Source organism: Ranitomeya variabilis, chromosome 5 (assembly GCF_051348905.1).
Source record: "Ranitomeya variabilis isolate aRanVar5 chromosome 5, aRanVar5.hap1, whole genome shotgun sequence".
Lineage (NCBI taxonomy): Eukaryota > Metazoa > Chordata > Amphibia > Anura > Dendrobatidae > Ranitomeya > Ranitomeya variabilis.
The window spans coordinates 559,772,405-559,844,493 of record NC_135236.1 but is presented as its reverse complement, the minus strand read 5'-3'; positions in this window follow the sequence as shown (position 1 = coordinate 559,844,493).

Below are 72,089 nucleotides of genomic sequence, written 5' to 3'. Positions count from 1 at the left end.
AATTCAATACAAGTTAAGACAATTTAAACAGTGACATTAGGAGTGAGGTCCCTGCTCGCAAGCTTACAATCTACAAGGAAACGGGGGGACACAATAGGTGAAAAGTGCTTGTTATTTCAGGTCTGGCAATTATAATAAATATGGATTTTCATATAAAGCTGCATGATCCGGTCATCAGCCAGTGTGTTTAAGTGCAATAGTCAAGTATCAAGTGTAGTTATCGTGTGCATGGAGCGTGTGGAGACAGATGAATAGCAGGGTGCAGATTCAGAATAATATGTGGAAGGAGGGAACAGGGCAAAGTTAGTTTACTTAGTAGTTGATGTGGTAGGCTTGTTTGAAGAGATGAGTTTTTAAAGCGCGCTTGAATAGGTCGGGGGTAGGTATCAGCCTGATCGTCTGGGGAAGTGCATTCCAGACAGCTGGCGCAGCACAAGAGAAGTCTTGGAGATGGAGGTGCGAGGTTCGGATTACGGGGATGCTAGTCTTATGTCATTTGTAGAACGGAGGGCACGTGTAGGGTGATAGACAGAGATGAGAGAGGAGATATAAGGTGGTGCAGAACTGTGGAGAGCTTTGTGGGTGAGAGAGATGAATTTATACTGGACCCTGTAGCGAATGGGTAGCCAGTGTATTGACTGGCACAAGATGGAGGCATCGGTGAAGCGGCTGGACAGAAATATGACCCTGGCTGCCGCATTCAAAATGGATTGGAGAGGAGAAAGATTGGTAAGAGGGAGACAGATCAGAATAGAGTTGCACTAGTCCACACGGGAATGAATAAGAGCGACAGTAAGAGTCTTAGCAGTTTCAACGGTGAGAAAAGGTCAGATTCTGGAGATGTTTTTAAGATGCAGGTGACAAGAGCGAGTGAGTGATCGGATATAGGGAGTAAAAGAAAGTTCGGTGTCGAATGTGACCCCAAGACAGGGGGCATGCTGCTTGGGAGTTATGGTTGATCCCTCCAGGGTAATTTCGATGTTGGGTAGAGTGAGGTTAGTAGAAGGGAGAAACAGAAGGTCTGTTTTGGAGAGATTTAGTTTCAGATAGAGGGAGGACATGATGTTAGGGACAGCAGACAGATAATCCTTGGTATTTTGAATTAGGGTAGGGGTGATGTCAGGGGAAGAAGTGTATAATTGGGTGTCGTCAGCATAGAGATGGTACTGGAACCCAAATCTGCTGATTGTTTGTCCAATAGGGGCAGTGTATAGAGAGAAGAGGAGGGGGCCTAGGACTGAGCCCTGTGGATCCCGGATAGTAAGGGGACGAGGAGAGGAAGAGGAGCCGACAAAAGATACAGTGAAGAAGCGGTCAGAGAGGTAGGAGGAGAACCAGGAGGGGGCTGTGTCCTTGAGGCCTATAGAGCGGAGCATAGAGAGGAGGAGCTGATGATCCACAGTGTCGAATGCTGCGGAGAGACCCAGGAGAATCAGCAGGAAATAATGACCTTTGGATTTAGCTGTTATTAGATCATTTGAGACTTTAGTGAGGGCAGTTTCAGTGGAGTGTAAAGAGCGGAAACCAGATTGTAAGGGGTTAAGAAAAGTGTTATGCGAGAGATAGCAGATTAGACGGGAGTGGACCAAACGTTCCAGGAATTTAGAGATGAAGGAAAGGTTAGAGACAGGTCTGTAGTTAGCAGTGCAGTTCTGGTCCAGGGATGGCTTTTTAAGTAAAGGAGTTATGATGGCATGTTTAAATGAGGAGGGAAAGATACCTGAAGAAAGAGAGAGGTTAAATATTTTAGTCAGGTGAGTGGTGACCACTAGGGTTGAGCGAAACGGGTCGTTCATTTTCAAAAGTCGCCGACTTTTGGCAAAGTCGGCGTCTCATGAAACCGAGCCGATCCCGGCGTTGCATCGGCCATGCAGTACGCGACTTTCGCGCCAAAGTCGCGTTTCAATGACGCGAAAAGCGCCATTTCTCAGCCAATGAAGGTGAACGCAGAGTGTGGGCAGCGTGATGACATAGATCTCAGTCCCCACCATCTTAGAGAAGGGCATTGCAGTGATTGGCTTGCTTTCTGCGGCATCACAGGGGCTATAAAGGGGTGTTCCCGCCGACCGCCATCTTACTGCTGCTGATCTGAGCGTAGGGAGAGGTGCTGCCGCTTCTTCAGAAGCAGGGATAGTGATAGGCAGGGTCCATAAAGCTACAAACCGCTTGTGCTGTAGCGATTTCCACTGTCCAACACCACCTTTTGTTTGCAGGGACAGTGGAAGCTACATTTTTTTTTCCTCAGCGCTGTCGCTCATTGGGCTGCCTTAGAAGGCTCCCTGACCCTGATAGCTGCGTTGCTGTGCCTGTGTGTGTACGACGCTGTGCAAACCAACTGCTTTTTTCAAAGCACAAATCCTGTATTTCCTTCCTTTCTGCACAGCTATCTTGTGTGTTTGTCCACACTTTTGTGTGCAGCAGTCCTTTTTCTAGCTGCCTGCCATACTTTTCTGAGATAACTGCAGGGAGATACATATTGGCAAGTCTGCCTCCGTGCCATTGCTGTGGGTGGCATCTCTCTCTCATTGTGTGGCACCAAAAAAACCACTGTGTGATACTTGGCCTTTTTTTTTTTTTTTTTTTGGCTACATTTTCCCTTTTAAAAAGCAAAAAAAAATAGTGGGAGATAAATATTGGCAAGTCTGCCTCCGTGCCATTGCTGTGGGTGGCATCTCTCTCTCATTGTGTGGCACCTAAAAAACCACTGTGTGATACTTGGCCATTTTTTTTTTTTTTTGGCTACATTCTCCCTTTAAAAAAAAAAAAAAAAAATTAGTGGGAGATAAATATTGGCAAGTTAGCCTCCGTGCCAGTCCTGTGTGTGGCATCTGTCGCTCATTGTGTCCCACCAAAAAGCACTGTGTCATACTGGGCCTTTTTTGTTTTTTTGGGTCAATTCTCCCTTTAAAAAAAAAAATAGTTAGTGGGAGATAAATATTGGCAAGTTAGCCTCCGTGCCAGTCCTGTGTGTGGCATCTGTCTCTCATTGTGTCCCACCAAAAAGCACTGTGTCATACTGGGCCTTTTTTGCTTTTTTGGGTCAATTCTCCCTTTAAAAAAAAAATAGTTAATGGGAGATAAATATTGGCAAGTTAGCCTCCGTGCCAGTCCTGTGTGTGGCATCTGTCTCTCATTGTGTCCCACCAAAAAGCACTGTGTCATACTGGGCCTTTTTTGTTTTTTTGGGTCAATTCTCCCTTTAAAAAAAAAAATAGTTAGTGGGAGATAAATATTGGCAAGTTAGCCTCCGTGCCAGTCCTGTGTGTGGCATCTGTCTCTCATTGTGTCCCACCAAAAAGCACTGTGTCATACTGGGCCTTTTTTGTTTTTTTGGGTCAATTCTCCCTTTAAAAAAAAAATAGTGGGAGATAAATATTGGCAAGTTAGCCTCCGTGCCAGTCCTGTGTGTGGCATCTGTCTCTCATTGTGTCCCACCAAAAAGCACTGTGTCATACTGGGCCTTTTTTGTTTTTTTGGGTCAATTCTCCCTTTAAAAAAAAAATAGTTAGTGGGAGATAAATATTGGCAAGTTAGCCTCCGTGCCAGTCCTGTGTGTGGCATCTGTCTCTCATTGTGTCCCACCAAAAAGCACTGTGTCATACTGGGCCTTTTTTGTTTTTTTGGGTCAATTCTCCCTTTAAAAAAAAAATAGTTAGTGGGAGATAAATATTGGCAAGTTAGCCTCCGTGCCAGTCCTGTGTGTGGCATCTGTCTCTCATTGTGTCCCACCAAAAAGCACTGTGTCATACTGGGCCTTTTTTGTTTTTTTGGGTCAATTCTCCCTTTAAAAAAAAATAGTTAGTGGGAGATAAATATTGGCAAGTTAGCCTCCGTGCCAGTCCTGTGTGTGGCATCTGTCTCTCATTGTGTCCCACCAAAAAGCACTGTGTCATACTGGGCCTTTTTTGTTTTTTTGGGTCAATTCTCCCTTTAAAAAAAAATAGTTAGTGGGAGATAAATATTGGCAAGTTAGCCTCCGTGCCAGTCCTGTGTGTGGCATCTGTCTCTCATTGTGTCCCACCAAAAAGCACTGTGTCATACTGGGCCTTTTTTGTTTTTTTGGGTCAATTCTCCCTTTAAAAAAAAAATAGTTAGTGGGAGATAAATATTGGCAAGTTAGCCTCCGTGCCAGTCCTGTGTGTGGCATCTGTCTCTCATTGTGTCCCACCAAAAAGCACTGTGTCATACTGGGCCTTTTTTGTTTTTTTGGGTCAATTCTCCCTTTAAAAAAAAAATAGTTAGTGGGAGATAAATATTGGCAAGTTTGCCTCCGTGCCAGTCCTGTGTGTGGCATCTGTCTCTCATTGTGTCCCACCAAAAAGCACTGTGTCATACTGGGCCTTTTTTGTTTTTTTGGGTCAATTCTCCCTTTAAAAAAAAATAGTTAGTGGGAGATAAATATTGGCAAGTTAGCCTCCGTGCCAGTCCTGTGTGTGGCATCTGTCTCTCATTGTGTCCCACCAAAAAGCACTGTGTCATACTGGGCCTTTTTTGTTTTTTTGGGTCAATTCTCCCTTTAAAAAAAAAATAGTTAGTGGGAGATAAATATTGGCAAGTTAGCCTCCGTGCCAGTCCTGTGTGTGGCATCTGTCTCTCATTGTGTCCCACCAAAAAGCACTGTGTCATACTGGGCCTTTTTTGTTTTTTTGGGTCAATTCTCCCTTTAAAAAAAAAATAGTTAGTGGGAGATAAATATTGGCAAGTTTGCCTCCGTGCCAGTCCTGTGTGTGGCATCTGTCTCTCATTGTGTCCCACCAAAAAGCACTGTGTCATACTGGGCCTTTTTTGTTTTTTTGGGTCAATTCTCCCTTTAAAAAAAAATAGTTAGTGGGAGATAAATATTGGCAAGTTTGCCTCCGTGCCAGTCCTGTGTGTGGCATCTGTCTCTCATTGTGTCCCACCAAAAAGTACTGTGTCATACTGGGCCTTTTTTGTTTTTTTGGGTCAATTCTCCCTTTAAAAAAAAATAGTTAGTGGGAGATAAATATTGGCAAGTTTGCCTCTGTGCCAGTCCTGTGTGTGGCATCTGTCTCTCATTGTGTCCCACCAAAAAGCACTGTGTCATACTGGGCCTTTTTTGTTTTTTTGGGTCAATTCTCCCTTTAAAAAAAAAAATAGTTAGTGGGAGATAAATATTGGCAAGTTTGCCTCCGTGCCAGTCCTGTGTGTGGCATCTGTCTCTCATTGTGTCCTACCAAAAAGCACTGTGTCATACTGGGCCTTTTTTGTTTTTTTGGGTTAATTCTCCCTTTAAAAAAAAAATAGTTAGTGGGAGATAAATATTGGCAAGTCTGCTTGAGTACTGCTCCTGTGTGTGCCATCTGTCTCAAATTATTGGGGCATAGAAAACCTAGTGTGTAACATTGGGCCTGATTTTCCTTTCAGTGTCAGGCACCTATAAAGGTATATATAAATCCTACAGAAGTTTGAGTTAAACTTATAAGTTGTTTTACAGTAACAAATAGCGTTACTTTGGTTACGTTTTGCAAACAATGAGGAAGTCTAGTGGAAGAGGTCGTGGCCGTGGGCGGTCATTGTCAGCTGGTAATGATGGTAGTGGTGGTGGTGGAGCATCAGGTGGTCGTGGTAAAAGCAGTACAGCACCTAAGTCTCGAGTTGTTGAGCCAAAAACCTTGTATGCCTACACAAGGCCTCGAACGCTCTCTTTTCTGGGAGTAGGAAAACCACTTTTGAAGCCGGAGCAGGAGGAACAAGTATTGGCTTTCATTACTGACTCTGCCTCTAGCTCTTTCGCCTCCTCCTCGGAAAGTGCCAAATGTCAGAGTAGTGCATCGTCAGTGAATGCTCCTGGTCAGGAACAAGTCGCTTCCTTGTGTCCTTCACCCAGAACAACAGTGTCAGTCAGTCGACACAACAGGTTACTCCATGGAGCTCTTTACACATACCAGTCCTGGGTTAGACAGTGAAACAGTTAACAGGCCATGCCCATTAGAAGTTGAATCGGACATGGAGTGCACAGATGCACAGCCACAGCCAGATTACTATGCTGTTCCTTTGACTCAGACCAAAACATTGCCCTCGCAGTGTACTGAGCCAGAATCAAAACCAGCAGAGACTATGGTGCCCCGTCACGAACGCTATACCACCGGCTTACACGGTGACACAGACGAAGTTGCACACGACATAGAAGAGGAGGTCATAGATGACCCAGTTGTTGACCCCGATTGGCAGCCATTGGGGGAACAGGGTGCAGGCGGCAGTAGTTCTGAAGCGGAGGAGGAGGAGCCGCAGCAGGCATCAACATCACAACAGGTTCCATCTACCGGGCCCGTATCTGGCCAAAAATGCGTGGCAAAACCAAGACCAGTTGGAGGACAGCGTGGCCATCCGGTTAAAGAAGCCCAGTCTGCAATGCCTGAAAAGGTATCCGATAGAAGAAAGAGTGCAGTCTGGCATTTTTTTAAACAACATCCAAATGATCAGCGCAAAGTCATCTGTCAAAAATGTTCAACTACCTTAAGCAGAGGTCAGAATCTTAAAAGTCTAAATACAAGTTGCATGCATAGACATTTATCCACCATGCATTTGCAAGCCTGGAATAACTATCAAATGTCCCTAAAGGTTGCAGCACCCTCGGCCAATGAAGCTAGTCAGCAACGCTACATCCCTCCCCTCACAGTAAACCCACCATTTCCCGCACCACCTGCAGTATCTGTGCAGCTTTCATCGCCAGGCAAAAGCAGTCAGGGAATCGCCAGGTTTGCAGTAGGAAACACTGCATGTAGGGCACCGGCAAGAATACCATCTCCAACCCTCTCTCACTCACCCATGTCCACCGGCACCACCGCTAGTTCCACAATCTCCAGCTCTCCAGTCCAGCTCACCCTACATGAGACTCTTGTTAGGAAAAGGAAGTACTCATCCTCGCATCCGCGTACACAGGATTTGAACGCACACATTGCTAGACTAATCTCATTAGAGATGATGCCCTACCGGTTAGTTGAAAGCGAAGCTTTCAAAGCGCTGATGGACTACGCTGTACCACGCTACGAGCTACCCAGTCGGCACTTCTTTTCTAGAAAAGCCATCCCAGCACTCCAACAGCATGTTAAAGACCGCATCGTCCATGCACTCAGGCAGTCTGTGACTGCAAAGGTGCACCTGACAACAGATGCATGGACCAGTAGGCATGGCCAGGGACGTTACGTGTCCATCACGGCACACTGGGTGAATGTGGTGGATGCAGGGTCCACAGGGGACAGCGTTTCTTGGGCAGTTGGCAGTCTGCAGCACATGGTGGATTACATGCTGCAGTGCCTGAGAAACGACCGCCGCATCGCCCACATTCTCAACATGTCTGATTATTGGGTGTTCACCCTCCTCGATCCTCGCTACCGGGACAACGTAGAAAGCCTCATCACACCGTTGAACCGGGAGCGAAAAATGCGGGAGTACCAAGACACACTGGTGAATTCCATCATCTTCTCCATTCCAACTGAGAGAAGTGCTGCTAGTGCATTACAAAGCAGCTCAGTGCGTCCAGGCAGTGGTGGAGTGTCATGATCTCCATGGCCAGAGAACTAGCATAAGCCTATATAGGAACAAGCTCTTGGAAGATGGTAACTGTACTGACCATGAACTAAACCTACCGCACAACTAGAAGTAGCCAGGTAGCATGTCCTACTTTTTATCCCTATATGCCCAGCGCCGGCCGGAGAACTAAATAATGCTAGCAGAGGGAAATATAAGACCTGACTCACCTCTAGAGAAATGCCCAAAAAGGAGACAGAGGCCCCCCACATATATTGGCGGTGATTTTAGATGAAATAACAAACGCAGCAGGAAAATAGTTTTAGCAAATTTGAGGTCCGCTTTCTAGATAGCAGAAGACAGAAAGCACACTTTCATGGTCAGTAGAAAACCCTAACAAAACACCATCCAGAAATTACTTTAGGACTCTGGCATTAACTCATAATACCAGAGTGGCAATTCCTGATCAACAAGAGCTTTCCAGACACAGTAACGAAACTGCAGCTGTGAACTGGAACCAAAAAACAAAAACAAACATGGACGAAAGTCCAACTTATCTAGTAGATGTCTGGGAGCAGGAACAAGCACAGAGAGGCTTCTGATAACATTGTTGACCGGCAAGCAACTAACAGAGAAGCCAGGTTATATAGCGACACCCAGATCTGATGAGAACAGGTGAACAGGGAAGATGATGACACAAGTTCAATTCCACCAGTAGCCACCGGGGGAGCCCAGAATCCAAATTCACAACAGTACCCCCCCCTCAAGGAGGGGGCACCGAACCCTCACCAGAACCACCAGGGCGATCAGGATGGGCCCTATGAAAGGCACGAACCAGATCGGAGGCATGAACATCAGATGCAGTGACCCAAGAATTATCCTCCTGGCCGTATCCCTTCCACTTGACCAGATACTGGAGTCTCCGTCTGGAAACACGGGAGTCTAGGATTTTCTCCACAACGTACTCCAACTCACCCTCAACCAACACCGGAGCAGGAGGCTCAACGGAAGGCACAACCGGTGCCTCATACCTGCGCAATAACGACCGATGAAAAACGTTATGAATAGAAAAGGATGCAGGGAGGTCTAAACGGAAGGAAACAGGGTTAAGAATCTCCAATATTTTATACGGACCGATGAACCGAGGCTTAAACTTAGGAGATGAGACCCTCATAGGGACAAAACGAGAAGACAACCACACCAAATCTCCAACACAAAGCCGAGGACCAACACGACGGTGACGGTTGGCAAAAAGCTGAGTCTTCTCCTGGGACAACTTCAAATTGTCCATCACCTGCCCCCAGATATGATGCAATCTCTCCACCACCGCATCCACTCCAGGACAATCCGAGGATTCCACCTGACCGGAGGAAAATCGAGGATGGAACCCCGAATTACAGAAAAACGGGGACACCAAGGTGGCAGAGCTGGCCCGATTATTGAGGGCGAACTCCGCCAATGGCAAAAAAGCAACCCAATCATCCTGGTCAGCAGACACAAAACACCTCAGATATGTCTCCAGGGTCTGATTAGTCCGCTCGGTCTGGCCATTAGTCTGAGGGTGAAAAGCAGACGAAAAAGACAAATCTATGCCCATCCTAGCACAGAATGCCCGCCAAAATCTAGACACAAATTGGGTTCCTCTGTCAGAAACGATATTCTCAGGAATACCATGCAAACGAACAACATTTTGAAAAAACAGGGGAACCAACTCGGAAGAAGAAGGCAATTTGGGCAGGGGAACCAAATGGACCATCTTAGAAAAACGGTCACACACCACCCAGATGACAGACATCTTCTGGGAAACAGGCAGATCTGAAATAAAATCCATCGAGATGTGCGTCCAAGGCCTCTTAGGAATAGGCAAGGGCAACAATAATCCACTAGCCCGAGAACAACAAGGCTTGGCCCGAGCACAAACGTCACAAGACTGCACAAAGCCTCGCACATCTCGTGACAGGGAAGGCCACCAGAAGGATCTTGCCACCAAATCCCTGGTACCAAAAATTCCAGGATGACCTGCCAATGCAGAAGAATGCACCTCAGAGATGACTCTACTGGTCCAATCATCAGGAACAAACAGCCTATCAGGCGGACAACGATCCGGTCTATCCGCCTGAAACTCCTGCAAGGCCCGCCGCAGGTCTGGAGAAACGGCTGACAAAATAACTCCATCCTTAAGGATACCTGTGGGCTCAGAGTTGCCGGGTGAATCAGGCTCAAAACTCCTAGAAAGGGCATCCGCCTTAACATTCTTAGAACCCGGTAGGTATGACACCACAAAATTAAACCGAGAAAAAAATAATGACCAGCGCGCCTGTCTAGGATTCAGGCGCCTGGCGGTCTCAAGATAAATCAAATTTTTGTGGTCAGTCAATACCACCACCTGATGTCTGGCCCCCTCAAGCCAATGGCGCCACTCCTCAAACGCCCACTTCATGGCCAAAAGCTCCCGATTCCCAACATCATAATTCCGCTCAGCGGGCGAAAATTTACGGGAAAAGAAGGCACAAGGCCTCATCACGGAGCAGTCAGAACTTTTCTGCGACAACACTGCCCCAGCTCCGATCTCAGAAGCGTCGACCTCAACCTGAAAAGGAAGAGCCACATCAGGCTGACGCAACACAGGGGCAGAAGAAAAACGGCGCTTAAGCTCCTGAAAGGCCTCCACAGCATCAGGGGACCAATTAGCAACATCAGCACCCTGTCTAGTCAAATCGGTCAATGGCTTAACGACATCCGAAAAACCAGAAATAAATCGACGATAAAAGTTGGCAAAGCCCAAAAATTTCTGAAGACTTTTAAGAGAAGAGGGCTGCGTCCAATCACAAATAGCTTGAACCTTGACAGGATCCATCTCAATGGAAGAGGGAGAAAAAATATATCCCAAAAAGGAAATTCTCTGAACCCCAAATACGCACTTAGAACCCTTGACACACAGAGAATTAGACCGCAAAACCTGAAAAACCCTCTTAACTTGCTGGACATGAGAGTCCCAGTCATCCGAAAAAATCAGAATATCATCCAGATACACTATCATAAATTTATCCAAAAAATCGCGGAAAATATCATGCATAAAGGACTGGAAGACTGAAGGGGCATTAGAAAGACCAAAAGGCATCACCAAATACTCAAAGTGGCCCTCGGGCGTATTAAATGCGGTTTTCCACTCATCCCCCTGCCTGATCCGCACCAAATTATACGCCCCACGGAGATCAATCTTAGAGAACCACTTGGCCCCCTATATGCGAGCAAACAAATCAGTCAGCAACGGCAATGGGTATTGATATTTAACCGTGATTTTATTCAAAAGCCGATAATCAATACATGGTCTCAAAGAGCCGTCTTTTTTTGACACAAAGAAAAAGCCGGCTCCTAAGGGAGATGACGATGGACGAATATGTCCCTTTTCCAAGGACTCCTTTATATATTCTCGCATAGCAGCATGTTCAGGCACAGACAGATTAAATAAACGACCCTTTGGGTATTTACTACCCGGAATTAAATCTATAGCACAATCGCACTCACGGTGCGGAGGTAGTGAACCCAGCTTGGGTTCTTCAAAGACGTCACGATAATCAGACAGGAACTCAGGGATTTCAGAGGGAATAGATGATGAAATGGAAACCAAAGGTACGTCCCCATGAGTCCCCTTACATCCCCAGCTCAACACAGACATAGCTCTCCAGTCAAGGACTGGGTTGTGAGACTGCAGCCATGGCAATCCTAGCACCAAATCATCATGTAGATTATACAGCACCAGAAAACGAATAGTCTCCTGGTGATCCGGATTAATACGCATAGTTACTTGTGTCCAGTATTGTGGTTTATTATTAGCCAATGGGGTGGAGTCAATCCCCTTCAGAGGAATAAGAGTCTCCAAAGGCTCTAAATCATACCCACAACGATTGGCAAAGGACCAATCCATAAGACTCAAAGCGGCGCCAGAGTCGATATAGGCGTCCGTGGTAATAGATGACAAAGAGCAAATCAGGGTCACAGACAAAATAAATTTAGACTGTAAAGTGCCAATGGAAACGGATTTATCAAGCTTTTTAGTACGCTTAGAGCATGCTGATATAACATGAGTAGAATCCCCACAATAGAAACACAACCCATTTTTCCGTCTAAAATTCTGCCGCTCGCTTCTGGACAGAATTCTATCCCACTGCATGCTTTCTGGCGTCTTCTCAGTGGACACCGCCAGATGGTGCACTGGTTTGCGCTCCCGCAGACGCCTATCGATCTGAATGGCCATTGTCATGGACTCATTCAGACCCGCAGGCACAGGGAACCCCACCATAACATCCTTAATGGCATCAGAGAGACCCTCTCTGAAAGTCGCCGCCAAGGCACACTCATTCCACTGAGTAAGCACAGACCATTTACGGAATCTCTGGCAGTAAATTTCAGCTTCATCTTGCCCCTGCGATAGGGACATCAAAGTTTTTTCTGCCTGAAGTTCCAAATGAGGTTCCTCATAGAGCAACCCCAAGGCCAGAAAAAACGCATCCACATTGCGCAACGCAGGATCCCCTGGTGCCAATGAAAAAGCCCAGTCTTGAGGGTCGCCGCGGAGCAAGGAAATCACAATCCCAACCTGCTGTGCAGGGTCTCCAGCAGAACGAGATTTCAGGGACAAAAATAACTTGCAATTATTTCTAAAATTCTGAAAGCCAGATCTATTCCCTGAGAAGAATTCCGGCAAAGGAATTCTCGGCTCTGATACCGGAGCATGAACAACAAAATCTTGCAAACTTTGTACTTTCGTGGCGAGATTATTCAAACCTGCAGTTACACTCTGAAGATCCATTATAGACAGGTGAACACAGAGCCATTCAAAGATTAGAAGGAGAGAGAAAAAAAAGAAAGACTGCAGCATAGACAGACTGGCAAGTGATCCAATTAAGAGCACAAAAAAAAAAAAAAAAAAAAAAAAAAAAACTCTCAGCAGACTTCTTATTTCTCTCCTTTCTCAGCCAAGGATTTTAACCCTTTAGTGGGCCGGTCAAACTGTCATGATCTCCATGGCCAGAGAACTAGCATAAGCCTATATAGGAACAAGCTCTTGGAAGATGGTAACTGTACTGACCATGAACTAAACCTACCGCACAACTAGAAGTAGCCAGGTAGCATGTCCTACTTTTTATCCCTATATGCCCAGCGCCGGCCGGAGAACTAAATAATGCTAGCAGAGGGAAATATAAGACCTGACTCACCTCTAGAGAAATGCCCAAAAAGGAGACAGAGGCCCCCCACATATATTGGCGGTGATTTTAGATGAAATAACAAACGCAGCAGGAAAATAGTTTTAGCAAATTTGAGGTCCGCTTTCTAGATAGCAGAAGACAGAAAGCACACTTTCATGGTCAGTAGAAAACCCTAACAAAACACCATCCAGAAATTACTTTAGGACTCTGGCATTAACTCATAATACCAGAGTGGCAATTCCTGATCAACAAGAGCTTTCCAGACACAGTAACGAAACTGCAGCTGTGAACTGGAACCAAAAAACAAAAACAAACATGGACGAAAGTCCAACTTATCTAGTAGATGTCTGGGAGCAGGAACAAGCACAGAGAGGCTTCTGATAACATTGTTGACCGGCAAGCAACTAACAGAGAAGCCAGGTTATATAGCGACACCCAGATCTGATGAGAACAGGTGAACAGGGAAGATGATGACACAAGTTCAATTCCACCAGTAGCCACCGGGGGAGCCCAGAATCCAAATTCACAACAGTGGAGGCTCTGCACAAAGAGGGAGCAGAAGCAGTGCCTCTGCCCAAGGCAAGACCAGTATGGCCCAACTGTGGCACAGTTTTCTGTGCCCGCCACAAAAGTCTACACCATCACAGACGGCTCCAGTCAGCAGGAGGCAACGGTTCCGTCAGATGGTGACAGACTACATGTCTTGCCCTCTTGCTGTACTCCCAGACGGCTCTTCACCTTTCAAGTTTTGGGTCTCAAAGCTGGATACATGGCCAGAGCTAAGCCAGTATGCATTGGAGGTGCTGTCTTGCCCTGCGGCCAGTGTATTATCGGAACGTGTCTTTAGTGCTGCAGGTGGTGTACTAACTGACCGTCGCATGCGACTATCCTCCGATAACGTTGACCGGCTTACTTTCCTGAAAATGAACAAGGCCTGGATCTCGCAGGAATTTGCCACTCCTCTTCCTGATTAAATAATTAGGTGACTGTCTACAGTATCCAGGTCTCCTGTTGTGTTCATCTTTCTACCACCTGAACTTTAATTCCTGGGCTCCAACACCGCCAGTTGAGGCTCAGCAGTGCCGTCTGCACAGTCAAAACATACGACCCAGTGTTATTGGGTTTCAGTAACGTCAGCTGATCCCCAGCTGTGTAGCCGGCAATGTGTCCTGCGACCGCCACGCTGACACAACAACTGAAATGTAAGGGAACCTGTCCCCCCCCCCAAGGCGTTTGTTACTGAAAGAGCCACCTTGTGCAGCAGTAATGCTGCACAAGGAAAAGGTAGCTATTTTTGTTTAGCTCCTTGCACACGCAGAACTTAACACTTATAAAATGTGTCCACTGATACCGTAAAACCATCCCGGAGGTGGGACTTTCCTTCGTAATATGACGCAGCACAGCCGTCATTCCTACCCCCTTGGCGCCGTGCCCCGGCTCCTCAGCGTTGTTTGATTCCGTCCCGGAGCCTGCGCTGTTATGTTATCCCTTGGCCAGGCACACTTAACGCTGCCCATCTTCTGACATCATTTGGTGTCAGGCTGGCTGCGCCTGTGCGTCCGCGCTGGCCGAGAGCCCGCCTCGCAGTGTCTTCTGATTTAATCCCACTGGGGGCCTGAGATCCATGGACATGCGCAGTGCATATCTGAACCTCCGCCTCTCACTCATCTCCCTACGCCTTCTTCAGACTGTGCGCCGTCAGCTGATCCCTAATAGCATGCCACGGCCGTGACGCCGCACAGTCTGAAGAAGCCGTAGGGAGGGGAGTGAGAGGCGAGGATATGCACTGCGCATGGCCACGGATCCCAGGCTCGCGGTGGGATTACATTAGACGACACTGCGAGGCGGGCTCTCGGCCAGCGCGGCCGCACAGGCGCAGCCAGCCTCACACCAAATGATGTCAGAAGATGGGCAGCGCTAAGTGTGCCTGGCCAAGGGATAACATAACAGCGCATGCTCCGGGACGGAATCAAACAACGCTGAGGAGCCGGGGAACGGCGCCAAGGAGGTAGGAATGACAGCTGTGCTGCGTCATATTATGAAGGAAAGTCCCACCTCCGGGACGGTCTCACGGTTTCAGGGGACACATTTTATAAGTGTTTAGTTCTGTGTTTGCAAGGAGCATCATGAAAAGAGCCACCTTTTCCTTTTGCATCTTTTGTGCTGCACAAGCTGGCTCTTTCAGCTACAAACGCCTTGGGGGGGGGGTTAAAGGTTCCCTTTCGACTTTCTCCAATCAGGCTTCGGCCTACACTGTGTTCCTCTGCTTCTCCTGCTGTCCCTGGGCTCCAACACCGCTAGTTGTTGCCTGGTAGTGCTGTACGCACAGTCCCAACAGTCGCTCCTCTGTTATTGGGGTTCAGTAACGTCAGCTGTTCCCCTGCTGTGTGTGTGGCAATCCCTCCTATCTCCTCCACCTCCTCCTCCTCCTCCTGTCCCTGGGCTCCAACACCGCTAGTTGCCGTCCAGAAGTGCTGTCCGCACAGTCCCAACAGTCCCTCCTCTGTTATTGGGCTTCAGTAACGTCAGCTGTTCCCCTGCTGTGTGTGTGGCAATCCCTCCTATCTCCTCCACCTCCTCCTCCTGTCCCTGGGCTCCAACACCGCTAGTTGCCATCCAGAAGTGCTGTCCGCACAGAGCCAAACACCTCGCCAATGTGTTAGTGGGGTTCAGCACCGCCAGCTGTTCCCCTGCTGTGTATACGGCAACGTGTACTGCGACCGCCACGCAGGCATAACAAGTTAAATTTAAGGGAACCTGCCCCCCCCCCCAGGCGTTTGTTACTGAAGGAGCCACCTTGTGCAGCAGTAATGATGCAAAGGGAAAACGTGCCTCTTTTTGTGGTGCTCCTTGCACATGCTGAACCTAACACTTATGAAATGTGTCCCCTCCTACCGTGATACCGTCCGGTAGGTGAACTTTCCTTTGTGATGTGACGCAGCACAGCCGTCATTGTTACCCCCTTGGCGCCGTGCGCCGCCTCCTCGGCGTTGTTTGAATCAGTCCCGGAGCCTGCGCTGTTAGGTTAGCCCTTGGCCATGCACACATTTTGCGCTGCCCGTCTTCTGACATCATTTGGTGTCAGACTGGCTGCGCCTGTGCGGTCGCGCTGGCCGAGATCCCGCCTCGCAGTGTCGTCTAATGTAATCCCACCGCGGGCCTGGGATCCATGGCCATGCGCAGTGCATATCCTCGCCTCTCACTCCCCTCCCTACGGCTTCTTCAGACTGTGCGGTGTCAGCTGGTCCCTAATAGCATGCCACGGCCGTGACACCGCACAGTCTGAAGAAGCCGTAGGGAGGGGAGTGAGAGGCGAGGATATGCACTGCGCATGGCCATGGATCCCAGGCCCGCGGTGGGATTACATTAGACGACACTGCGAGGCGGGATCTCGGCCAGCGCAGCCGCACAGGCGCAGCCAGTCTGACACCAAATGATGTCAGAATACGGGCAGCGCAAAATCTGTGCATGGCCAAGGGCTAACCTAACAGCGCAGGCTCCGGGACTGATTCAAACAATGCCGAGGAGCCGGCGCACGGCGCCAAGGGGGTAAGAATGACGGCTGTGCTGCGTCACATCACAAAGGAAAGTTCCACCAACCGGACGGTATTACGGTAGGAGGGGACACTTTTCATAAGTGTTAGGTTCAGCATGTGCAAGGACCATAATTAAAAGAGCTAAGTTTACCTTTTCCAGCATTAGTGCTGTACACGATGGCTCTTTCAGCTACAAACGCCTGGGGGGGGGGGTTAAAGTTTCCCTTTCAACTTGCTCCAGTGCAGGCTTCGGCCTACACTCTGCTCCCTCTCCTCCTGCTGACCCTGGGCTCTAACACCGCCAGTTGGGGCCCAGATGTGCTAGCTGCACAGAGCCAAACACCAGCCAATGTGTCAGTGGGGATCAGCACCGCCAGCTGTTCCCCTGCTGTGTAGCCGGCAACGTGTCCTGCAACTGCCACGCAGACACAACAGACCCAAAGCTGCCGCCAGTGCAGGCTTCGGCCTACACTCTGCTCCCTCTCCTCCTCCTGCTGACCCTGGGCTCTAACACCGCCAGTTGGTGCCCGGTACTGCTAGCTGCACAGAGAAAAACACCAGCCAATGTGTCAGTGGGGTTCAGCACCGCCAGCTGTTCCCCTGCTGTGTAGCCGGCATCGTGTCCTGCAAAAGCCACGCAGACACAAGAACTGAAATTGAAGGGATCCTGTCGCCCCACCCCCAGGTGTTTGTATGTTTTACAGCCACCTTGTACAGCGGTAATGCTGCATGTGTGCAAGGTGGCTCATAAACTTATTCTCCTTGCACATGTGGAACTGAAAACACGTCTAAAATGTGTCCTCTGTGTGACCATTTAACCGTCCCGGAGGTGTGACTTTCCTTTGTAATGACACGCTGCAACCCCCTTGGTAGCGCTGCCCGTCTTCTGGCATCATTGTTTGGCTGCCTGCGCCTCTGCGGCCGCCCTGACCCACACAACGCCCCTCGTTGTCTTATTTATTTGGACTGCGAGGGTGTGATTGATGGGCATGAGCAGTGCATAAGTTCGCCTGTCCCTCATCTCCTTCCGCCTTCTTCAGACGGTGCGGCTTCATGGCCGCGGCATGTGATAAGGGATCAGCTGACGCCGCACAGTCTGTAGCAGGTGTAAGGACACGAGCGAGAGGCGAACATATGTACTGCTCCAGGCCATGAATCCCAGCCCCGCAGTGTGAAACACTGTAAAGACACTGCGGGGCTGGGATTCATGGGCATCGCGAACCGCACCAGCCGACATAAAATGATGTCAGAAGACGGGCAGCGCATGGCCAAGGGATAACGCAACAACACAGACTCCTGTACAGCAAAATGCGATGCTCAGGAGGCCGCGCCAAGCACCACGTTGGTATTTTTGCCAGCTGTGCTGCGTCTCATTACAAAGGGAACTCCCGCCTCCAAGACAGATTGACTGTATAAGGGCTAAATGTTATACGTGTTTCATTCAGCGTGTGCAAGGAGAAAAATTAAAAGAGCAACCTTTGACTTGTGCAGCACTACTGCTGCATAAGGTGTGGCTCTTCTAGTTTGTAACCCCTGAGGGGGGTTAAAGGTTACCTTTAAAATTGGTTCAATTAGGCTTCGGCCTACACTCTGCTCCCCCTGCAGAGCCTGGGCTCTAACACCGCCAGTTGGGGCCCGGTACTGCTAGCTGCACAGAGAAAAACACCAGCCAATGTGTCAGTGGGGTTCAGCACCGCCAGCTGTTCCCCTGCTGTGTAGCCGGCAACGTGTCCTGCAACAGCCACGCAGACACAACAGACCTACAAATGCCTCCAGTGCAGGCTTCGGCCTACACTCTTCTCCCCCTGCTGACCCTTTGCTCCAACACCGCTAGTTGGGGCTCTAGGAAGACAAGCTTGAATAGGTCCCCATCCTGGTTCCAGCACCGTCAGCTGGTTCCGGGCAGAGCCTTTGGCTTAGGTGCCTCCCTCTGGGTATCCGAGTTCCACCAACGTCAGGTGGTCCTTGGTAGTGCTTTCAGGCACGGGTACCTCCTGCTTAGTAACCGGGTTCCAGTAACGTCAGCTGGTCCTCGGTAGTTCCATTGGCTCTTGGACCTTCGGCTACCCATCCGGGTTCCAGTACCGTCAGCTGGTTCTCAGCAGTGTCTTTTGCTCTTGTACCTTCTGCTCCCCATCCTGGTTCCAGTACCGTCAGCTGGTTCCGGGCAGAGCCTTTGGCTTAGGTGCCTCCCTCTGGGCATCCGAGTTCCACCAACGTCAGGTGGTCCTTGGTAGTGCTTTCAGGCACGGGTACCTCCTGCTTAGTAACCGGGTTCCAGTAACGTCAGCTGGTCCTCGGTAGTTCCATTGGCTCTTGGACCTTCGGCTACCCATCTGGGTTCCAGTACCATCAGCTGATTCTCGGCAGTGTCTTTTGCTCTTGTACCTTCTGCTCCCCATCCTGGTTCCAGTACCGTCAGCTGGTTCCGGGCAGAGCCTTTGGCTTAGGTGCCTCCCTCTGGGTATCCGAGTTCCACCAACGTCAGGTGGTCCTTGGTAATGCTTTCAGGCACGGGTACCTCCTGCTTAGTAACCGGGTTCCAGTAACGTCAGCTGGTCCTCGGTAGTTCCATTGGCTCTTGGACCTTCGGGTAGCCATCCGAGTTCCAGTTCCATCAGCTGTTTCTCGGCATTTTCTCAGCCTTCTTGTACCTTCTGCTACATTTCCAAGTTCAAGACCCTAAAGACGACGACCCGGAAGACCACCCCTAAGATGACGACGACACCAAAGACGACGACCACTGAGATGACGACGACCCTGGAGACGATGACCCTGAAGACTACCCCGATGACGACGACCGCGGAGACGACGACCCTGGAGACGACGACCCTGGAGACGACGACGACATGGGAGACCGAGAAGCAGAAGAACAAGAGGCTGCAGAACAAAGAGCAGAAGAACATTAAGCATAAGACTAAATATCAGAGCAAAAGATATTATCTAAATTATAAGCAGAAGAAGACTAAGCAGTGTATGGGGGTGAGTCCGTTCCTCCTCGTGGTGCCCCTGGATAAAGCCTGATGCTGCAGGCCAAACTGAACGCAGACAAATGTAACTCTTTTGTGACAGGCAGAACGGAAGGTGTAATCTTCAAACTTTTATAGATAACAACTACGGGAATGCCTGTCACAAATAAGAATATGATGAAGAAGTTGAATATGAAAAAGATAATAGTTAAATAAAAAGAATATGAACAATGTAAAAAAAAAAAAATATAGGTAGAAGAAGAAGAAGATGAATAAGGTGAAGATAGTTGATGTCAAAGAAGCTGATGATGAGGATAATGAAGAAGAAAGTGTGGGAGAAGTAAAAAAGAAGGTGAAGGACGTGGAAGTAGTGAAACATCAATATCTGACAAAATAAAAAAAAAAATAACATAGTCAAAATCTTTCTAACGCCGAACGTCATAAAAAAAAACAAAAAAACCTGCTATTCTATTTGTTTGGGCTAAACCTCTGTGCCTTTAATGTCTCCGCCACCTCCCCCAATACATCCTACATTATTCTTAGTTGTTTTCCTTCATGTAGAATGAACCTACAAGGAAAGAAAGGGTTTATTTTAATTCCGATATTTTCGTCCCATTGACTTGCATTGGGATCGGGTATCGGTATCGGATTAGATCCGATACTTTGACGGTATCGGCCGATACTTTCCGATACCGATACTTTCCGATATCGGAAGGTATCGCTCAACACTAGTCCCTACTTTAAATACTCCTCCACTGACAACAATGCTGCCTGTGTATCCATGTAACCGACGTAAAACTGCCATGAGCCTATGTTTTGTTATTTTAGGCCTTTGATAGCCTGTCTGCGGTCCCTACTTTAAATACTCCTCCTCCGCTGACCACCAAGCTGCCTGTGTATCCATGTAACCGATGTAAAACTGCCTTGAGCCTATTTTTAGGTATTTTAGGCCTAGGAAGCCTGTCTGCAGTCCCTAATTCAAGTTGTCCTCAAATAAATAAAGCTGAGCTTCTACCTTCTGCCTCTCATTAACTGCTGTATTTTTTAAAAAAAATGGTGTTTAGGGCCTACTAACGGTTTCTGCCCCTCCCTAGTGTTGTCCTCAACTGAATAAAGCTGTGCTTCAACCGTCTGTTCCAAATTAAGATTTTTACACAAAAAATTGGGTGTTTAGGGCCTACTAACGGTGTCTGCCCCTCCCTGGTGTTGTCCTCAACTGAATAAAGCTGTGCTTCAACCTTCTGTTCCTGATTAAGATTTAAAAAAAAAATAATAATGTTTAGGGCCTACTAACGGTGTCTGCCCCTGCCTGGTGTTGTCCTCCACTGAACAAAGCTGAGCTTCTACCTTCTGGCTCTTATTAAGATTTAAAAAAAAAAAAATGTTTAGGGCCTACTAACGGTGTCTGCCCCTGCCTGGTGTTGTCCTCCACTGAACAAAGCTGAGTTTCCACCTTCTGGCTCTTTTTTTTTTTTTTTTTTAAATTGCTGGATGGGGCCTAATAGCTCTGTTTGCTCCTCCCTGGTGTTTGTCCTCAACTAAAAAAAGCTGAGCTTCAACCTTCTGGCTTTCGGCCTATAGTATCAGATATTAAACTGCATTTGGCCTTCAACTTTGGTTCCGGCCTACTAACGGTGTCTGCCCCTGCGTGGTATTTGTCCTCAACTGAATAAAGCTGAGCTTCAACCTTCTGGCTTTTGGCCTACAGTAGCAGATATTAAACTGCATTTGGCCTATTAGTGTGTTTGGGCCCTTAAAACAGTGTCTGCTGCTCCTGGGTTTGCTACTCCACTCAACAAAGCAATGCCGCCTGTTTAGTCCTGTTACCAATTTTGAACTGCATTTAACCTACTTTATTCTTTGGCCCTATATCTGTTTCCTCCTCATCCTGCCCACTGCCCAGCCACTGCTACATGAGTCTGCTGGTACATTGACCTAGACCACTACATTCCCCTTGCACTCTACACAGCCAGAATCTGACCCTGCTGAAAGTAAGGTTCCGCTTCCCGCATGTTATACCACCTTACACAGGGACAAAGAGGAAGGTGCAGATGAAAGTGCAGGTTCCTTCATCAGGTGGGGGGGGCATACTCGTTGGCGACGTCACTGGCACAGGGCCCCTCAGAGTACGCAAAAGTGTCGCTGCTGGTGGGAGGCGCCCCCGCCATGCAAACACACATCGCTGTACTTTGAGGGGCCCTGTGCCAGTGCCAATGCGAACGAGTGGCCCCCCCCTGCTTGCTCAGGATCACAGCACTTGCAACGTTGAAATACTTACCTCTCCCTGCTCCACCGCCGTGACGTAGTCCACGTTTCCTGGGCCCACTAAAACCTTGAACCAGCCCTACCCCCCACAACTTTAGCCAAATGACCCCCAATTTCCAGTGCCCAACTATTATTATAAAGTTAATTAAGATTGACAAGCTTCAGAAAACAAGAATGGATGTTTTTGGCATTAAAATGGGCACTGTAGGTGTTTTCCTGGCCTCCACTCACTGCCGACTATGCTTCCCCATTGACTTGCATTGGGTTTCGTGTTTCGGTCGATCCCCGACTTTTAGCGATAATCGGCCGACTGCACTCGAGTCGACTCTGGACTAAGTCGGGTTTCACAAAACCCGACTCGATCTTAAAAAAAATGAAAGTCGCTCAACCCTAGTGACCACTGGTGAGCGAGACTGCAGGAGATGTGAAGGAATGGGGTCACTGTTGCAGGTGGTATTCCAAGCAGAAGCGAGGAGCTTGGAAACTTCTTCTGATGCAGGCTCAAAGATGTCTAGTGAGCTTGAGGTGCGGCAGGGCAGGGGATCCAGGCACTGAGGAGATTGGGCTGAGATATCCTTATGGATGTGGTTGATTTTTTTTAATTGATGTAGAAAGACATAAATCCATGTGACACATTCATTCCTGCACTGAGAGTGTCAAAGGTCGTCATCATCAGCTTATACTCCCAGACCCTTCTGTCTCTCTGAGATTCGAAATTACCCTTTAATACAAGTAATCTAATGTCCATTATGCTGTGATCAGGGAGACAAAAATGTTTGCCGCAGGTATGCTGTGCAGGGCCGCCATCAGGGCATTGCTGCCATTACTACTGTCTGGGGCCCAGTGATAAGAAGCAAAAAGGGGGGCCCGAGCACACTAGCAGCCCAGTCTGCTCGCTCAGGCCCTCGGACTTGCTTCGTTCTCCTCATCGGCCCCTGCACATTTTTTTCAAGCCTTCTGAACGGAAATGAAATGGGCACTGTCTGTACCTTTAAACTTTGGCTGGCCTGGGTGCATCATGGTTCTCCTGACATCACACGCTGTTCCATTTCCTCATTCCGGAGCAGAGCAATGTGCGGTGTGCCATGTGGGTGGACAAGCGGGAGAGCAGGCAAGTAGGTGGAGGTGGCGGGTGGATCGGACGAGCAGAGGCGCCGGGCAGGTGAGCAAGGTGAGAAAAGGCTTCAGGAGCCTCACCGTGGCTGCGTCTGTGTTTGTGTCTGATGAGGGAAGGCGAGTGGTGACTGGGGGGGCTCCTGGGGCCTGTTGGACGTGGGCCTCTAGTCACCACTCGCCTCACCGTGGGCCGGGGGAAGCTAATGGTGACTGGGGGTCTGGCTGTATCCAACAGGGCCCAGGGGGAAGGCTAGTGGGGACTGGGGGTCCTCGGCCAAATGTGGCCAGTGGGAGGATAGTGGTGACTGAGGGCCTGCATTTCCACTAGCCTCCACCTGGGCCATGTTGGATACGGCCGGGCTCCCAGTCCCCACTGGCCTCCCCCTGGGAACAGATATCATCGCCGCAGGAGAGAGGCTAGGTAAGAGGAAAAATTTCGGTTTTTTTATTGAAAGCGGCAAGCTGCACTATGTTTCACTGGCAGGATAGAGACACATGGATCATGTGTCTCCATCCTGCCCAGGGCAGAATGAAGACACGGGGGCAGAATGGAAACAAGGGGCAAAATGGAGACAGGGGGCATAATGGAAATGCATGTAGAAAAGCCGCGGAGACACAAACACATGTTTCTCAACACAAGCAATGAATAGCCAGGTCTTTCACCGGGGAGGAACAACCATGGGAAGGGCAGCATCCAATAAAGGAAAACCACCTATGCCAAAACATGGTATCCATCCACAGACAGCTGTTTCGGGGTGTTTGCCCCTCATCAGTGTGGAGTAGGAAACTGGCTATTAGGAGCAGTGTCTAGTGAAAAGACTATAAACATAAGGGTGAATGACCTCGGGGAGATCAAAACATCCAACACCGTGGAGACACCATCACGTGTTTCTCAATGCAGTGATCCAGAACACTGCCCCCATTCCTAATGAGAAATATGCAAATGCATGTAGAAAAACGTTGAGAAACACGTGATGGTGTCTCCGCGGTTTTGGATGTTTTGATCTCCCCGAGGTCATTCACCCTTATGTTTATAGGGGGCATAATGGAGACATGAGGGCAGAATGGAGACATGGGGGCAGGATTGGAGACATGGGGCAGAATGGGGACACGGGACAGAATGGAGACATGGGGCAGGATTGAAGACCCGGGGCAGGATGGGAGATACGGAGGCAGGATGGGTGACAGGGGAGCAGAATGGAGATGGGGCAGATGGGAGACACAGGGGCAGGATGGGAGACACAGAGTCAGGATGGGAGACATGGGGGCAGGATGGGAGACACAGGGGCCATGATGGGATACATGGGGGCAGGATGGGAGACATGGAAGCAGGATGGGAGACAAGGCGGCAGAATGGAGACAAGGGGCAGAATGGAGACACGGGGCAGAATGGAGACAGGGGGCAAAATAGAAACACAGGGGCAGGATGGGAGACACAGGGCAGGATGGGAGACATGGGGCAGGATAGGAGACATGGGTGCAGGTTTGGAGACATGGGGGCATGATTGGAGACACAGGGGGCAGGATGGAGACATGGTGCATGATGGAGACATGCTGCAGGATGGAGACAGAAGGGGCAGGAATGTGGGGCAGGATGGAGACAGATGGGACAAATGGGGCAGGATCCTGGGACAGATGGGGCAGGATCATGAGACAGATGGGGCAGGATCATGAGACAGATGGGGCAGGATGGTTAGATCATATGACGCAGGATGGGTCATCAAATGGGGGCAGGATAGGAGAGCATATGACTAGAGCCAGGAATGAGACACACGGGGGCCAGGATGGGGAATATTATTACAATAGAGGCTAATTAAGGGATATTATTACTGCAGTGATGTATTTACCTTATTTTTGAGGATACTGTTTTAAATAGGGGAGCGGTTCTGTTACTGTGCAGAGCAACACTATCACCTTTTTTTCTTCATCTGGTGTAGTTTAGAATTTGGGAAAAAAATCGGTAATGTGTTTTGTAAGTGGTGCTCTAGATAACTGTGTTATTTCCTGCAGAGACAAACGCTGGCTGGAAGAAGTGATGGCAGTCTGTGCTGGATGAAGATTAAAAGCAAAGATGAACAATTTCACCTAGAGACATCACTGGTGAGTCAGTTTGTTACCTGTACATTGACACTGTACACTGTATACTATATACAGCGGTCCTGTGTACAATGTCACCAGTGATTACTGTATTACCCTTACATTAAACACTATATACAGAGCTCCTGTGTATTATGCCACCAGTAATCACTGTATTACCTGTACACAGACACTGCATACTAAGTACAGATCTCCTGTGTATAATGGCACTTATGGTGATATTAGTATTGTGTTTTTCTATTACTGATCAGTATTGTAGTATTCAGTCACTATGTGGTGGTAATATGTGGTCTGGTCATGGTGTGGTGGTATTTGTTCCTTGTATGTGGTATTATTTGTACACTGTGGTGGTAATATGTGGTGTGGCCATGGTGTGGCGGTATTTGTTCCTTGTATGTGGTATTATTGGTCATCATATTGTGGTAATATGTGGTCTGGACATGGTATGGTGGTAATTGATCCTTGTATGTGCTATTATTTGGTCACTATGTGGTGGTAATATGGTGTCTGGTCATGGTGCGGTGGTATTTGTCCCCTGTATGTGATATTATTGGTCATTTTAAAAATTGAAAAATAAATAAAAATATACCTAAATTGTATTGGATATTTTAACAAATGTTTAATAGGTTAGAGTAGAGTAGGGCCTGGCCAAAAGAGTCTACCTTGTCGTGGTGGCGGCTTAAAATTTTTTTGACTGTGGACAGTTTGAGGGGTGGAGGCGGGGCTGGGGTGGAACCTGGGAGGAGTCTCAAGGGGATTCCAAAAATTTTGGCAGTATGGGGCCCCAAAATTCCTAGTGGCAGCCCTGATGCTGTGATCAGGGAGACAAAAATGTTTTGCCACAGGTAGATCTATTCTTTTTTCTCTTATTGTGTGGTGATGAGAGTTCATCCTTGTTCTCAGTTTTTGCCCTGTCTCCCCTACATACAGACCCCTTATAGACAATTTAAATGGGACAGTTTCCATCCAAAACACTTAAAAAACTCTATTGTCTATAGCTAAGTCATCAGATACAATCGTATACTTTCCAACCCCCTGAACACCTAGTCACCTCAGAAACACCTTTTTGAATCAGGGCTACCATCCAAGAACAATTAAAAACCAAATTACAAGAGCAACTAGAATATGAAGAAATCATCTCCTACATTACAAAGCTAAAGAAGAAAATAACCGGGTGCCTCTAGTAGTTACCTACAATCCAAATCTGGAGGTGCTAAGGGGAGCTACATGGAAATTACAACCTTTACTACTAAAAGATGCCCACTTACAATCCATTTTTCCAGACCCCCACTACTGTGTTTTAGGCAGCCCCCAAATCTAAGAAGGATCATTGTCAGAAGCTCCCTGTCCTCTCAAACAGCAGCAGGAACCTTTCCTTGCAACCAGAAAAAATGTAAAACCTGTCCATTTATAATGACCACGGACAAGATAAAGATCTCCAATTCACATCAGGACTGCAAGATCCCAGCTACTTTCAGTTGCATCACATCTAATGTGGTGTACCTAATTATTTGTACTAAAGGTCCAACTGGGGGTCTGTAAGTAGGGAAGACCGGGCAAAAACTGAGAACATGGGTGAACTTTCATCGCCACACAAGAGGAGAGAAAAGAATAGCTCTACCTGTGGCAAAACATTTTTGTCTCCCTGATCACAGCATAATGGACATCAGATTACTTGTATTAAAGGGTAATTTCTAATCTCAGAGAGACAGAAGGGTCTGGGAGTATAAGCTGATGATGACTTTTGACACTCTCAGTGCAGGAATGAATGTGTCACATGGATTTATGTCTTCTTACATCAATTAAGGAATTTGCTCCCCAGACCTTGTGAGGGCATCACAACACAGAACCAGACCCCAATCAGAGGACAATAAAGCATTCACACTCCTTATCTCTGAACTGTTCCAATATTTATGGACACAACTGTTTATCACTCTCCCATAATGATATTTCTGCTTAACCTCACTTGTCTTATCCATTGCATTATCTTTCTGCTGTGTTGTGTATAAATATGTGTTTCTTCAGAATTTGTATTAGTCTATGCCTGATGAAGAGGCCTGAGTAGTCTTGAAAGCTTGACATTTGTTACCATCTTTTCAGTTAGCCATTATAAGGTATCAACCACTGAGGACTCTCAATTCAAAATATTTTTTTAAAACTAAAGATACATTTGTGCCTCCAGATTAATTATTTGTGCAGGGGTCCAGCATCCATCGCCAGGTAGAAAATGGCATCACAACTGGAATATTGTTTTTGCAATATTCGCCGAACATAGCCGAGCATCAATGGAGTCAATGGGAGTAGAAATGGACAAATTTGTTCAGAAACGATCGTCAGACATAAATTCGGCATGAATAGGGTACCAATATGGCACAAATATGGCAAATTCAGATTCGCTGTTTAATATGAATACTACTGATTTGAGAGCATCTTGCACCAGTATGATACAGCACCAGTGTGGAGGTATGTTTGCCTTGGAGACTGGACGCCATACACAGCAGATGTTGGGCTGTGAGTATTTGGGCGCATACATCTATTCTCAGATAGGAGCTGTGTAATATTTCCCTGGATACCCATGCTGGAGTGTAACACATAATCACAGTTTTATATATATGATTAACGTATACTTTTTATAGGTATTACATGGGTTTTAACATGATTTGTATGCACTTGGCAGGGATAGTGTGCAGTATTCATGATTGCTATTGTTATACTTTATGAAACACTTATGTATTGTAAACTTGGCAATATCAATACATGGGAACCATTGTATTGCACTGTGCAGGTCGATATGTAGTGAGCTAGTGGATTTCCAATAAGGCTTTTTATATATATTTTTTTTCACAACATGCTGTTTTTGGTGCTAACAACTCCTGTCCTGAAGAAGAATTAGCACTGTTTGCCTACAAAATGTAGCCACAAAGTGGAGATTTTTTTCTGATGCTACTGAATATTGTATTGTATCAGAATTGTATATGTACCACTGGTGCATAGGATTAGACTCAGATTGACCCACAGGAGATCAGGTGAAACCCAAGAGGGTCTCCGTGCTAGATTGGGCCAGCCACAAACCTGGTTGGCTCCAAAGCTCCAATACCTCTATATGAGCAGTGGTTGGCACAGTACTCTTGATTCCCTATGTACAGACAAAGGCAGCATTTAACCCCTTACTGACCAGGGGTATGTCAGCTTTTTGAATTTCTGTTATTTGCTCCCCTTCTTCCCAGAGCCATAACTCTTTTATTTTTCTGTCAATATGGCCATGTGAGGGATTGTTTTTTGCAGGACAAATTGTACTTTTAAACCACACCATTGGTTTTAACATATTGTGTACTGGAAAATGATAAAAAAAAATTCCAAGAGTGGGGAAATTGCAAAAAAAGTGCAATTCCATAGTTTTTTTTTTTTTTTTTTTAACCCTGTTCACTAAATGCCCAAACTGATCTGCCATTATGATTCTCCAGGTCATTACGAGTTCATAGACACCAAATATATCTAGATTCTTTTTTAATTTAAGTGGTTAAAAAAAGGTGCCATTTTCCGAGACCTGTAACATCTCATTTTTTTGTGATTTGTGGCTGGGTGAGGGCTTATTTGTTGCATGCCGACCTAATGTTTTTATTCATACCATTTTGGTGCAGATACGATCTTTTGATCGCCCGTTATTGCATTTTATTGTAATGTAGCTGCAACCAAAAAAAGTAATTCTAGCATTTTGAAATTTTTTTCTCTCGTCACGCCGCTTAGCGATCGGGGTAATTATTTTTTCATATTGATAAATCGTGCGAATCTGAACATGGCGATACCAAATATGTGTATATTTGATTTTTTCATTTTTTATTTTGAATGGGGCGAAAGGGAGGGTGATTTGAACTTTCATATATTTTGTAACTATTTTTAAAAACATTTTTTTTTTACTTTTTGCAAGCTGCAATAGTCTCCATGGGAGACTAGAAGCTGCAGTTGTCCCATCGCCTCTGCTACACACAGGCAATGATCAGATCACCTTTGTGCAGCAGAAATGCTCACTTGCTATGAGGACCGACCAATCGGTGGCTTTGACAACCATAGAGATCTGGTGCAGACCTCTGGCTGTCATGCCGACCCATCAGTGACTCACGATCATGTGACGGAGTCACGATAGGAGGGTTTAGCAACGCGCCTCCGGTAAGTGCGAGTTAAATGCTGCTGTCAGAGATTGACAGCGACATTTAACTAGTTAGACGCCGTGGGTGGATCGCTGTCATGTGCTCAGAAAGGTAAGGGGTCAGAGTGGGAGCCTGCAGCAAACAAAGGGAGTCCGGCATGGGCGTACTATTACACCCAATGTCAAAAAGGGGTTAATCTAATCCTGCTGATGGACCCTTGCTACCCTAGTCCAACATGGGATACATGGGATGCCGTACTTATTCACATAGGATCAGTTATGTCATTAATTTCTCCACATGGGTCAGAAGGGGTACAGAAATGCCAGAAGGGAACTAAAACCGGATCATCAAACAAATGTGAAGGGAGTTTCAGTTCGCTCATAATATTTACCCACTTTTATGACATCCTATTTTTTTGCCAAATCTCACAACATTAATGTTGGTGGGGGGTTGTTTTATTTGTCAGATTCCCACCTATTGACTTTTGAAGTGTAGCTCCTGGATTTATCAATTCTTTTGTATAAAAAAAACCCTTCAAATCTATCCAAGTTAGACAGGAAAACAAAAAGTATTGTGCTGATTTCACATTCAGCACTTAGTTCCATTTCAAGTAAAGAAACTAAGGCCTCTTTCACACTTCCGTCTTTCAGCTCCCGTCACAATCCATCAATTTTTGAGAATGCAGGATCCTGAAAAAATTTTTGCAGGATCCTGCATTTTCTCATAGACTTGTATTAGCAACGGATTGTGACGGATGGCCATCCGTTTCATCTGTCGTTCCCTGGATCCTGTGTAAAAAAAACAGTCCGTCAGGCAGAGAAAACGTTCAGAGGAACGTTTTTTCTGCACGTCGGAAAATCGGTCAGCGACGCATCCTGTGCTGCCCGTCACTGGCTACAATGGAAGCCTATGGGCGTCGCTGCCTGTGAAAAGCAGGAATCCAGCGACTGGTCCCGTCTTTTCAAACTGAGCATGCGTGGAAGAATTTCCCCTCAGGGAAATTCTCTCTCGCTCACTCTCTCTCTTTTTACTATTGATGCTGCCTATGCAGCATCAATAGTAACAAGATATGTTTAAAATAATTAAAAAAATAAAAAATCGCAATATTCTCACCTACCGGCGTTCCCGCGCAGCGTCACCGATGCTCTCAGCAGCTAGAGTTCCTAGTAATACATTACGAAATCTTGTGAGGAGTTGCGGTCTTGCGAGACTGCGACTTCTCGCGAGACTTCGCAATGTATTACTAGGAACGCTAGCTGTCGGGAGCATCGCTGCACGGGAACGCTGGTAGGTGAGAATACTGCGATTTTTTTTTTTTTTTAACCTGGTTTGTGTTGTGTATGACGCATACACAACAGGTGCACATAGCCTCGACGGGTCCCTCATAAAGACGGGCTCAGTGCATACGTTTTTCACAATCTGCACAGGATCTGTCATTTCAACGTCTTGACGGCTCCTGTGCAGATTTGGAAGATGGAAGTGTGAAAGAAGCCTAACAAGGGATCAAGGGTGCAGTTGGATAAGAGCAGTGGGGAATCAGTAGGGTGAATATTACTCATTTTATTATTTTACAGCATTCTGATTATATTTTAATTTTTAAGTAGCACATATTGCAAATAAGTTGGGATTGCAAATAAGTTGGGATGGGAAATAGCAAAAAGTTTATTCTAAGATGTACCCTGATAAAACAATTGTGAGGTAACCATTAGGGTGCACAGTCTATATTGTTAGTTTGTGCTTCGATTGCAGGGGTGGAATATACCAAAAGGGAGCTTATCACAAATCTGAAAATTTTGGATACAACATTTGGCAGCATGATAGTTCATGTAAAAAGCTAAGGTTTTGTTTAGATCATATTTATGCATCGGTTGGCTGTAATGATCCTGTTGATACTCTTGGGAATACCTTTGGCATTTTCCACTGTGTAAGCATACATTGTTATATGTCTAGGCCAGAGGTTGCCAATGCTAAAAAGTAAGTATTGTGCAAAAAGATTTGTTTTTTTTTTCGTGAGACTTCTGTATAGAAAAGCATAGTAAACAAGTGAAAGACTTAACAAGTTTCCTGTTGTATATTCCAAAAATAGGCAAAGAACATAATATGAATGTAACCTTAAACCTGCACCATTCTTATTCTATGGCACATTTAAAGACATTTAAAAAAATGTTTCCCGTATTTATACCTTTTCTTGTCATTATATGTTTCTTATATTTAAGAGGTCAAAATTTAAAAATAGATCGTGCAAAATATTGTAAGGGCAACAATTAATAAAAAATGTTGCTTCAGTTTTTGGTACAAGTGTTTCTCTCAAAATTAGAATACCATCAAAAAGTTAATTTATTTTAGCTCTTCAATACAAAAAGTGAAACTCATTTACAGCTCTGGCAAAAATTAAGAGACCACTGCAAAATGTTCAGTTTGTCTGATTTTTCTCTTTATAGGTATATTTTTGAGTAAAATGTAAATTGTTCATTTATTTTATAAACTTCTGACAACATGTCTTCGGATTTCCAAGCAATAAATTTAGCATTTTTTTCCTGAAAAGGAGAAATGTTCAAAATAAAAAAAACAGTGCTTTCAGACCTCAAATAATGCAAAGAAAACAAGTTCATAATCATTTAGAAACAACAATACTAATGTTTTAAATCAGGAAGAGTTCAGAAATAAATATTTTGTGGAATAACCATGATTTTTAATCACAGCTTTCATGCGTCTTGGCATGCTTTCCATACTTTTTCACACTGCTTCTGGTTCAAAAATATAAGCAGTTCTTCTTTGTTTCATGGCTTGTGACTATCCATCATCCTCTTGAATACATTCCAGAGGTTTTCAATTGGGTTCAGGTCTGGAGATTGGGCTGCCCATGACAGGGTTTTGATGTTGTGGTCTCTTAATTTTTGCCAGAACTGTATTATATAAGGTCACTACAAACAGAGTGATCTATTTCAAGTGTTTATTTCTGTTAATGTTGATGATTATGGCTTACAGTCAATGAAAACCCAAAAGTCATTATCTCAGTAAATTACAAAGCTTTATAACACCAGCTTGGAAAATGATTTTAAAATCCGAAATGTTGGCTTACTGAAATGTATGTTCAGTAAATGCACTCAATACTTGGTTGGCCTCCTTTTGCATCAATTACTGCATCAATGCGGTGTGGCATGAAGGCGATCAGCCTGTGGCACTGCTGAGGTGTTTTGGAAGCCCAGGTCGCTTTGATAGCAGCCTTCAACTGCATTGTTGGGTCTGGTGTCTCTCATCTTTCTTTTGACAATACCCAATAGATTCTCAATTGTGTTAATGTCAGGTGAGTTTGCTGGTATTGGTACTTTTGGCAGTGTGGACAGGTGCCAAGTCCTGCTGGAGAATGAAATTTCCATCTCCAAAAATTGAATTGAATTGTGTGCCTCTCCACTCTTCCTCGAGACTCTGGGGCCTTGATTTCCAAATAAAATGCAAAATTTACTTTCATCTGAAAACAACACCTTGGACCACTGAGCAACAGCCTAGTTCTTTTTCTCCTTGGCGCAGATAAGATGCTTCTGGCGTTGTCTATTGGTCATGAGTGGCTTGACACAAGAAATGCGACACTTGTAGCCCATGTCCTGGATACGTCTGTGTGTGGTGGCTCTTGAAACAATGACTCCAGCAGCAGTCCATTCCTTGTGAATCTCCCCAAAATTTTTTAATGGCCTTTTCTTAACAATCCTTTCAAGGCTGAGGTTATCCTGGTTGCTTGTGCACCTTTTTCTACCACACTTTTTCCTTCCACTCAACTTTCCATTAATATGCTTGGATACAGCACTCTTGTGAACAGCAAGATTCTTTAGCAATGACCTTTTGTGGCTTACCCTCCTTGTTTAGTGTGTCAATGACTTCCTTCTGGACATCTGTCAAATCAGCAGTCTTCCCCATGATTGTGGGACCTACTGAAACAGACTAAGGGACCTTTTTAAATGCTTAGGAAGCCTTTGCAGGTTTTTTTGTTAATTTTTCTAATTTACTGAGACAGAACAGAAATAAACAAAAATTAAACAGAAATTAAAAATTAACAGAAATAAACACTTGAACTAGATCACTTTGTAATGACTGTATATGATGTATGAGTTTCACTTTTTGTATTGAAGAACTGAAATAAATTAACTTTTTGATGATATTCTAATTTTGTCAGAAGCACCTGTATTTCACAATTTTAGTGCATATTTTTTCAGTGAATTCTTTGTTCACATTCATCAAATATTACATATGAGAGCTTTCATCATGCAAAAGCGTGATATATTCCAGCTGATTCTCATTAATAGCCGATATTGTTTTTTCTGGGCCCCGCCAGGTGTCCCTGTAGAGTAATATGTTTTCATGAATATTACACTGCCAGTGAAGCACATATTTTTATAAAAAATATAGGAACCCATAATTTATTGAGCTGCAACTTTTTACCCTGGTCCCTAAAAGCAACAAAGGTTTATAAGAAGTTGCATTTTCCTTCTTATAGCTGCTCACTAGAATTTATTAGCCTTCAATTCTAATGGGAGCAATGTTTTAAAATCACATTGTAAATCTGTGGTCACCACACACTAATATGAGAAATGGTATTTCCAATTATGCCCCCAGTGACAATATTAATAAGCGCTGTCTCTGTGCCAGGTACAATTCATCACTCAGAAATCTAAATGCACGTGGGTGAAATTTGTACATATTCGACATGGCATTTTCATTTAATAAGTACCACCTCCAAAGAATAACTTCTTTGGTATGAATTACATTTGGATTTACATTCTGTGGTTTTCCACCCTACTTGCTGGAGGGATCATTTTTTTCAAGACTGGTGTTTAATTTGCCTGTCTTTCACCAAAAGCCAGCTAGAATAAATTGCACTACATAAATTAAGAGATTTTAATTCCTAACTATATTATTAATTTGGCAACAGAAAATAAAATCTACAAGATTTATAATACAATTTATCCCAGTTTTCTCATGTGCTTTGTTGTATTGGTTGTGTTGTAGTTGCCCATGCCCCTTTTTGGGAAATTCAGGGCAAAAGTGCAATATCTTGTGCAAAACCTCTTTCAGCGAATTTTCTGACTCTTTAATGTAGAATGTGTAATAGAGTGCAGGGTTGCATATGTCACCACGGAACAGACAGACCAACTGTTGAGGGGAATTTATTAACAGGGGTAGATTCTCCTCGCAGGGAGTAAACAGGGGGTTAATAGAGGTAAATCAATAGTAAACAGTTAAACGGAAACGAAAGGGTTAACAAGTGTTCTTGTAACTTATCAGTCCAGGGAGGTCCTGACTGAAGGGTCCTTATTCCAATGTGGGTACCGTCACCAGCAACACTTGAAGAGTCTGAAGTCTTTCCTGTCTTCTGAGAACTGGAGACTCCTGGAGACTCCGGGGTTAAACTTTTGCAGTCTGTTCTTCTCAAAGTGAAACTGGAACCAGGAAATAGCACAGTCTCCGTCGCTGCTGCAAGAGCCTCTGTGCACCAGGCCGACAGTCTCTCTGTAGTAACGGTGTCACACACACACTGGGCAGTTACTTATCACACTCAGGGATCTTTGCTTGTCACTGCGGTCACCAGGGCTGCACAGTCACTGTCTCTGATTCAGGAGGCTTCCAAATCTACACCCCCACATCCAGCCTTCACTCTGGTGGGTATCTCAGCCTCAGTGCCCTCACGGGTAGCACTACTTTTAGGGGAGCACGGCGCTGCAGCCTGCCCTCTCTTTGGCGCGCTGCCTTCTCTCTGCTCTCCCGCTCTTTTCTGACCACTCCCCTCTCTTTTCCCAGCAGCCACCACGTCCCCTCTGTCCAGGGCAGAAAGTCTTCCCCCCAACAACCCAGCTGTCTGGCTAAGTGGTTCCAGGCAAGGAGCAGGGAAAGCAACCTCCTTACATTCCCCCTCTCTTAAAGCTCGCCATTCCACGGGCGAGGACTCTTCGTGCTTCTCTTTGTTCTTTGGAAGGGAGTCAGATACCTGCGATTCTCGCATCTCCTTCTGCCTTTCTTCTTGTACATACTCCCAGACTAAATGGTTTAGGAGCTGCTCATCAGTCAGGTTGAGATATGCTTTCTCTGCTTCATCAACAACTGCTGTCCTCTTCTTCTTTTTCTTCTTCTTCTTAGCCTTGCCGGTAGCAGGTGTTTGCGTAGGGGCTTCTTGCTCGGGTTCCTCAGTCTGGGGGCTTAGTTCAAGCAATTCTTCTCCATAGCTCCCCCTCTCTTTGACAGGAGCATTCTCGTTGAAGCTTGAGTCAGATGAATTAAGACCATGCAGGCCGGACTCTTTGTCATCTGCGCCGGGCTCTGCGGACATCACTACCCAGGGCTTCTCAACCACACGCCCTGTCTCACACAGCTGTTCCATTTCCCCTGTCTGATCAGGAACTGGTGAGCTGACAGCCAGCACATTCTTCACCTCAGGGGATGACATCAGTGGTTTCTCCTTCTCATTGGCTCGGACCTTGAAAATGAGTGTCGCAGGAACACTTGGCACTTTCTCTCCTTCTTCGGGAACTCATGCTGGGCAAGGTAGTAAAGCACTTCGGTGGTCTTCTTGAGTGAACGTCACTTTCTTTCCTCCGGACTGAGTCTCACCAACAAAACCTTCAGACCCAGGCTGTAGATCCACCAGGTTCGCCTTTACGCGTTGGGACAGCGCAGTCATTTCACCAGAGATGCTTGACACCCTCTCCACCTCTCCTTGGTTTCCGACATTGTGATACTGTCTTGTCCTAGGTGGAACTCTTCTCTTCCTGCCGTACCATTCCCTCCAGGGGCGACGTTCCCTCCAGTTAGCAGGACCCTCAGAGGGGTGAGCGGATCTCTGCCACCGCTCTTCTCGGGTAGGGCAATTTCTGGACATGTGTCCCACCTTTCTGCACGACCAGCACTCACGTCTGCGTCGGTCTTGAGGGCGCTTCAGTCTGGATCGTCGACCTCGGCGGGGGACATCTCTCATCTGCGGTTGCTCTTCACCCCAGGATATGGAGTTACACTCTGGGGCCACCACTGAAGCCATCTTCATGCTGCGCACCTCTCCTCTATCTCTTTCTGGCGGCTTCCGCACGTTACCTCGGGGTATGCCGCTGGTCCCCAAAACGGCAGTAAGGGCTTTCCCCAGACTCTCAATCTCCTCCCAGATTCTTCTTATCTTCAGCTGGGAATCTCGGGTCCACATTGCCTCCTCTTCATTGTGACTTGTGCTCCGCAGTTGTAGCATCTAGGCAGTCGTCTTCGCCGAGCGGCACTAGTCTCACTTTGGGGGGCGGTCTCTCTTTCTCGCACTAGAGGGCTGTACCCTGCAGCAGGGATCTTCTTATATTCAGCCACCTCCTCACGGACTCGCTTAACCTCCGTCTTCAAGTCTTCTACCCATTGAGGGGCTGTTACCTCCCTGCTCCATACCTTTCTCACTGGCCCTACCACCCCTTGCTCTTGCTCGCGCGTGCGTGCCTCACTCCCGACCTCAGAGAAAGTCATATCTAGCTTTACGCGCATGCGCTCTCGCAAGGCCTGTTTCACTAACACATCTCGCAAGCCTGTCACCAGTTGGTCTCGCAGTACAACGTCAATTGACCCCAAAGCTATGCCGTCCTTCCGTATAATGGCAGTATGAAGCTCCTGCAGTGCGTTTATATATTGCGTCACGGTCTCCCCCTCTCTTTGTACCCGGCGGAACAGTCGCATGCGCAGCTCCCCTACGTCAGTGGGGTCCCCATGCGTCTCCTCAAGTATACATAATACTTTGTCCAGGGTATCTCTCGCCTGGGGGGGTCTGAGCATAACAGAGTCCCGTGCATCCCCCTCTAGGGCCATCACAGCTATTTCCGCCTGCAGAGCCGGTGTCATAGGATGCATCTGCATCATCCCTCGGATGCGCTCCGTCCAACCCCACAACATGACATTACTCCCTGAAAATCTTGGCAGGTTAGCTAACATGGCTCCCAGGGAGATGCTAGACCTGGGACCTCCATCAACTGCTTGGTCTGCCCCTTCCGTGCTACCGTGTGACATCCTGCTGACTACGCCAAGTGTAATAGAGTGCAGGGTTGCATATGTCACCACGGAACAGACAGACCAACTGTTGAGGGGAATTTATTAACAGGGGTTGATTCTCCTCGCAGGGAGTAAACAGGGGTTAATAGAGGTAAATCAATAGTAAACAGTTAAACGGAAACGAAAGGGTTAACGAGTGTTCTTGTAACTTATCAGTCCAGGGAGGTCCTGACTGAAGGGTCCTTATTCCAATGTGGGTACCGTCACCAGCAACACTTGAAGAGTCTGAAGTCTTTCCTGTCTTCTGAGAACTGGAGACTCCTGGAGACTCCGGGGTTAAACTTTTGCAGTCTGTTCTTCTCAAAGTGAAACTGGAACCAGGAAATAGCACAGTCTCCGTCGCTGCTGCAAGAGCCTCTGTGCACCAGGCTGACAGTCTCTCTGCAGTAACGGTGACACACATACACTGGGCAGTTACTTATCACACTCAGGGATCTTTGCTTGTCACTGCGGTCACCAGGGCTGCACAGTCACTGTCTCTGATTCAGGAGGCTTCCAAATCTACACCCCCACATCCAGCCTTCACTCTGGTGGGTATCTCAGCCTCAGTGCCCTCATGGGGAGCACTACTTTTAGGGGAGCACTACTTTTAGGGGAGCACGGCGCTGCAGCCTGCCCTCTCTTTGGCGCGCTGCCTTCTCTCTGCTCTCCCGCTCTTTTCTGACCACTCCCCTCTCTTTTCCCAGCAGCCACCACGTCCCCTCTGTCCAGGGCAGAAAGTCTTCCCCCCAACAACCCAGCTGTCTGGCTAAGTGGTTCCAGGCAAGGAGCAGGGAAAGCAACCTCCTTACAAATGTATGTTTAAGGAGTTTTCCGTTGGATAGGTGAATACTTGCTGATTGGTGAATGTTTGACTGCTGGGACCCATACAAATTGGCAGAATTGGGAATTTTTATCCCCTCTAGAATGGATCAGCAGTACGCATAGTCAACTGCTACTCCATTCATTCCCTGGTGGACTGCCAAAACTCTGCTAAGCTTTTTCCAGTAGAGTAGACAATATTCATGAACATGCATGCCATTCATCTTTGAACCATATAGAAGCTTGCTTCACACTGGCTTTACAGATGTATCTGGAAAAAGTATTTTTACTATTCATGACTAAGCTGCAAGCGTAGGGCACTGTGAGACACAATTTCTAGACTTTCTCTTTACTGTACTAACAAAATCATGTCCTCAAACAGTTTTAACATGACCTGTAGGAGGCACGTATGAAGATTCCAGAAGAAGGTTTATTTTCCTGCTGAGTTCTTGTAAATATGCACAAATACAGCAGGTAAAAAAGACTTTTCAGAAACAGGCCTGCACACACATGAGCTTCTAAGATGGCTGATAGATGGTGAATTAGGAAGAAGAATAGAGAAGAAGGGAGAGGTTACTGACATCGGAACTAGATCAGAGAGAGACAGGGAGAGTGGAAGGACAAACTTCTAAAGAGAGCAAACCTTATTGCATTGCAATGAAACAGCAATATATAACAACACAATGTGAATGCAATACAGTCTGTAATATCCCCAAATCATGAGACATGACACTACTCAATATTGTAGAAGGAAGTGAAATCTCCACATGGACTCATGTGAGATCACTATAGACAATATAGCATATCCATTTGTCCATTTTATGCAATGGTCAACCAGCCAAATTTCATTGACTTAATCATTACCAACATGTTTTTCTGCCCTATATTCTTAGTCTTGTCCTGAATGTCTTTGTGATTTCTAGACTACAACACTCATCCCTGCTATCTATGGCAAGTGAGGCAGGGAGATGGCACAATGCAAAACCAGAGGGCAGTACGATGCACTGAGCCTCTTGGCAATGCCAAGGGTGCACCTAGCACCCTAATTAGCATTTATGCTTAAACTTAAGTTGGTCATTCATCTATGCTGGATACGGAAATACCAAAAGAAAAATTTGCCCCTTTAGATGGTACATTAGAAAGGTCAGACAGAAGCAGAACAAAGAATAAGCCAGGCATCCAGCTGAAGCAGGTGTCCTGGAGAAGTTAACAACAGATAAAGAACCAACTAATGGTAATATTAATGTGATTAATCTCAGTGGAATAGAACTATCAGATGATTGTGTTCTCATGGCTTAAACTATTGCAATGTTGAAAGTGTTGATTATTACCACTTACAAATTGATATGTATAAATTTATGCACAGGATTTAATTTGTACAGGTCCTTCTCAAAAAATTAGCATATAGTGTTAAATTTCATTATTTACCATAATGTAATGATTACAATTAAACTTTCATATATTATAGATTCATTATCCACCAACTGAAATTTGTCAGGTCTTTTATTGTTTTAATACTGATGATTTTGGCATACAACTCCTGATAACCCAAAAAACCTGTCTCAATAAATTAGCATATCAAGAAAAGGTTCTCTAAACGACCTATTACCCTAATCTTCTGAATCAACTAATTAACTCTAAACACATGCAAAAGATACCTGAGGCTTTTAAAAACTCCCTGCCTGGTTCATTACTCAAAACCCCCATCATGGGTAAGACTAGCGACCTGACAGATGTCAAGAAGGCCATCATTGACACCCTCAAGCAAGAGGGTAAGACCCAGAAAGAAATTTCTCAACAAATAGGCTGTTCCCAGAGTGCTGTATCAAGGCACCTCAATGGTAAGTCTGTTGGAAGGAAACAATGTGGCAGAAAACGCTGTACAACGAGAAGAGGTGACCAGACCCTGAGGAAGATTGTGGAGAAGGACCGATTCCAGACCTTGGGGAACCTGAGGAAGCAGTGGACTGAGTCTGGTGTGGAAACATCCAGAGCCACCGTGCACAGGCGTGTGCAGGAAATGGGCTACAGGTGCCACATTCCCCAGGTAAAGCCACTTTTGAACCATAAACAGCGGCAGAAGCGCCTGACCTGGGCTACAGAGAAGCAGCACTGGACTGTTGCTAAGTGGTCCCAAGAACTTTTTTCTGATGAAAGCAAATTTTGCATGTCATTCGGAAATCAAGGTGCCAGAGTCTGGAAGAAGACTGGGGAGAAGGAAATGCCAAAATGCCTGAAGTCCAGTGTCAAGTACCCACAGTCAGTGATGGTGTGGGGTGCCATGTCAGCTGCTGGTGTTGGTCCACTGTGTTTCATCAAGGGCAGGGTCAATGCAGCTAGCTATCAGGAGATTTTGGAGCACTTCATGCTTCCATCGGCTGAAATGCTTTATGGAGATGAAGATTTCATTTTTCAGCACGACCTGGCACCTGCTCACAGTGCCAAAACCACTGGTAAATGGTTTACTGACCATGGTATTACTGTGCTCAATTGGCCTGCCAACTCTCCTGACCTGAACCCCATAGAGAATCTGTGGGATATTGTGAAGAGAAAGTTGAGAGACGCAAGACCCAACACTCTGGATGAGCTTAAGGCCGCTATTGAAGCATCCTGGGCCTCCATAACATCTCAGCAGTGTCACAGGCTGATTGCCTCCATGCCACGCCGCATTGAAGCAGTCATTTCTGCCAAAGGATTCCCGACCAAGTATTGAGTGCATAACTGAACATTATTATTTGATGGTTTTTTTGTTTGTTATTAAAAAACACTTTTATTTGATTGGCCGGGTGAAATATGCTAATTTATTGAGACAGGTTTTTGGGGTTATCAGGAGTTGTATGCCAAAATCATCAGTATTAAAACAATAAAAGACCTGACAAATTTCAGTTGGTGGATAATGAATCTATAATATATGAAAGTTTAATTGTAATCATTACATTATGGTAAATAATGACATTTAACACTATATGCTAATTTTTTGAGAAGGACCTGTATAATACATATAGTGCAAAAAAACAGTTTTAGCATGATCTTTAATTTTTCTGATGCGTATAGAACTATTTTGCAGGCATTTCTGGATGTACCTAATGTGAGTATAGAGCAGGCTGAGGATAATACATTTCAGGGTGGTGTACCTTCAGAATTTGATCCTCCTTTACCAGAAGGCTCTACAATGGATTTTTCTTCTAAGCAAGTAAGGTAAGATGGTTAAATCTTTTATTTATTCAAATTATGAGAACACAGCCTGCTGACAAAGGGGGAAATGTGGATATGTTATCTAAGCAATTATATATGCCTGAATGTCTGCGGCAATTGAATGGCATCAGAGTGTATTCTCCCTTAAAATCACACATAAAATAAAAGAAAAACTTTTGCCACTACTGTGACGAGATGTGGAACAAGGAATGTTCTCGTTTAGTCTTGCTAACAAATTGCTGATAGAGTTTACAAAGAAACCATATTTTTACTGTATTTGGAAGATTCATCATAAATAGATTGATAATCTTCCTGGTCGTCCAGGAGCAGGCATTAGAAGTGTGATAGAGCCCCTGTTAGAGTATATGGATTAGCAGAGGAATTTTTGCAAGAAATTGATAGGTTTGAAAGGAATGAGGGAAACATGTTGGCCCCGATTGACATCAAGAGCTTATACACCCGTATCCCACAGGATGCTGGCATGAAACTTTTTAGGCATCAGCTGGGCTATACGGAGACTGATATAGATGTCAGTGACTTTATTTGGGAAGCTTTACATTTTATTGTTTCACATAACTCATTTCAGTTTAAAGGGAATCTGTCACCTCAAATTGGTGGGATATGTAAATGCCTTTTTTCCGGTCCGATGGGTGGCATTTCATCTTCATTTCTCCACCCCATCCCTCCCTGTTGTCCAATGTTTGAGAATTGAAGTACTTGTCCTCCATAGTTCGCGCGTGCGCAATGCAATCTTCGTTCGCGCACGTGAAGTATGCGCCAGGGCGGCGCTCATAGCAATCCGGCAGTGACAACCATAGAGGTCTGCTGGAGACCTCTGGTTGTCATGCCAACCCATCGGTGCCCAGCGATTATGTGACGGGGTCACCGATGAGCAGATTTGATTGCTGGAAGCTCATGTTAAATGCTACTGTCAGCGTTTGACAGGTTAACGCGATTCCACTCGCAGCGTTTCCAGGCACATGTTAGCTGTTCAAAACAGCTGACATGTGCCGGCAAAGATGTGGGTTCACTCCCGGAGCCCACATCAAAGGGAGGGTGTCCGACATCGGCGTACTATTACGCCCGATGTCGGAAAGGGGTTAAAGGGGTTGTCCCATGAACAAAGTTAATTTTAACCAATAGATCTTGGAATAATAAGTTCCACAATTTGATGTGTTTAAAAATATGTTAGTGGAGCTTAGGAAGGATCATCATCTTAAAAAGAATGATCCTGCCTAAACAAGATGTATCAGATTTATCAAAGTGGTAAAGGTCATCTTGTATGTAGTTCTGAATATTACATAGATTTTCATCTAAGATTTTTTAGCTTGGATTAGTAATTTTTACCCCCAAATAAGGAATAAAAAATTTCTCCCATGAGTAAGGAAATTCCTTTTTCAGCAATTTCCTTAGACTGGAATCTATGAAAAAGCCCAGTATTTTTGATTTCTTTATATTTATTTTATAATGAAAAACCAAGGAAAAGGACTTAATTACTGAGGAAACTGCTCATAATGAATTTATAGGATCTGAAAGGGTAATTAGTGTATCATCCGTAAAGAGTCCTATTTTATGCTGTCTAGAATTTGCAATGATACTTCTTATTACATGATTAGACCTAATAGATTCAGCAAAAGGCTCCATTATCAAGGTAAAGAGTAATGGGGATAATGGGCACTCTTGCCGAGTACAGTTAGATATAGAGAAGTAATTCGAAAAATTACTGTTAACAGATACTTTTGCCAATGGGAAGGAGTATAAAGCAGAGATGGCTCTTAGAATTTGCCCTTTAAACCCACATTTTTCAAGGGTGGCAAATGTGTAGTTACAGTTTATACGGTCAAACGCCTTTTCGGTATCCAGTGATAATTGAATTGAGCCCCCTTCTCTTCTCTATGAATGATTAGCAAATTCAAAATTCTTCTTGTTCCACCTGAAGCCTGCCTTCCCTTAACAAAGCCAACCTGGTCTGAATGTATAAGTCCCCGGAGAACTTTTAGCAGTCTCTGGACAATCGCTTTACCATAGATCTTTATATCTGAATTTAGCAATGAGATAGGCCTATAGCTCGATACCGATGAAGGATCACTGCATTGTTTTGGAATCACGACTATAGTGGCTTGGAGAGATTCTTTGGGAAAAGAAGTCTCCTTGACTGCATGGTTGAACATGCAAGTAAATAGACTTGAGAGATGTTGACTAAATATCTTATAATATTCCTTAGGTAACCCATCTGGGCCCGGTGACTTATTTTCCTTTAATTTATGAGTTGTTGAATTTATTTCATCTGTAGTAACATGAGAGTTTAGCTGATTAATTTGTTCTAAATTAAGTTGGGGAAGACTTATATTAGTGAGGATTTGGTTAATTTCATTACAGTTGGGTTGTGGAATAGAAGAGTCATCCTTTAGATTGTATAGAGAGGGGTAGTATAATGCGAATTGTTCTGCTATATCTTGAGAATGAAGATAGGCATTACCTGCATTTTTGATAGATAAAACTCTAGATTTCAAGCATTGCTGTTTAACTATATTGGCCATGAGCCTACTCATTTTATTATATGAGTAGTAGTGATTTAGTTTGCATTTATTACTTTGTTATAATCCTCCAACAGCAACATTTTCAATTCTGCTCTTAAGCTTAATATTTGTTTCTTCAGAGGGATTTATTTGTTGTTTTTTCTCTTCTTCTGCTATTTTTTGTGATATATTTGGATTATTTTCCCTAGTTGTTTTTTTCAGTTGAGCATTTAACTGAATAAGAACACCTCTAATAAACGCCTTGTTGGCTTTCCAAATAGAAAAAGGGGAAATATTTTGAGTAGAATTCTCCTAGAAATAAAAAACCATTGCATTTTCTATTTTCTCCTTGAATGCAGGGCATCAAAGAAGAAAAGAGTTACATTTCCACCCCCTAGAAATGTTCCCATTGACATCTGATTTAATCGAAAATTTTATTGGTGCGTGATCAGACCATGAAATGCTCCCTATGTTGAATCCGGCAAACCTGGCTGGACAGAACTTGAAAAAGCTTCTAATAATAATTCCTCTTTATCATCATTGATAATATCTCATTTATTGGCTCCATCTTTCTTTACCTAATCACTCTTTGATGAAATCTTCTATCTCACTTTGGAAAAAGCTATATCGTAACTCAAAAACTAATAAATGTAACATTAATCCCATCCCATTAATCATACAGCTCTACCGAATTTTCTATGTAAAAAATGGGAAAAGTTTTGAATTATAGACTGTCCTTCACTTATAACGGGGCCTAAATTAGACTCGATTATAAACTTTCAGTCATTGAAAACCCTATACAATCTTCCTGACGAAGAATTCTATAATTTTCTAGAGCTAAGGAAGTATATTAGAAATAAATTCACTTTACCTTTGACCCTTTCAAGAGAAATTGTCACTCTTTTAGAGAATCCTATGAATAACTCATTTTTTAATATGAGGAATATCTATTAGATTTTTAACTCTGATGTCTCTTTTGAAAAACTGAATTATACAGTATGTGGAGATGGGGAAAAAGATCTCAATAATAACTTCCTCCTAGATAAATGGGAAAAAGCGGTGGAACTAGCGTACAAATCTTCTATTAGCGCAAACTTACATGAAAATTACTTTAAAATTTTATCTAGGTGGTTCTACACTGCCGCTGGGCTTAAAAATGCATTTCCCGATAAATCCGATTTATGCTGGAGGAATTGTGGTCAAAGAGGTACCGTATATACTCGAGTATAAGCCGACCCGAGTATAAGCCGACCCCCCTAATTTTGCCACAAAAAACTGGGAAAACTTATTGACTCGAGTAAAAGCCTAGGGTGGAAAATGCAGCAGCTGCCGGTGAATTTCAAAAATAAAAATAGATGCACCATACCGTTCATTATGGCCCCATAGCTGTGCCATATAGTGCTCTGCACCATTCATTATTGCCCCATAGCTGTGCCATATAGTGCTCTGCACCGTTCATAATTGCCCCATAGCTGTGCCATATAGTGCTCTGCACCGTTCATAATTGCCCCATAGCTGTGCCATATAGTGCTCTGCACCGTTCCTTATTGCCCCATAGCTGTACCATAGAAAGCTGTGCCATATAATGCTCTGCACCGTTCATTATTGCCCCATAGCTGTGCCATATAGTGCTCTGCACCGCTCCTTATTGCCCCATAGCTGTGCCATATAGTGCTCTGCACCGTTCATTATTGCCCCATAGCTGTACAATAGAAAGCTGTGCCATATAGTGCTCTGCACCGTTCATTATTGCCCCATAGCTGTGCCATATAGTGCTCTGCACCGCTCCTTATTGCCCCATAGCTGTGCCATATAGTGCTCTGCACCGTTCATTATTGCCCCATAGCTGTACAATAGAAAGCTGTGCCATATAGTGCTCTGCACCGTTCATTATTGCCCCATAGCTGTGCCATATAGTGCTCTGCACAGTTCATAATTGCCCCATAGCTGTGCCATATAGTGCTCTGCACCGTTCCTTATTGCCCCATAGCTGTACCATAGAAAGCTGTGCCATATAATGCTCTGCACCGTTCATTATTGCCCCATAGCTGTGCCATATAGTGCTCTGCACCGCTCCTTATTGCCCCATAGCTGTGCCATATAGTGCTCTGCACCGTTCATTATTGCCCCATAGCTGTACAATAGAAAGCTGTGCCATATAGTGCTCTGCACCGTTCATTATTGCCCCATAGCTGTGCCATATAGTGCTCTGCACCACTCCTTATTGCCCCATAGCTGTGCCATATAGTGCTCTGCACCGTTCATTATTGCCCCATAGCTGTACAATAGAAAGCTGTGCCATATAGTGCTCTGCACCGTTCCTTATTGCCCCATATCTGTGCCATATAGTGCTCTGCACCGTTCCTTATTGCCCCATAGCTGTGCCATATAGTGCTCTGCACCGTTCCTTATTGCCCCATAGCTGTGCCATATAGTGCTCTGCACCGTTCATTATTGCCCCATAGCTGTGCCATATAGTGCTCTGCACCATTCCTTATTGCCCCATAGCTGTGCCATATAGTGCTCTGCACCGTTCCTTATTGCCCCATAGCTGTGCCATATAGTGCTCTGCACCGTTCATTATTGCCCCATAGCTGTGCCATATAGTGCTCTGCACCGCACCTTATTGCCTGATAGCTGTGCCATATAGTGCTCTGCACCGTTCATTATTGCCCCATAGATGTACCATAGAAAGCTGTGCTGCTGCTGCTGCTGCTGCTGCAATAAAAATAATAAAACACATACTCACCTCTCTTGCTTGCAGCTCCTCGGCGTCCCGTCCCGGCGTCTCTCTCTCCGCACTGACTGATCAGGCAGAGGGCGGCGCGCACACTATATGCGTCATCGCGCCCTCTGACCTGCACAGTCAGTGCGGAGAGACGCCGGGAAGATGGAGCGGCGCCCGGCGTGTGGAACGCGGACAGGTAAATATGTAATACTTACCTGCTCCCGGCGTCCCGCTCCTTCCCCCGGACAGCTGGTCTTCGGTGCCACAGCCTCTTCCTCTATCAGCGGTCACTATCATGATTCCCAATGGCAGGGAAACATCAGAACACAAAAATAACGGACGAGCTCTGGGTGATGGAATCTCGAGCTGACCGTGAGCTAAATCTACCACACAACTAATAGTAGCCAGGGAGCATACCTACGACTTCCTAAATGCCACGCGCCAGCCGGAGGACTAACTACGCCTGGTAGAGGAAGGAACAGACCTGGCTTACCTCTAGGGAAATACCCCAAAAGATGATAGCAGCCCCCCACATGTAATAACGGTGAGTTAAGAGGAAAAGACATACACAGTATGAAAGTAGATTTAGCAAAGAGAGGTCCACTTACTAGATAGCAGAAGGATACAAAAGAGGACTTCACGGTCAACTGAAAACCCTTTCAAAAAACCATCCTGAAATTACTTTAAGACTCCTGTGTCAACTCATGACACAGGAGTGGCAATTTCAGCCCGCAAGAGCTTCCAGCTACAGAGAATTACAAAAACTGCAAACTGGACAAAAGGTACAAAACAAAAGGACAAAGTCCACTTAGCTGATCAGCAGACTAGTAGCAGGAACATGCAACCGAAGGCTCTGGTTACAATGATGACCGGCAAGGAAATGACTGGAGAGCAAGGCTAAATAGGAAACTCCCAAACACTGATGGAAGCAGGTGAACAGAAGAAGCAAAGTGCAAACAAGTCACCAGTACCACCAGCAACCACCAGGGGAGCCAAAAAGCGGATACACAACAGTACCCTCCCCTTAAGGAGGGGGCACCGAACCCTCACAAGAACCGCCAGGGCGATCTGGATGAGCCCTATGAAAGGCACGAACCAAATCCGAGGCATGAACATCAGAGGCAGTTACCCAAGAATTATCTTCCTGACCATAGCCTTTCCATTTAACCAGATATTGAAGTCTCCGTCTGGAAATATGGGAGTCCAAGATCTTCTCCACGACGTACTCCAATTCACCCTCCACCAGCACAGGAGCAGGAGGTTCAGTAGAAGGAACCACCGGTACCTCATATCTCCGCAACAACGACCGATGGAACACATTATGGATAGCGAAAGATGCCGGGAGGTCCAAACGAAAGGAAACAGGGTTAAGAATCTCCAAAATCCTATAAGGACCGATGAACCGAGGCTTAAATTTGGGAGAAGAAACTCTCATAGGGACAAAACAGGAAGACAACCACACCAAGTCCCCAACGCGAAGGTGGGGACCAACACGACGACGACGGTTAGCAAACTGCTGAGTCCTCTCCTGGGACAATTCCAAATTATCCACCACTTGTCCCCAAATCCGATGCAACCGATCCACCACCGCATCCACTCCAGGACAATCCGAAGATTCCACCTGACCAGATGAAAAACGAGGATGAAACCCTGAATTGCAAAAGAAAGGAGAAACCAAAGTGGCAGAACTAGCCCGATTATTAAGAGCAAATTCTGCCAACGGCAAAAAGGCAACCCAGTCATCCTGATCAGCAGACACAAAACACCTCAAATAAGTCTCCAAGGTTTGATTAGTTCGCTCCGTCTGGCCATTAGTCTGAGGATGGAATGCAGATGAAAAAGACAAATCAATGCCCAACCTGGCACAGAATGCCCGCCAAAATCTAGACACGAACTGAGTTCCCCTGTCAGAAACGATGTTCTCCGGAATACCATGCAAGCGAACCACATTTTGAAAAAACAGAGGGACCAACTCAGATGAGGAAGGCAACTTAGGCAATGGTACCAAATGAACCATTTTAGAAAAACGGTCACACACCACCCAGATGACAGACATCTTCTGAGAAACAGGGAGATCAGAAATAAAGTCCATAGAGATGTGCGTCCAAGGCCTCTTCGGAACAGGCAAGGGCAACAATAACCCACTAGCCCTAGAACAACAAGGCTTGGCCCGAGCACACACATCACAAGACTGCACAAAAACACGCACATCCCGAGACAGGGAAGGCCACCAGAAGGATCTAGCCACCAAATCTCTGGTACCAAAAATTCCAGGATGACCTGCCAGCGAAGAAGAATGAACTTCCGAGATGACTCTACTGGTCCAATCATCAGGAACAAACAGTCTACCAGGCGGACAACGATCAGGTCTATCCGCCTGAAATTCTTGCAAAGCACGTCGCAGATCTGGGGAGACAGCAGACAAAACCACCCCATCCTTAAGGACACCAGCAGGTTCAGAATCCCCAGGAGAGTCAGGCTCAAAACTCCTAGAAAGAGCATCTGCCTTAACATTTTTAGAACCCGGTAAGTATGAAACCACAAAATTAAACCGAGAAAAAAACAACGACCATCGTGCCTGTCTAGGATCCAGGCGCCTGGCAGACTCTAGATAAATCAGATTCTTGTGATCCGTCAAAACTACCACCTGATGTCTGGCACCCTCAAGCCAATGACGCCACTCCTCAAATGCCCACTTCATGGCCAAAAGCTCCCGATTACCAACATCATAGTTTCGCTCGGCGGCCGAAAATTTTCGAGAAAAGAACGCACAAGGTCTCATCACTGAGCAGTCGGAACTTTTCTGCGACAAAACCGCCCCCGCTCCGATCTCGGAAGCATCGACCTCAACCTGAAAGGGAAGAGAAACATCAGGCTGGCGCAACACAGGGGCAGACAAAAAGCGGCGCTTAAGCTCCCGAAAGGCCTCCACAGCAGCAGGGGACCAATTGGCAACATCAGCACCCTTTTTGGTTAAATCCGTCAGAGGTTTAGCAACGCCAGAAAAACCAGTTATAAATCGACGATAAAAATTAACAAAGCCCAAGAATTTCTGAAGACTCTTAAGAGAAGTAGGCTGCGTCCAGTCACAAATAGCCCGAACCTTGACAGGGTCCATCTCAATAGAAGAAGGGGAAAAAATGTACCCCAAAAAGGAAATCTTTTGAACCCCAAAAACACACTTTGAACCCTTTACACACAAAGAATTCTCCCGCAAAACCTGAAAAACCCTCCTGACCTGTTGAACATGAGACTCCCAGTCATCAGAAAAAATCAAAATATCATCCAAATACACAATCATAAATTTATCCAAATATTCACGGAAAATATCATGCATTAAGGACTGAAAGACTGAAGGTGCATTAGAAAGGCCGAAAGGCATTACTAAATACTCAAAATGGCCCTCAGGCGTATTAAATGCGGTTTTCCACTCATCCCCCTGCTTAATTCGCACCAAATTATACGCCCCACGAAGATCAATCTTAGAGAACCACTTAGCCCCCTTATGCGAGCAAACAAATCAGTCAGCAAAGGCAACGGATACTGATATTTGACTGTAATTTTATTCAGGAGTCGATAATCAATACAAGGCCTCAGAGAGCCATCCTTTTTAGATACAAAGAAAAAACCAGCTCCTAAAGGAGATGAAGAAGGACAAATGTGTCCCTTTTCCAGGGACTCCTTAATATACTCTCGCATAGCAGCATGTTCAGGTACAGATAAGTTAAACAAACGACCCTTTGGAAATTTACTGCCAGGAATCAGATCTATGGCGCAATCACAATCTCTGTGGGGAGGGAGTGAACCAATTTTTCGCTCCTCAAAAATATCACGATAATCAGACAAAAATGCCGGAATCTCAGAGGGAATAGATGACGAAATGGAAACCAAAGGTATGTCCCCATGAGCCCCCCGACATCCCCAGCTTAACACAGACATTGTTTTCCAGTCAAGGACTGGGTTATGAGATTGTAACCATGGTAATCCAAGCACCAAAACATCATGCAAATTGTACAACACAAGGAAGCGAATCACCTCCTGATGGTCTGGAGTCATACGCATAGTCACTTGCGTCCAGAATTGTGGTTTATTACAAGCCAAAGGCGTAGAATCAATACCCTTCAGAGGTATAGGGACTTCCAGAGGCTCTAAATCAAACCCACAGCGCCTGGCAAAGGACCAATCCATAAGACTCAGAGCGGCGCCAGAGTCCACATAGGCATCCACGGTAATAACTGATAATGAACAAATCAAGGTTACAGACAGAATAAATTTAGACTGTAAAGTGCCAATTGAAATAGACTTGTCAACCTTCCTTGTACGTTTAGAGCATGCTGATATAACATGAGCAGAATCACCACAATAGAAGCATAACCCATTTTTACGCCTATAATTCTGCCGCTCGCTTCTGGACAGAATTCTGTCACATTGCATTTTCTCTGGCGTCTCTTCAGAAGATACCGCCAAATGGTGCACGGGTTTGCGCTCCCGCAAACGCCAATCAATCTGAATAGCCATTGTCATGGACTCATTCAGACCTGTGGGCGCAGGGAACCCGACCATAACATCTTTAACGGCATCAGAAAGGCCCTCTCTGAAATTTGCCGCTAGGGCGCACTCATTCCACTGAGTAAGCACAGACCATCTACGAAATTTTTGGCAGTATATCTCAGCTTCATCTTGCCCTTGAGATAGGGCTATCAAAGCTTTTTCAGCTTGAATCTCCAAATTAGGTTCCTCATAAAGCAACCCTAAAGCCAGAAAAAACACATCCACATTGAGCAACGCAGGATCCCCTGGTGTCAATGAAAATGCCCAATTTTGAGGGTCACCTCGCAGCAAAGAGATTACAATCTTAACCTGCTGGACAGGATCTCCAGAGGAGTGAGGTCTGAGAGAAAGGAACAATTTACAATTATATTTGAAATTCAGGAACCGAGATCTATCTCCGGAAAACACCTCTGGTGTAGGAATTTTAGGTTCAGACATCGGAGTATGTATAACAAAATCTTGTAAATTTTGAACCTTGGTAGCAAGATTATTTAAACCTACAGCCAAACTCTGAGGGTCCATCTTTAAACAGGTGAGATCAGAGCCATTCAAGGATTAGAAGGAGAGAAAGGCAAAGGCTGTAATTAGAGTTGAAATACAACTGATCCAACTATGGAGCAAGCATAGGGGGAAAAAAAAAAATAAAGATCTACAGACTTCTTTTTTCTCTCCTTTCTTCTGCCAATAACTTTATCATTGGCCGGTCATACTATCATGATTCCCAATGGCAGGGAAACATCAGAACACAAAAATAACGGACGAGCTCTGGGTGATGGAATCTCGAGCTGACCGTGAGCTAAATCTACCACACAACTAATAGTAGCCAGGGAGCATACCTACGACTTCCTAAATGCCACGCGCCAGCCGGAGGACTAACTACGCCTGGTAGAGGAAGGAACAGACCTGGCTTACCTCTAGGGAAATACCCCAAAAGATGATAGCAGCCCCCCACATGTAATAACGGTGAGTTAAGAGGAAAAGACATACACAGTATGAAAGTAGATTTAGCAAAGAGAGGTCCACTTACTAGATAGCAGAAGGATACAAAAGAGGACTTCACGGTCAACTGAAAACCCTTTCAAAAAACCATCCTGAAATTACTTTAAGACTCCTGTGTCAACTCATGACACAGGAGTGGCAATTTCAGCCCGCAAGAGCTTCCAGCTACAGAGAATAGCAAAAACTGCAAACTGGACAAAAGATACAAAACAAAAGGACAAAGTCCACTTAGCTGATCAGCAGACTAGTAGCAGGAACATGCAACCGAAGGCTCTGGTTACAATGATGACCGGCAAGGAAATGACTGGAGAGCAAGGCTAAATAGGAAACTCCCAAACACTGATGGGAGCAGGTGAACTGAGACAGCAAAGCACACACAAGTCACCAGTACCACCAGCAACCACCAGGGGAGCCCAAAAAGCAGATTCACAACAGGTCACCGGCACCGCTGATTAGAGAAATGAATAGGCGGCTCCGCCCCTATGGGAGGTGGAGCCGCCTATTCATTTCTCTAATGAGTGGTCCCACGTGACCGCTGAACAGGGGAAGAGCTGCGGCACCCGGAGACCGTGGGACGGGCAGGGGGAGCGCCGGGAGCCCCGGAAGCAGGTAAGTATGCCTCAGCGCCCTCTCCCCCTCACCCGGCGACCGTGACTCGAGTATAAGCCGAGAGGGGCACTTTCAGCCCAAAAATTTGGGCTGAAAATCTCGGCTTATACTTGAGTATATACGGTAATCTTCTTCACATATTCTGGGAATGTCCCGAACTTTCGATACTTAGGAAAGATGTGTTAGGAGTCGATTTCCCGCCGCTGCACAGGGGGAATCTCGAGCCATGTCTGCTGCGGTCTCCCATTCTACATTGACCGCAGTGGAGTCTGTTCAGCGGAGACGTCTGTCCCAGCGTCTTGCTCAGTCTGATACTGTGCAAAGGGTTACTTCCAGGCTCTGCTATTGTAGCCTGCACTGGTCAGCGGCGAGCAGGCTTTTCTGGGACTAAGTCCTGCCTTGCACAAACTGAGCATGCCCAAGGTAAGACATCTCATTGGAGGTCAGGGGTCACATGCTCAGGTACTGCAGCAGCTATCATTGACCCTCTAGGAAGGTCCTGAAGTTGCTCAGGTACTGTAGCATCTTCCATTGGTTCCCTAGGAAGGTCCTGAAGCTGCTGCAGCTATAAAAGGTTTGCATGGCCGCACGGCCATGCGCTAGTATCACCTCATGTCATGAGCTTGTTATTTGTGGTTGCGCCTGTATGTGTGTATTCAGGGACCCGGCTGCAATAAGCCCCTAGAATACCGGCACCTCCGGTGAGGAGTTTGCATGTATGTTTTCAGGGACCTGGCTGAAATAAGCCCCTAGAATACCGGCACCTCCGGTGAGGAGTGTTTGTGTGCTTTTCTGGGTGCGTGACCACTGACTGCCATCAGCTCAGCAGTTAGCTGTGTTCCCCTGTGACGCTAACAGGGCACAGCATCTTATTTCTAGTGACTCTGGGGAGATAACAGAGTTCACTTATACCGCCATATAGTGCCGCCATTTGCCAGCAGCAGGTTCCTCTCCTGCACGATGGACCCCGGGTTGCGTACGCACCTATTTATACATATATATATATACTCGGTGCGTTCCGCCAACCCTAACAAGATGTGTCTTTACTATTGAATAAAACAAATGAGTCTCCCATCAAAATTTCTCCCCAATTTCCTCTCCATTTTCTGGAAACTGATGACCTCCCTCATAAAATTAGAAAAGTTTCTTTACATATTTTTTCTGTCATAAAAATTTGTATTGCATCAAAGTGGAAATTGTTGGATACTCCCTCTATTTCTGACATAATTGACTCATTTGAAATGTCCATAGCTTTAAGGAATAACTCTACCTGAATATAATTCCAAATGGTCCTCTTGCAATGTTATTTTTTCACCCAGCAAGAAAAGCCTCTTTATTTGATGTCTTATTACTTTGCCAGAATATTTTTAAGAGAAAGAGATAAGAGTTTTTTAAGAGATATAATGCAGCCCCTTCAGAGTATAATGTAGCCCTCTCAGAGTATAATTTACCCCCCTCAGGGTATAATGCAGCCCCTCCCCCAAGTATAATGCAGCCCCCTTAGAGTATAATGCAGCCTCCTTAGAGTATAATGCAGCCCCCTCAGGGAATAATACAGCCCCTCCCCTGAGTATAATGCACCCCCCTGAAAGTATAATGCAGCCCCCTCAGAATATAATGCAGCCCCTCTCAGAGTATACTGCAGCCCTCCTCATAGAGTATAATGTAGTCCCCTCATAGAGTATAATGTAGTCCCCTCATAGAGCAAAATACAGTCCCCCTCAGAGTATAATGCAGCCCCCACACACAGTATAATGCAGCCCCTTTAGAGTGTAATCTAGCTACCTCAGGGTATTTAAAAAAACACCAGAAAAAAGGCAGACATGCTTACCTGTCCAGGCCTCCAAACAAATGCACTATCAGGGTGCAGTGGACCCATTTATTGAAGGCAGCAACACAGGTGCAGCAATACCAATGAAACAGCCACTCTCAACCTACCAATCCATGGAGGGGGCAGCTGTTTGGTATATTAGTGCACAAAAGATACTAACAAACAGGCTCTCCATGCATGTGTCATGACTGTCACACAGCCGAGACACATGCAGCTGCAGCACCAATCAGCTGATCGGCCGGCGCGATTCCGGAAGCCAGGTTTCCTCTGCAGCTTGTTTGGTAAGTGCTATAGCTTGCCGAATAAGAGGGAACCTGAGCAAATTCGCACATCTCTAATTGTAACCATGTATATGTATGCAGGTTACTGGTGTGCAACATGCAGATAAGGACAAGGCAGAAGTGACCAACTTAACAGTTTATTTTTTCCTTAACATTGATAGAGGCAGAGGTAGTTTTCAATAGGAAGTACCGTATATACTCGAGTATAAGCTGAGAATTTTAGCCCATTTTTTTTAGGCTGAAATTGCCCCTCTCGGCTTATACTCGAGTAATTCCCAGGGGTCGGCAGGGGAGGGGGAGCGGCAGCTGTGTAATAATACTCACCTGCTCCGGGCGCGGTCCCTGCACATCCCTGGTATGGACCCGACTCCACTCCCATAGGGGTGGAGCCGCATATTCATTACTATAATGAGCGGTACCATGTGACCGCTCACTACAGGAAGAAGCTGCCGGGGAACAGACATGCAGGGACCACGCCAGGAGCAGGTGAGTATAACGCAGTGCGCAATATTCGCCTGTTCCCTGTTCCACTGCTGGCCGCCGCTGTATCTTCCCCGTCCTCTGCAGTGATGCTCAGGTCAGAGGGCGTGATGACGCGATTAGTGCGTGCCGCCCTCTGCCTGAACAGTCAGTGCAGAGGACGGGGAAGACACAGCGGTGCCCATCAGTGGAACGGGGAGCAGGTGAATATAGCAAGTGCCAGGGGCCTGAGATGTGAGTATGTCATTTTTTTTTAATCACAGCAACAGCATATGGGGCAAATGTCTGTATGGAGCATCTTATGGGGCCATGTGCAGCATTATATGGGGCAAATGTCTGTATGGAGCATCTTATGGGGCCATGTGCAGCATTATATGGGGCAAATATCTGTATGGAGCATCTTATGTGGCCATGTGCAGCATTATATGGGGCAAATATCTGTATGGGGCCATGTGCAGCATTATATGGGGCAAATATCTGTATGGGGCCAGGTGCAGCATTATATGGGGCAAATATCTGTATGGAGCATCTTATGGGGCCATGTGCAGCATTATATGGGGCAAATATCTCTATGTAGCATCTTATGGGGCCATAATCAGCATTTGTGGAGCATTATATGGGGCAAATGTGTCTATGGAGCATCTTATGGGGCCATAATCAACATTTGTGCAACATTGTATGGGGCGTATTTTGTATGGAGCATCTTATGGGGCCCATCATGAACTGTATGGAACATTATATGGGGCTCCTGATTCAATATGGATATTCAAAAACACTTAAACTACTGATGTCTCAATTAATTTTACTTTTATTGGTATCTATTTTTATTTTTGAAAGTTACCAGTAGCTGCTGCATTTTCCACCCTAGGCTTATACTCGAGTCATTAAGTTTTTCCAGTTTTTTGTGGCAAAATTAGGGGTCTTGGCTTATACTCGGGTCGGCTTATACTCGAGTATATATGGTATATTGTGTGAGAACAGAATATGTCAGAATATAATATTGGCAAAGTTGACATCAAACACAAAATAACTTGACTAGAAGAATTCCTCTTCTCTATCTAGCTGATTCCTAGTAGGTGTAAAGTTTGCAGGGATAAAGGTGTCATCAACATGCTTCTACTTGAGTTAACGGGGTCTCTAGTTTTTCCCACTAGGCTGCAAATCTTTCTAACAAAGTCAATTAAAGCTTTCTGGACCTTCCCAACACTGGCTGTCCCCGTCGTCCCTTCTGCTGTACTGCCACAGACGAACCCTGTGCTATACATCAACGTAGGAAGTAACAGCCCAGCTGACTCATACCTCTCTTAATCACCTCCGTAAACGTCCACTCCCATATCGTAGTCCAGTGCTTGTCTGTCAGGCCAGGCCTGATGAAGGCTGGGCCTCAGGTCTTGAGAAGTGTTGTCTGGCTTGCTGGTCTTGACTGGCACAGAGTTAGGCCTCAGGTCTTGACAGGCATAGTCTGGCTCAGAGGTCTCGACTGTCATCATCTGGGTCCTGCTCACTGGCGTGTGACACCACCCATACTGTTTAACTCACTGATTGACACCAAACTGACTCCTGCCTTGCCACTCTTATATAACAGATCTGCATCACAGATGTCACCTGACTCGGTGCTCCCTTTGGACCCGTCCTTCCTGCAACACACCGTCTTTCTTCTGGTCCACAAGGTTCCCTTTGAGCAGTAGATGTCAGTCTCCAATCACAAATGGAGTGAACTGATGGGAAATCTCATCTTCCGTTGTACACTCTCTAACAGATACCTAAGCTATTGCAATGCCCTTGTGAGCAGCAGCCAGGGCTGTAGTCATGGCCCTCACAGATGTCTGATTTAGCGCGCCCTGGTGATTCGCATCACATGCAAAGAGTCGCACCATCTCACTTGCCTGGTTCTCAGAGCCCTCCCTTAGGGTGGTTTCACATCTGCGTCTCTGTACCCAGCGTATTATCTGCACAGATCCGCATGTGTCATGGCTACCTATCTTTTACATGGCATAGACAGGGACATGCTTTTGTATGCGTTTGCATGCGTCTGCGTACGCATGCGTTGTTTATCGGTGTGCAGTGGGTTCTGGCAACCACAACATGTTGCATTTTTTGAGGTGTCGATTATGCGCAGTCATCTGCAAGTAAAGCAACGCATTACTGTCTATGGGAATGCAAGCGTACGCAAGGACATGGGTTCGCCTTCGTTTGCGTACACATGCGCCCTTCATAATGAAAAGGTCCAGGAAATGATGTCACCACCTGCGAAATCCCTGATGCATAAAAGGGGTTCTGGAGACAGGTAGTGCATTACTCTCAATACTCTTGATGAAAGCAGAAGACTCATCACTGAAGCAGAAGACTCAGCACAGAAGCCCAAGGCTCAGCACTGAAGCCCAAGACTCAGCACGACTCTTTGCACAGAAGCACAAGACTGGTTGTCTCCTGTTGCTGCCATCTCTCTTGGTGCTGGCATCTCTCCTGGTGCTGCTAGCCTGTCGAGGACAGCACTGGCTATGTAAGTATAGAACCTTTGAAAATGTCTGTCTCTCTCACTGGTTTTTCTGTTCCTTATAGACTGGTTGACTCTGCTGGTGCTTCGGTTGTCTCCTGGTGCTGCCATCTGTCCCTAGCCTGTGCTGACTGCTGTGCTGTTGGACTACTGACTGTAATGTAAGTATTGGTGTCAATTTTTTTTTTTTGCCAACATATTGTTTGGCTCTTAACAACTTTGATTTTTCTTTTCTGTTCTTCTCTCTAGTGTTTCACTTGACTGCTGCCAGCTATTACAAGATGTCCTCTACTGAAGCTTCCGAAGGTGGACATGATGCTATGTAATCACATTTGATTAGTCATTGGTATGTATTGACTGGTAATACTATACATGTGGTAAATCATGTATTTTCTTTACAGGTACCTTCCAGTGGGGACGAGCAGGAGCAGTCAAGTGAATACGAAGCTTCCCAGGGTCATCTAGCGCATGTGTCTCAGGAGGAAAGACGGGGTGTAAGTATTCTTTTCAGCAGAGCTGAAATAGAATTTGTTTTCAGTTATACTTAATTTTTTTATTTATAGGTTCCACAACGGAAAGAAGCTATTCAAAATATTGACAATGACAAACTCATCAACCTTGTCCAAGAGCGAGTACGGTTGTGGGACACCCATGACCGTCAGCACTCCGACAAGTGGTGATTCGACAACTCTGTGAAGAAGTGGCAAGAATGCTGCTGGCTGATTGGGACCGTGCCACACCACGTGCCAGAAATTATTTTTGTAAGTATTGTAATGTGGTCTGATGCGGCATTGAAAATATTAATGTTTTTTTTTTTTACACTTAATTTTTCACTTTTTTTTCCTTCACAGTGAAGAAAATCAAAATCCGCTGGCGTTCTATGAAGGACCGCTTCACCAAGGACATGAGAGAGGAGAGACGAGCTAAAAGCGGTGCTGCACCAAGGTTAAGAAAATAAAAATACAACAAGAACCTTGCTTTCCTGAGGCCTGCACTTGCTACTCGAACATAAGTATATATTTTTTTCTAGGTTGTTTTTAAAACGTTTGATTTTCTTTTCCACATAGAACCTGGAGCAGCACAACAAAACATGTACAGTGGGACAAAAAAGTATTTAGTCATTCAGCAATAGTGCAAGTTCCACCACTTAAAAAGATGAGAGGTCTAACTATGATGTAAATTACAGACGCCTCTCATCTTTTTAAGTGGTGGAACTTGCACTATTGCTGAATGACTAAATACTTTTTTGCCCCACTGTATTCTTTTACTAATGTGTGTCTTTTCTTTTCCACACAGAACCTGGTGCAGTACAACACAACCTGGATCATCCTCTGTTGAAGCGGCCTCTCATCAACCAACCACCGAACAGACGCAATCCCAATCATCCACCAGCGAAGGAGCAACCTGGCAGGCTTCACAGGCTGGGGAAGAGGCAGCCGGTATATCTGGTTTTCCCCTCTCCCAGCTCTCTTCCTCTGCTGTGTCTTCTCATCAGCAGCAGAGGGCCTGGGAGAGGTAGGCATGCCCGAATGTATGCACTTAAGCTCGGTCTTCCGGGATGGGATTAGGGTGCTTGGTGATAGACTGAAGAGTGGGTTCACCGATGTGAACACACTTTTACATGATGTCAACAAACACCTTGACTGCCTGGAAGCCAACCTTGAGAGACTGGTGCAACATTTTTTTTCAGCCTTTGAGTGGAGGGTGTCGGAAAACCTTATGCCTCAACTCCAGCTGGACATCATGCAGTCGTGCCAGGCTGCTTACAGCTATGCATTTTAGCAGCAGCAGTCCCAAAGCTTCCATCCACAGGCCGAGGATATTACCAGCAGCCGATCATCTTTCCAACTTCCACAGGACCGAACTGTCCTCCTACACTACCACCGCCTCCAGTTCACCGATCCACCATGCTGCAGAGTACAGCACCCCTGCCCACTCCAGCACCCCTGCCAGCACAATGCGGAGACTCCAATCCTGAATTGAAAATGGAGGGATGATCAGGGCCATATTTACCACTAGGCACTTGAGGGCACGTGCCTAGGGTGGGACAATGCAGGGGGCGGCACCTGATCAAGGGGTTTTTTTTAAGTCCTGGGTCACCTCCCGACCGACCTCTCCTGCGCCCCCCCGCTAATATGCGCATATTCATGACCTTAATGAGCGGTATCACATGACCGCTCACGCAGGAAGAAGGTGCTGCGCCGGGAGTCGGGACAAAGCCAGAGGGATGTCGGCGTGGCCGCGCGATGTGGGAAAGGTGGGTATGAGGGATGGGGGGACAGGGGATTGGGGGAATGAAGGAGGACGGTAAGCCGCGCCATGCAAGATGGGAGCGGCGGGGGGTTTGGAGAGATGAGCCATGCATACAGGGGGGATATGAGCCATGCATACAGGGGGAATATGAGCCATGCATACAGGGGGGAATATGAACCATGCATACAGGAGGGGGAATATGAGCCATGCATACAGGGGGAGAATATGAGCCATGCATACAGGAGGGGGGATATGAGCCATGCATACAGGAGGGATATGAGCCAAGCATACAGGAGGGGAATATGAGCCAAGCATACAGGAGGGGGAATATGAGCCATGCATACAGGAGGGGAATATGAGCCATGCATACAGGGGGAATATGAGCCATGCATACAGGAGGGGGAATATGAGCCATGCATACAGGAGGGGGGAGGATATGAGCCATGCATATGGGATGGGAGGGAGATGAGCCATGCATACAGGAGGGGGGTCATTATACAGTATTGAACATCATGTGTGGCCGTTATACAGTATGGAGCATCATGTGGGATCATTATACAGTATGGCGAACTATGTGTGGCCGTTATACAGTATGGAGCACTATGTGTGGCCATTATACAGTATGGAGCACTGTGTGGCCATTATACAGTATTGAGCATCATGTGAGATCATTATACAGTATGGAAAACTGTGTGTGGCCATTATACAGTATTGAGCATCATGTGTGGCCGTTATACAGTATGGAGCATCATGTGTGGCTGTTATACAGTATGGAGCATCATGTGTGGCCGTTATACAGTATGGAGCATCATGTCTGGCTGTTATACAGTATGGAGCATCATGTGTAACCATTATACAGTATGGAGCATCATGTGTGGTCATTATACAGTATTGAGCATCATGTGTGGCCATTATACAGTATGGAGCATCATGTGTGGCCATTATACAGTATTGAGCATCATGTGTGGCCATTATACAATATGGAGCATCATGTGTGGCCATTATACAGTATTGAGCATCATGTGTGGCCGTTATACAGTATGGAGCATCATGTGTGGCCATTATACAGTATTGAGCATCATGTGTGGCCATTATACAGTATGGAGCATCATGTGTGGCCATTATACAGTATGGAGCACTGTGTGGCCATTATACAGTATGGAGCACTGTGTGGCCATTATACATTATGGAGCATCATGTGTGGTCATTATATATTATGGAGCATCATGTGTGGCCATTATACAGTATTGAGCATCATGTGTGGCCATTATACAGTATGGAGAACTGTGTGGCCATTATACAGTATGCAGCATCGTGTGTGGTGGCTGTTATACAGTATGGAGCATCATGTGTGGCCATTATACAGTATGGAGCACTGTGTGGCCATATTTTTTTGTTTATAATTATTGTATATAAAACAGTGTGATCAGCAGTGCTAAATGGCTGTGGTTGGGACGTGGATATGGGTGTGACTAGTTGTGAAATGGGTGTGGTCAGAGGCGTGGCCTAAAATTTGCCGTGGTGCACTACGCGCGCCGCAAACTTTATACCTCCTTCCCTTCTTCAAAAGTTGGGAGGTATGGTACCGCATTTGCCAGATCACGGCAAGTGCCGTAAATCCCATAGGGAATGAATGAGGCCGAACGCAGTGTTGCTGTAAGTGATCCGTTACGCGGCACATGCAGAAAAACTGCCGGATCTGCTGCAAAAGGCGACTTTCACATCAGCGATTCTTACCAAAGTCACTGCCGATAGTGTCATACTCACCAAAGGGGGAGGCAGCACTAAAAGTGCCTAGGGCAGAAGAAACTCTAAATACGGCCCTGGGGATGACAATGTCTCTCCAGTAGCCAGGAATCAGAAAATGAGAAAAAAAAGTCAGTACATGGCATTTTGAAAAAAATAAAAAAAAAAATGGCTTTTAGAAAAAAAGGGGAAAAGAAAGTACATGGCTTTTATTACAATAATACTAATGACAGGTGTTTGTTTTTCAAAATTACGTACCTCAGGGTGACCAACAGCCGTTCCTTAGCAGAAATTGCTCGATGGAGCTGTGTGCCCTGCCTGGTGATTGATCCTTGGACACTATGCAACAAGTCATCAAAGCTGTGTTCTGTCATCCTCGTATACTCTAAAAATGTCTGAGGGTTTTGCCGCAGCTTTGTGTACAAGGAGTGATATGCTCCACGGCTCTCTCGGAGTTCAAGGATGGGGTGTTGCCAATATCGATGCCGTCTTCTCCGTCTTTCTCTTCTTTGTTCTTGACAAGCAAAAGCAAAGGCAGCAGCCAATTTCAGTTGTAAATCCAGATCTTCATTGAAGCTGTCCATGTCAAGATCCATATTGCAGGTTGATAAAGCAGCCAAAGACTATAGTTTCATCAGTGCAGTGTGTCTATATATATATATATATATATATATATATATATATATATATATATATATATATATATATATATATACAGGTCCTTCTCAAAAAATTAGCATATAGTGTTAAATTTCATTATTTACCATAATGTAATGATTACAATTAAACTTTCATATATTATAGATTCATTATCCACCAACTGAAATTTGTCAGGTCTTTTATTGTTTTAATACTGATAATTTTGGCCTACAACTCCTGATAACCCAAAAAACCTGTCTCAATAAATTAGCATATCAAGAAAAGGTTCTCTAAATGACCTATTACCCTAATCTTCTGAATCAACTAATTAACTCTAAACACATGCAAAAGATACCTGAGGCTTTTAAAAACTCCCTGCCTGGTTCATTACTCAAAACCCCCATCATGGGTAAGACTAGCGACCTGACAGATGTCAAGAAGGCCATCAAGCAAGAGGGTAAGACCCAGAAAGAAATTTCTCAACAAATAGGTTGTTCCCAGAGTGCTGTATCAAGGCACCTCAATGGTAAGTCTGTTGGAAGGAAACAATGTGGCAGAAAACGCTGTACAACGAGAAGAGGTGACCGGACCCTGAGGAAGATTGTGGAGAAGGACCGATTCCAGACCTTGGGGAACCTGAGGAAGCAGTGGACTGAGTCTGGTGTGGAAAGGCGTGTGCAGGAAATGGGCTACAGGTGCCGCATTCCCTAGGTAAAGCCACTTTTGAACCATAAACAGCGGCAGAAGCGCCTGACCTGGGCTACAGAGAAGCAGCACTGGACTGCTGCTAAGTGGTCCCAAGTACTTTTTTCTGATGAAAGCAAATTTTGCATGTCATTCGGAAATCAAGGTGCCAGAGTCTGGAGGAAGACTGGGGAGAAGGAAATGCCAAAATGCCTGAAGTCCAGTGTCAAGTACCCACAGTCAGTGATGGTGTGGGGTGCCATGTCAGCTGCTGGTGTTGGTCCACTGTGTTTCATCAAGGGCAGGGTCAATGCAGCTAGCTATCAGGAGATTTTGGAGCACTTCATGCTTCCATCGGCTGAAATGCTTTATGGAGATGAAGATTTCATTTTTCAGCACGACCTGGCACCTGCTCACAGTGCCAAAACCACTGGTAAATGGTTTACTGACCATGGTATTACTGTGCTCAATTGGCCAGCCAACTCTCCTGACCTGAACCCCATAGAGAATCTGTGGGATATTGTGAAGAGAAAGTTGAGAGACGCAAGACCCAACACTCTGGATGAGCTTAAGGCCGCTATTGAAGCATCCTGGGCCTCCATAACATCTCAGCAGTGTCACAGGCTGATTGCCTCCATGCCACGCCGCATTGAAGCAGTCATTTCTGCCAAAGGATTCCCGACAAAGTATTGAGTGCATAACTGAACATTATTATTTGATGGTTTTTTTGTTTGTTATTAAAAAACACTTTTATTTGATTGGACGGGTGAAATATGCTAATTTATTGAGACAGGTTTTTTGGGTTATCAGGAGTTGTAGGCCAAAATCATCAGTATTAAAACAATAAAAGACCTGACAAATTTCAGTTGGTGGATAATGAATCTATAATATATGAAAGTTTAATTGTAATCATTACATTATGGTAAATAATGAAATTTAACACTATATGCTAATTTTTTGAGAAGGACCTGTATATATATATATATATATATATATATATATATATATATATATATATATATATATATATATACAGTGGGGCAAAAAAGTTTTTAGTTAGTCAGCAATAGTGCAAGTTCCACCACTTAAAAAGATGAGAGGCGTCTGTAATTTACATCATAGTTAGACCTCAACTATGGGAGACAAACTGAGAAAAAAACCCCCAGAAAATCACATTGTCTGTTTTTTTATCATTTTATTTGCATATTATGGTGGAAAATAAGTATTTGGTCAGAAACAAACAATCAAGATTTCTGGCTCTCACAGACCTGTAACTTCTTCTTTAAGAGTCTCCTCTTTCCTCCACTCATTACCTGTAGTAATGGCACCTGTTTAAACTTGTTATCAGTATAAAAAGACACCTGTGCACACCCTCAAACAGTCTGACTCCAAACTCCACTATGGTGAAGACCAAAGAGCTGTCAAAGGACACCAGAAACAAAATTGTAGCCCTGCACCAGGCTGGGAAGACTGAATCTGCAATAGCCAACCAGCTTGGAGTGAAGAAATCAACAGTGGGAGCAATAATTAGAAAATGGAAGACATTCAAGACCACTGATAATCTCCCTCGATCTGGGGCTCCACGCAAAATCCCACCCCGTGGGGTCAGAATGATCACAAGAACGGTGAGCAAAAATCCCAGAACCACGCGGGGGGACCTAGTGAATGAACTGCAGAGAGCTGGGACCAATGTAACAAGGCCTACCATAAGTAACACACTACGCCACCATGGACTCAGATCCTGCAGTGCCAGACGTGTCCCACTGCTTAAGCCAGTACATGTCCGGGCCCATCTGAAGTTTGCTAGAGAGCATTTGGATGATCCAGAGGAGTTTTGGGAGAATGTCCTATGGTCTGATGAAACCAAACTGGAACTGTTTGGTAGAAATACAACTTGTCGTGTTTGGAGGAAAAAGAATACTGAGTTGCATCCATCAAACACCATACCTACTGTAAAGCATGGTGGTGGAAACATCATGCTTTGGGGCTGTTTCTCTGCAAAGGGGCCAGGACGACTGATCCGGGTACATGAAAGAATGAATGGGGCCATGTATCGTGAGATTTTGAGCGCAAACCTCCTTCCATCAGCAAGGGCATTGAAGATGAAACGTGGCTGGGTCTTTCAACATGACATTGATCCAAAGCACACCGCCAGGGCAATGAAGGCGTGGCTTCGTAAGAAGCTTTTCAAGGTCCTGGAGTGGCCTAGCCAGTCTCCAGATCTCAACCCTATAGAAAACCTTTGGAGGGAGTTGAAAGTCCGTGTTGCCAAGCGAAAAGCCAAAAACATCACTGCTCTAGAGGAGATCTGCATGGAGGAATGGGCCAACATACCAACAACAGTGTGTGGCAACCTTGTGAAGACTTACAGAAAACGTTTGACCTCTGTCATTGCTAACAAAGGATATATTACAAAGTATTGAGATGAAATTTTGTTTCTGACCAAATACTTATTTTCCACCATAATATGCAAATAAAATGATAAAAAAACAGACAATGTGATTTTCTGGATTTTTTTTTCTCAGTTTGTCTCCCATAGTTGAGGTCTAAGGCTACGTTCACATTTGCGTTGTGCGCCGCAGCGTCGGCGCCGCAGCGCACAACGCAAACAAAAACGCGGCAAAACGCACGCTAAAACGCTGCGTTTTGCGCCGCATGCGTCCTTTTTGGCCGAAAGTTGGACGCAAAAAAAATGCAACTTGAAGCGTTTCTTGCGTCCAACGCTTGCGGCCATGCGGCGCAAAACGCAGCACAACGCATGTCCATGCGCCCCCATGTTAAATATAGGGGCGCATGACGCATGCGGCGACGCTGCGGCGCCCGACGCTGCGGCGCTGACCGCAAATGTGAACGTAGCCTAACTATGATGTAAATTACAGACGCCTCTCATCTTTTTAAGTGGTGGAACTTGCACTCTTGCTGAATGACTAAATACTTTTTTGCTCCACTGTGTATATATATATATATATATATATATATATATATATATATATATATATTTATATAGAAATCGCATGAGACACCCCCCTTGGGTGAGTGATGTCAACGAAAAGCTACTGGAAAACAATGGAAATATCGCATGCGCATAAATCAACGCAAATGCATGCAAAAATGCTTTTTTGCATGGTGCGTAAGCTGATGAGGATAAAAAACGCTGTGTAAGCATGCGTTTGCACGTGTTTTTGCATGCGTTTGTGCATGCAGATGATACGCTGCGCACATATATGCAAATGTGAACTTACCCTCAGACACAGGGACACTTCTTCACATAAAGATACAGAGTCCAATTCCATCTTTACTTGTTTCCAATCGCAGCACGTCCACATCAGTTACAGCATCAACACAGAGTTCTGCACAGTTCACATCCTTGGCTCTCCCTGTGCTCTTCCCTATGTCCTTCAGTTTGTACCCGGTTCGTCCCATCTCAACCGGTACTGCAGCGTCCTCCCTGTTCAGCTTCACAATGTTCAGGAGTTCCCCTATCTACACAACATATACCGTATTTTCTGGTGTATAAGATGACTGGGCGTATAAGATGACCCCCAACTTTTCCATATAAAATATGGAATTTGGGATATGCCTGCTGTATAAGACGGGGATCATCTTATACGCCCAGTCATCTTATACGGCGTGTGGTTCCCAGGGTCTGAAGGAGAGGAGACTCTCCTTCAGGCCCTGGGATCCATATTCATGTAAAAAATAAAGAATAAAAATAAAAAATATGGATATGCTCACCCCTCCGAGAAGCCTGGCTGTCACCGCTGCAAGCGTCTGCCTCCGTTCCTAAGAATTGCAGAGCGTGAAAGACCTTCGATGACGTCACGGTCTTGTGATTGGTCCGTGACTGCTCATGTGACCGGTCACCTGACCGTGACGTCAATGGGAATACCAATTTACAGTAAGGCTTAGAGGAAGTGTGACTCTCTGTAATGGCACCACAATAAAGCTACATTTTAGTGTGCATTGGTGAGTGCTACACCGTTACTTCATTTTGCATATACTGTATGCTAATACTTCAGTTTCTGGAGAATGGAATAAGCAACAAGAACAATATTGCCTCATTCAAACATCCGTGTTGCACCTACATGTTCTAGTTTTGGGTTTTTCACGGATACAACACATACCCATTATTGTTTATGGACCTGTTCAAATGTTCGTCTTTTTTCATGGACCCTGTATCTGAGCAATACTCACAGAGGACATTTCCATTTTTTTCTGGTATCACAGATGAAAAGTGCCAATACAAGTTTGCGGTCTGTGACAAACATGTGCAGCACAAGGATGCCATCCATGTGCCCAGGGCCGGACTGGCCATAGGGCACTTCTGGCAAATGCCAGAAGGGCCGGTGCCAGTGGTGGGCCGCTCAATCCGCCGCCCCCGCCGTCGCATTCAACTATACCGGCGTATAGACGCCGGTACAGTTGAATGCAATGATGGAGGAGAGAGCGTCTACAGACGCTCCTCTCCCATCATTCCCCGCTCTGCCTCTGACACTGCGGGTGCGCGATGATGTCATATCATCGCGCACCTGCTGTGTCCCGGGCAGACTGCAGCTGCTGAGACAGGAGCAGGAACCAGGAAGCAACGCTGGGCACGAGGAGAGGTGAGGAGAGTTTTTTTTTTTTCTGGACTGTGGGGCCATTCTCGGAGGAGGTGAGGGGAGGAAGAGAAGAGATGTGGGCTGTATATAGTTCTCTGTGGGCTGTGCTCTGTGCTGTATACTGCTGTGGGCTGTATATAGTTCTCTGTGGGCTGTGCTCTGTGCTGTATACTGCTGTGGGCTGTATATAGTTCTCTGTGGGCTGTGCTCTGTGCTGTATACTACTGTGTGCTCTGTGCTATATATAGTACTCTGTGGGCTGTGCTCTGTGCTGTATACTACTGTGGGCTGTATATAGTACTCTGTGGGCTGTGCTCTGTGCTGTATACTGCTGTGGGCTGTATATAGCTCTCTGTGGGCTGTGCTCTGTGCTGTATACTACTGTGTGCTCTGTGCTATATATAGTACTCTGTGGGCTGTGCTCTGTGCTGTATACTACTGTGGGCTGTATATAGTACTCTGTGGGCTGTGCTCTGTGCTGTATACTGCTGTGGGCTGTATATAGTTCTCTGTGGGCTGTGCTCTGTGCTGTATACTGCTGTGGGCTGTATATAGCTCTCTGTGGGCTGTGCTCTGTGCTGTATACTGCTGTGGGCTGTATATAGTTCTCTGTGGGCTGTGCTCTGTGCTGTATGCTACTGTGGGCTGTATATAGTTCTCTGTGGGCTGTGCTCTGTGCTGTATACTGCTGTGGGCTGTATATAGCTCTCTGTGGGCTGTGCTCTGTGCTGTATACTGCTGTGGGCTGTATATAGCTCTCTGTGGGCTGTGCTCTGTGCTGTATACTGCTGTGGGCTGTATATAGTTCTCTGTGGGCTGTGCTCTGTGCTGTATGCTACTGTGGGCTGTATATAGTTCTCTGTGGGCTGTGCTCTGTGCTGTATATAGTTCTCTGTGGGCTGTGCTCTGTGCTGTATACTACTGTGTGCTGTATATAGTTCTCTGTGGGCTGTGCTGTATATAGTACTCTGTGGGCTGTGCTGTATATAGTACTCTGTGGGCTGTGCTGTATATAGTACTCTGTGGGCTGTGCTGTATATAGTACTCTGTGGGCTGTGCTGTATATAGTACTCTGTGGGCTGTGCTGTGTATAGTACTCTGTGGGCTGTGCTGTATATAGTACTCTGTGGGCTGTGCTGTATATAGTACTCTCTGGGCTGTGCTGTATATAGTACTCTCTGGGCTGTGCTGTATATAGTACTCTGGGCTGTGCTTTATATAGTTCTCTGTGGGCTGTGCTGTATATAGTTCTCTGTGGGCTGTGCTGTATATAGTTCTCTGTGGGCTGTGCTGTATATAGTTCTCTGTGGGCTGTGCTGTATATATTACTTTGTGGGCTGTGCTGTATATATTACTTTGTGGGCTGTGCTGTATATATTACTCTGTGGGCTGTGCTGTATATATTACTCTGTGGGCTGTGCTGTATACTACTGTGTGGACTGTGCTGTATACTTCTACGTGGGCTGTGCTGTATACTACTGTGTGGTCTGTGCTGTATACTACTGTGTGGTCTGTGCTGAATACTGCTGTGTGGTCTGTGCTGAATACTGCTGTGTGGGCTGTGTTATCTACTACGCGAGCTGTGCTATAGTATGCAGGCTGTGCTGTATACTATGCGGTTTGTGCTATATAATATGCGGGCTTTGCTATATACTATGGGGAGTATATTATATTCTATGGGGGAGGCCATGTTATGTACTATGTGGCTGTGTTATATACTATTGTGGGGGTATATTATATTCTATGGGGGAGGCTGCGTTATATACTATGGGGGGCTGCATTATATTCTATGGGGGGCTACATTATATATTATGGGGAGGTGGGCTGTATTATATTCTATGGGGGTTACATACTCTGGGGTGGCTGCATTATACTCTGTGGGGTGGCTGCATTATACTCTGGGGTGGCTGCATTATACTCTGGGGTGGCTGCATTATACTATATGTGGGCTGCATTATACTGTATCGAGGACTATGGGGAATACGTTATACTATATGAAGAACTATGGGGTGCATTATACTATGGGAAGTGAATTGTACTACATGGATGACTGTGGCGGTGCATTATACTATATGGAGCACTATGAGGATTGTATTATGCTATATGGAGGACTATGAGGATTGTATTATGCTATATGGAGGACTATGAGGAGTGTATTATACTATGTGGAGGACTGAGCAGTGTATTTTAATATATGGAGGACTATAGGGAGTGTATTATACTATATGGAGGACTATGGAGCACTTTATAATATACTAGATTGTGGCCCGATTCTAACGCATCGGGTATTCTAGAATATGCATGTCCCCATAGTATATGGACAATGATGATTAAAGAATTCGCGGCAGACTGTGCCCGTCGCTGATTGGTCGAGGCAACCTTTATGACATCATTGTCGCCATGGCAACCATTATGACATCTACGTCGATACTGTGCCCGTCGCTGATTGGTCGAGGCCTGGCGGCCTCGACCAATCAGAGACGCGGGATTTCCATTATGACATCATCGTCGCCATGCTATGCCCGTCGCTGATTGGTCGAGGCCTGGCGGCCTCGACCAATCAGAGACGCGGGATTTCCAGGACAGACAGACAGACAGACAGACAGAAAGACAGACAGACAGACGGAAAAACCCTTAGACAATTATATATATAGATGGAGGACTATGGGGTGTATTTTACTAAACAAGTAAAATGCTGCATATTCGGATTGTTTTTGCTGGAACAAAAAGCCTTGTTGTCAGCAGCACATTGCCAGTGTAAACTGTAGATGTGCTGCTGAAATCATGATACTGTATGGGGATCTATTAGTGATCGTTCTGTCTCATCATTATTCCTCAGCTGGTGGAAAGAGGCCGGGAAACAAGCGTTGAACAACTTCAGTATTGTCGATCAAACTCGTTTAGCGGCCTGAACTCAGCGCACGTAAATACAACAGAAAGGCTTCTGTGTGATGTGCAATATGTTAGCATTTGGGGACCCATTTTAAACTTTGCCTAGGGCCCCACTTTGCCTAAAACCGGCCCTGCCTACAAGTGTACAAAGATATTATACAGTCACCATGTGACAAGTGGGCCTGTGTAACTTCAAATGCCAGGGCTGAATTTTAGTCCCAGTCCGGCCCTGCATGTGCCATCCATGTGCTATCCATGTTTAACATTGAAAACCATAATAGGAGAAGCTTTGTAATTTTTTTCTTTATTCATCTTGGAAAAACACTGATGACACAATGAAGGGAAAAACGGACACATGGACAAAACACGTAAAAATGATCCAAAACACATGACACAAGTATGATTTTTTTACGTATGTGTTTAAACATGGATGTGTGAATAAGGGGGTATTTTTATGTTTGAGCTGAAAGGTTTCCTTTAAGAATTATCCTTAATTTTCCTACAAAATGCCAAATACTTCCCATTTTCATCAAACTTTTGGAAAGAAAGATCTAACAGCTATTAGACAATGGAAAATTAAGTCTCCATATGAAATAGTTTTTTATTGTATGTTCTTTATCCGTGGAGATAAGAGTCATCTCTTAACACTTCATGCCGATAATCGTACGACACGCTTCACATAGAAACTGGACACTTATTCTTTCATTAATAACTGCTTGCTGTCTTGTTAGAAACTGGAGCTTTAGCAGTGCTAGAAAATGTCTCCTATTCCTAAGAGATGTGGCAAAGGCATTACTGGACCACCAATAAAGCTCTCACCCTTACGTAAATCAGAGGAAAGCATACGTTGGTATATTCTGGGACTTTTATGGCCATCTGGAAATGTTTATATTAAAAGTGAGTGTTAGCCTAGTGGGTGGTGAACTGGTGATGTGTTTCCATGCTGACCTTGGCCTGTGACTCTGTACAGATGTATCTAAGCTCTTCTCTGAAGTACTATTTTTGTAAAGTTACTAGAAATTTGGATTTTACAGGTAAGTATTTGGCATGTCTAAAGGCCATCTAGTTCATAAAGATACCTTTAATCTGTCAGTCTTTTCCAACATTAGAAATATTTTATACTTTGTTTATGCCAGTTGGCATAAAAAAGTTGCAGATTGTCATGAACGCCATATATACTCCAAATTTGTTCCTTTTTTAACTTTTTCGATACCATGCCCTTGTATTAGAAAATGATTTAACTTTTTTAAATGAATTACTAACATCTGGTTTACCGTTTTTATTTATGTCATAAATTAAATTATAGTTATACAAATAAAAGGCTGGGGCATTGGATCACTGCATGCACGCACTGCTGAGAACAGGTAATTAAAGCAGGTTACTTGATCGAGACCAGACACAGAGTGTACACATAGTAACTAACAACTAGCTAACAGTTGTTGGAAGGGCAAAATGTGACTGTCTACCTCCTCATTACTAAAGAGGTGCGAATCAATGGTAAAGAATACTGCCCCAGACTGGCAGAAGGGAAGGCTCCATATCAGATGCCTCATGTGGCATTAGAAGTACAACATTTTCCATGCCATACCTATAAAATCCAATTTTGGCACAATCCATCGATATATACATGTCCAAGGAACATATTTGCATCTGTGAGCAAAATTTCAAAAGTTTTGGCAGCTGGCAAGTTCCAGGAACATAATATCTAGAAACAGTATCTTCAAAACAGAAATCATATTCAAAAAGTGTAAATAAGACCCTGTGCCTCCGTACCCGGGACCCTTCAATCAATATACATTGACGCTCCTATACAGGAATCACTACTGAAAAACATGGAGCACATGGCCTAAGAATAAAATACATAAACTTTATAAAACAATTCAAGGCAAA